Raw genomic sequence first — 72,089 nt, forward strand, 5'->3', positions numbered from 1 at the left:
GTGGACTTAGTCCGACATGACGATGAAGTTGAGTGGTACTACTCTTGGAGCTAGATATTAATTAAGTGAGTTGTCAGTAACTTACTTAATTAGTGGACATTTGTTATCTTAAACACAGGGAGACTAACACACTCATGATAAGAAGGAGCCCAAAATGTAATTTGGGATTGGTGCGGTAGTTCAATAATAGTTCTCTAGTGGAATGAATTATTATTGATAAGATTAAGTTGTGTGTTCGGGGCGAGCACGGGATGCTTAATTCTATCGGGAGACCAAAACCAATTCCTCCTCTCGGTCCCTATCGTAGCCTCTAGTATATAGAGATTTATACCCACTGCATACCCACCTTCTTACCCATCCAATGGGGCCGGCCAAGCTAGCTTGGAACCCAAGCTAGGGCCGGCCAAGACCAAGTGGATGAGCCATGTAGGTGGCCGGCCAAAGCTTGGGTCCCAAGCTTAGGTGGCCGGCCACTAGAATATTAAAAAGGATTTTTATTAAAATTATTTTTTATGTGGATATCATGATTTTAAAAGAGAGTTTAAAAATTAAAAATTTCCTTTTATAGCTTTCTACAAAAGATTAAGAGAAGATATTAATCTCTTTCCTTATTTGTAGTTTAAAAGGATGGTTTTAATTTTTGGTAAAAACTTTCCTTATTTGTAAATCATCTACATGTTTAAAAGAGAGTTTAAAATTTGAAATCTTTCCTTATTTGTTGATTAAAGGATGATTTTAAATTTTAAGAAAACTTTCCTTTTTAACCATGTTCATGATTTAAAAGAAAGTTTAAAATTAAATATTCTCTTTTATAAATTTCTACAAAAGATTAAGAAAAGATTTGATATCTTTCCTTATTTGTAGATTAAAAGATATTTTAATTTATAGAGATAATTTTCTTTTTATCCACATGTTTAAAAGAAAGATTTTAATTTATTAAATTTCTTTTTTATAAACCAATCATGAAGGGATAAAATTATTGGAGAAATTTTTATAAATTTCCGGAAGCAAATAAGGAAGTTTTAATTGGTGTTTAAAATTTTATTTGCTTGGAGATTTTATTTGTTATGGCCGGTCATTGTAATTTGAAAAGAGAAAATTGTTTTAATTAAATAAATTTTCCTTTTCAATGGCAAAAGAGTTAAGGAAGTTTTTATTAAATTTTCCTTATTTGCCAAGACCAAGGATTATAAAAGAGGGGGTAGAGGAGGCTTCAAGGCTAAGGACTCTATTCTATTTTTCTCCCTTTTTTCCTTGGTGTGGTGGTCGACCCTTCCCTTTCTCTTCTCTCCTCTTGTTGTGGCCGAAATCTATCATCTCTTGGAGCTTGGAGGATGTGGTCGGATCAAGGAAGGAGAAGAAGGAGAGAAAGCATGCATCCCTTGGAGCTTGGTTGGTGGAAAATTCTTCATCCTTTGGAAGTTCTTATGCTTGGCCGAAACTTGAAGGAAGAAGGAAGAAGGTGCCTAGGTGGTTCTCATCTCGGAAGATCGTTGCCCACACAACGCCCGAGGTTAGAAGAGGAATACGGTAGAAGATCAAGAGGTCTTTCTAAAAGGTATAACTAGTAATTTTTGTTTCCGCATCATATTAGTTATTTTTGGAAATAATACTAAATACAAGAGGCATACGATTCTAATGTTTCGAATTTGTTTTCGATATAGTGTTCTTTTGTTTTTCTTTTCCTTGTGATTTGATTGTTCTTTTCGGTTGACCTAAAGTTATTTTAGAAAATTAAATATTAGCTTTCCTTAAAAGGTTTTGTCTAGTCGGTGGTGGTTGCTCCCATATCCAAGAAGGTCATGTGCCTCGCCACGTCAGTACTGGGAACCAATTTTGGAAATTAATATTTAATGGAATTAAATAACTTAGGTGATTTGGATCAAACGTGTTAAGTTCCGCAGGAGATCCAAGTCAAAACCTAAAAGAACAAATAGATTAAGTTTTGGATCAAACGTGTTAAGTTCCGCAGGCGATCCAAAATTTAATTTAAAAGAACACATGGTAGCTAGGAAAAGGTTTAGACCTTTGTACAAAATTTGTGTACAGTGGAACCTCTAGATTTTCCGAGTAGCAACCAACAATTGGTATCAGAGCTAGGGTTTTGCCTCTGTGTATTTGGTATTAGTTTAATTATGCACATGTCATACATAATTTAGGCAAGATAATAGTAGGATGTGCTAACTTTGTGGATGCAGGATCCAACTATTATGGCTTATAGTTATTATGTGTGTGATTGGACCCTTGGACATGTCAAGGGCATTTATTGTGTGTGCATGATTGTATTATAAAATACAGCAGGAGCTGTATTTAGTTTTATTAGGATTTTATTTTTTGATCTAGTTTACATGTACATTCTTTCGAGGAATATAGGATCGAAAAATGTAAAATTCTATTTATGTCGCGGATCGAATCTTGCAAGGCGTGGAACCTTTTTGAGGACCAGAGGCGCAGCGGAACAAGGAGCAAGATGGATGTGACAACTAGACCCGGTGGTGGTGGCCAAAGATGGCAGCAGCTAGGGTTGGCGACACACGGAGGACAGCAATAGATAAAAGCCATAATAGTTGAAAATTAGTTTTTCTATTTATTGTTTTTTATGCTGTGTTGTGTGTGCTTGTTAGTATGTATGTTGGGTAGACTAGCATAGTCAAAATTCCTCACTTTAAATAACTAAGTGGGAGAGAGATTTATTTTAAATAAATTCCACGGTCTCCATTACTGGTTTATAAGTGATGTAACAAGTTTGCGCGTTGGCTCTGAGTGCCTTCCTCCATATCGGATGAGCTTGTTTGCAGATCACTAGATTAAACTTCCATTTTGGATGACTATAGGAAGTTAATTAAGAGTGTGTGATCTTCCCCATCGGAAGGGGCATAATCTTATTAATGGACTTAGTGTCAAGTAATGGTATACACTTAGGCACGTCTAATAGTATCCTCCCCATCGGAGTCACTGCTATTATTTGTGTGACCGAAGAAAACCAACTATTAATTTGTCAAATAAATAGGTTGACAAGATAATAAAATTAAAAACCCCTTTTACGAATGTTTGATTTTGTATACGTCCACACTATCGTGGCATTCAAAATTCACGGTGTTTGAGGTAATTTTATTTGTCATAAAGATTTATTGACAAGGTAATTAATGGGTAAACCCCTCCTCTTACAAATGTTTAATTTTGTATACGTCCACACTATCGTGGCATGCAAAATTCATGGTGTTTGAGATGTTGGTGAATTTAAATAATATTGTTTGAGGAATCAATGTTATTTTAAATTCAAAAAGTTTTGACCAAATATTTGATCAAAGACAGATCAACTATTAATTTTATTCGTCATAAAGTAAAGTTGACGAGATAATAAAATTAATGAATAAAATCTCCTCTTCAATTTTGTATACGTTCACACTATCGTGGCATACAAAATTCATGGGGATTTTAAGAAGTTGATCTTGACCAAATATTTTTGTGATTGTTAGGATTTAAAATGTTTATCAATCCCCTAGTAGTCATACTATAGAAAAGACTTAGTAGTCCCAATTGTAATGATTGGAAATAGGACTTGGACATTAAGGTAGACTGTCTTCTTAGAACTAAGAACAATTTAGGTGTATTTAATTCATTAGTTGGAACATGTCTAGTGGTGTTATCTACCAGAACCTGGAGTGTAGATACAGATACCATTAATCATGTCTGTAATTCATTGCAGGGTTCCAGGAAACCCGACAACTAAATGAAAATAAAAAACACCGTCCACATGGACACTACTGCAAAAGTAGCAGCTGTTGCAGTGGAAGAGGTTTATTCTCTAATAGGAATAAAATTTGGATTTTTGAGTAATTGTCTTTACGCACCAAGTTTAGAAAGAACTAGTTTCAGTTTCTAAACTATTCAAAGAACTTGATATTCTGTCTCTTTTAATAACAAAGTTGTTATTAAGAAAAAGAGGGAAATTATCTGTTCTGGTACGTTGGTTGGAAATTTATAAATCCAATAACTCTCATGATGTAACAAATGGAAATTAGTAACACATCTTCTAACTTTAAGAGAAAGTAACCTTCGAAAATGAACCAATTATATCTTTGGCATCAAAGGCTAGGTTATATTAACTTGAGTAGGATTCATTGGTAGCTGATGAACTTTTGGGTTCATTAGTAGTGGAAATCTTTCCAACCTGCGAGTCTTACTTGGAAGGAAAAATAACCAAGAAGCTTTTAAGTCTAAGGGGTATGGAGTCAAAGATATGTTAAAATTGGTTCATTCTGATTTGTGTGATCCTATGACTATCCAGACAAGAGATAGTATTGAATATTTCGTCTATTTTATAGACAACTATTCAATATACAAATAAATTTACTTAATGTACCGCAAGACTAAGTACTTTGATTAGTTCAAAGAGTACAAGGCTGATGCGGAGAAATGTTAAAGTAAAAGTCACTATGGTAAGATCGTAGTGGCAAGTACCTCTTGGGAGAATTTAGGAGTCACTTATCAGAAGTAGGGATTCAATCCCAACTAATTACACCTGGTACACTCCAATAGAATGGTGTAGAAAAAGGAAGGTATAGGACTCTTATGGAAATAAGTAGATAGACGAGTTATTTAGAATATTACCAAAATCATTTTAAGGATATACTCTGGAAACGGAAGTGAATATAGTACCTTCCAAAGACAGAACTCTCTACTCATATAGAATTGCTGAATAGACGTAAGCCTATTTTGAAGCATATTCGGATTCGGGTAGTCCAGCACATATGCAGAAGAGAGACAATGATAAGTTGGACAGGAATTCACTTGTTTGTGGGTTATCCTAGAGAAATGAAAGTAGGTTTATAGTCTTAAAAATCAGAAGGTCATTGTTAGCATCAATGACCGATTTTTAGAAAAGGACTATGTAATAAACCATGTGCCCATAAGAAAATTTGTTCTTAAGGAAATAATAAAAGACATGTCTAATCTAGTACCAACTGTACAAGATGAAATACCACAAGGAAACTACAACACGTATCACAAATAATACACAATTGCAGAAAGTGTCTTGTCGTAGTGGGAGGGTTGTTAAGCAACCTAAAAGGATTCATGTTTTGGGAGAGTTTTTGGACTCGATCCCTGGAGGACATGAACCTGATCTCCGGACATATGACGAAGCACTCCAAGATAAAGATGCGACATCTTGGCAAAGAGTAATGAATAACAGAATTAGAATATATGTATTCTAATAAAATCTGGAAGCTTGTAGTAACACCAAATGGTGTAAAAGCCTTTGGGTGTAAAAAAGTCTATAATAGGAAAAGAGGGATAGACAGGAAGGTAGAAACTTTCAAAAGCAAGGCTAGATGAAAAAGGAAACTTTTTCACTGATAGTCATGCTTAAGTCTATCCGGATTCTTTTATCTATTTGGCAAGTGGATGTCAAGACAACATTCCTTAATGGAAGTCTTGAAGAAAACATCCATATAAAGCAACCAGAAGGGTTCATTGTAAAGGGCTAAGAGCATCTTGTGTGCAAGCTCAATCAGTCTATGGACTGAGGCAAAGCTTCAAGGTCTTGGAACATCCAGTTTATCAAAGTAATCTAGACCTATGGATTTATTGAGTAAACGGATAAGTCTTGTGAATACAAAAGGTGTGATGGAAACGTGGTGGTGTTTCTTGATAACATTTTTGGTAGTTGGAAACAATATCAAAATATTGTCAGAAGTAAGGGTATGGTTGTCCAAATAATTCGATATAAAGGACTTGGGAGAATGTATATATTTTTGATATCAAAGTAATAAGGGATTGCAAGAAAAAATATATATATATATATTTTACTTATCCCAAGCTTAATACATCGAAAAAATCCTTGCTCGTTTTTAGCATGCAAAACTCCTAGAAAGGTTTCTTACCTTTTAAGCATGGAGTGTCTTTATCTAAAGAGATGTCTCCGATGACATCAAAGGAGATTGAGGACATGTAGGCAGTTCTTTATGCTTCGACAGTTAGACAACCTAATGTATGTTATGCACGAGATCATAAATCTGTTTTGCCAAGGGCATAGTTAGCAGATATCAAAGTAACTCTAGACAAGGACATTGGACTGCAGTAAAGCATATATTAAAAGTACCTTAGAGGCACTAGAGATTATATGCTAGCTTACAAGGCAGTTAATTTGGTTCCTGTAGGTTGCACGGATTTTGACTTCCAATCGGATAAGGACAATAATAAGTCGACCTCGGGGTTTTGTGTTTACTTTAGGAGGAAAAGTCATAACTATGGAAGAGTGATAAGCATAGGTGTTTTTCTGGACTCCACCATAGAAGCTGAGTATATGGCAAGCCTATGAGGTAGCCATAAAAACTGAATGACTTAATAACCTCAAGATAGACTTAGATATGATTTCTAGTTTGTCCAAAAATTATTACAATTTATTGTAATAATAATGGTGCAGTAGCAAACTCGAAGAAATCATGAGTCTATAAGGCAAGTAAACACAATAGAGCGCAAGTACTACCCAATACGAGAAATTGTATAACGAGGAGAAGTTGTTGCCGCCTAGATTGCATCAGATGATAACCTAAGGTCCTTAAGGCAAGAGCTTTTTGAAAGGCATGGGAATCAGATGTATGGCAGTAGATATGACAACTTAGTCTTTTAGTATAAGTGGGAGATTGTTAGGATGTATACTAAAAGTCTAGCTTTTGGTATAAAACATTTATCTAGAAATAAGAATCACATTGGTCAAATGACTACATTTGTGATAAATGTAGTTGTTCAATTAATTTATATTGTAGATAATATGGTGTGTGGTGTCACACACAGAAGATCATGTTATCAGTACCTTATAAATTATAAACAGTAGCTCACGATCATGATGGAAAGGAACAAACCATTAGAAGGTCGTAGTGTAATTAGGTGTTAGTTTATCTTAACTATATAATTACACTAGTACACTAAGAGTGTATTGAGTAGGACCATTACAGGTCGTTTCTTTTATACTGACTTTATAAAGGAACAAAGACCTCAGTTATTATGGAAGTGTATGCTCTTAATCCTAATATAATAACAAGCACATATATTTGATATTTATTTCTTTAATTTATCAATGGGTGAGATTTAGTTCGATGAATCAATAAGCCCGATAAGTTGGGAAATGATATCACTTATAGTGTGTGTTGTTGATTATAGAAGGAAACTGTGTCCTAGTAATCTAGGTTGAGAATGTCCCCAAGAGGAGCTCATAAGGATTGTCATGTTAAACCCTGCAGGTGGACTTAGTCCGACATGACGATGAAGTTGAGTGGTACTACTCTTGGAGCTAGATATTAATTAAGTGAGTTGTCAGTAACTTACTTAATTAGTGGACATTTGTTATCTTAAACACAGGGAGACTAACACACTCATGATAAGAAGGAGCCCAAAATGTAATTTGGGATTGGTGCGGTAGTTCAATAATAGTTCTCTAGTGGAATGAATTATTATTGATAAGATTAAGTTGTGTGTTCGGGGCGAGCACGGGATGCTTAATTTTATCGGGAGACCAAAACCAATTCCTCCTCTCGGTCCCTATCGTAGCCTCTAGTATATAGAGATTTATACCCACTGCATACCCACCTTCTTACCCATCCAATGGGTAAGAGAAGAGATTAATCTCTTTCCTTATTTGTAGTTTAAAAGGATGGTTTTAATTTTTGGTAAAAACTTTCCTTATTTGTAAATCATCTACATGTTTAAAAGAGAGTTTAAAATTTGAAATCTTTCCTTATTTGTTGATTAAAGGAGGATTTTAAATTTTAAGAAAACTTTCCTTTTTAACCATGTTCATGATTTAAAAGAGAGTTTAAAATTAAATATTCTCTTTTATAAATTTCTACAAAAGATTAAGAAAAGATTTGATATCTTTCCTTATTTGTAGATTAAAAGAGATTTTAATTTATAGAGATAATTTTCTTTTTATCCACATGTTTAAAAGAAAGATTTTAATTTATTAAATTTCCTTTTTATAAACCAATCATGAAGGGATAAAATTATTGGAGAAATATTTATAAATTTCCGGAAGCAAATAAGGAAGTTTTAATTGGTGTTTAAAATTTTATTTGCTTGGAGATTTTATTTGTTATGGCCAGCCATTGTAATTTGAAAAGAGAAAATTGTTTTAATTAAATAAATTTTCCTTTTCAATGGCAAAAGAGTTAAGGAAGTTTTTATTAAATTTTCCTTATCTGTCAAGACCAAGGATTATAAAAGAGGGGGTAGAGGAGGCTTCAAGGCTAAGGACTCTATTCTATTTTTCTCCCTCTTTTCCTTGGTGTGGTGGTCGACCCTTCCCTTTCTCTTCTCTCCTCTTGTTGTGGCCGAAATCTATCATCTCTTGGAGCTTGGAGGATGTGGCCGGATCAAGGAAGGAGAAGAAGGAGAGAAAGCATGCATCCCTTGGAGCTTGGTTGGTGGAAAATTCTTCATCCTTTGGAAGTTCTTGTGCTTGGCCGAAACTTGAAGGAAGAAGGAAGAAGGTGCCTAGGTGGTTCTCATCTCGGAAGATCGTTGCCCACACAACGTCCGAGGTTAGAAGAGGAATACGGTAGAAGATCAAGAGGTCTTTCTAAAAGGTATAACTAGTAATTTTTGTTTCCGCATCATATTAGTTAATTTTGGAAATAATACTAAATACAAGAGGCATACGATTCTAGTGTTTCGAATTTGTTTTCGATATAGTGTTCTTTTGTTTTTCTTTTCCTTGTGATTTGATTGTTCTTTTCGGTTGACCTAAAGTTATTTTAGGAAATTAAATATTAGCTTTCCTTAAAAGGTTTTGTCTAGTCGGTGGTGGTTGCTCCCATATCCAAGAAGGTCATGTGCCTCGCCACGTCAGTACTGGAAACCAATTTTGGAAATTAATATTTAATGGAATTAAATAACTTAGGTGATTTGGATCAAACGTGTTAAGTTCCGCAGGAGATCCAAGTCAAAACCTAAAAGAACAAATAGATTAAGTTTTGGATCAAACGTGTTAAGTTCCGCAGGCGATCCAAAATTTAATTTAAAAGAACACATGGTAGCTAGGAAAAGGTTTAGAACTTTGTACAAAATTTTTGTACAGTGGAACCTCTAGGTTTTTCGAGTAGCAACCAACACCCTGGGTGACCAGCTTGACCCTATGGAATTTTTTCACCGGCAACCAAGGTAAGTCGGGAAGTGCTTGCGAAATTTACAATAGTTGGAGATCGAACTGCGGGTGCCTGAGTGACAACCTAAATGTCTTATCGCTACACCATAATCTTGGGACTATAACTGACACTTATAAAAAAAAATGATAAACTCAGTTAGCCTCATTTACTATCCCTAGGATGATCAACCCAGCCCTATGGACGTTTCCCACCAACGATCAGGGTAAATCGGTAGGCGCGCATGGCGGTCAACCCAGAAGTCCAACATCATTTGGTTGCTCTTCCTATTTGAAAAAAAAAATTCCTACAAATATGTCATAGTTGGGAATCAAACCGTGAGTACTTAAGTGATAATTTAAATATTCTACCGTGGTAGCATAGATTAAAGATAAATTTTATTTCTATTTGCTCAAATTTTCTACAACAATAAAAAAAAACTTCTTTTATTTTCTTTATTGTGATATTCTAAATTAAAAAAAAAAGCAATGTTGAACGATTAAATTTTAATCAAGTTCAAGAAATTTTAAATAATATTAAAATAGATATCAATATTAAATTAATTTTAATTACATTAAAGTAACTTTAATTAATATTACACTAGTTTTTATTAACCTTAAAGCAATTTTAATAATATTTGAATAATTTTGATAAAACTATTGCAATAGTTTGGATCCATAAAGAAAAGTGTTTTATGGCAAAAAATTATGATAAAATATTTTTTAATATGGATATAGTTTTAATAATGATGAAAATAATGACTGACCGTTTTAATTTTTGTCCACTTGGTTGAGCTGTAAATCCCCCATCGCTCAGAATATCTGCCCCCTGTGCTGCCGGAATCATATGTTCCACAGGTGTTCCTACCCACCAGTGAGAACGAGTTTAAAGACGGCCATCGACGATGAACGAACAAAATGTGATTGCTTACGCAATTGAACGGTGTATCTGTTTCCATAAAATTGTATTTGTTATGCTTCTTATACGAGATCCTTTCCCAGGAGACCAAGAGTCTGAGGCTATAACCAACGGGTCTGGCTCTGTGTACTCCATTTCCGTGTGGTTGCGGCGTCGTCGGTCATGGAGAGCTCCGCCATCTGCCGCCCCGTGTCCTCCCCTATCTCCGTCCGCCCAGCCGCCCTCCGCCGCCGCCGTCTGCTTACCTCCGTTCGCTCCGATTTGCTTCCTTGCTCGTCCGCCCCTCTATCCGTCCTCTGCCGCCCCTTCGTCCCTATCCGCCTCCGCCACGACCGCGCCAAGCTCTCTCTCCCCCCCATCCGCGCCTCCTCGGCCTCCGCATCCTCGGTAAATCCAGAAGCCTCTATTGCACCCCCGCCGCCTCAGCCGGCCCATGGTGCGAAGCTCGTTCCCCTCGTGATCTCCGTCGCTATCGGCCTCGCCGTGCGGTTCGCCGTTCCGCGGCCCGTGGAGGTCACTCCGCAGGCGTGGCAGCTCCTCGCGATCTTTTTATCCACGATCGCCGGCCTGGTACTCAGTCCGCTTCCGGTGGGCGCCTGGGCCTTCATCGGTCTCACCGCCTCGATCATTACGAAGACGCTGACCTTCTCGGTGGCCTTTGGGGCGTTCACCAATGAGGTTATCTGGCTTATCGTAATTTCCTTCTTCTTTGCACGGGGGTTCGTCAAGACTGGACTTGGAGATCGGATTGCGACGTACTTTGTGAAGTGGCTTGGGAGGAGTACTTTGGGGTTGTCGTACGGACTTACCATCAGCGAGGCTTTAATCGCTCCCGCGATGCCCAGCACCACTGCCAGAGCTGGCGGGGTGTTCGTACCAATTATCAAGTCATTGTCCCTGTCGTCAGGGAGCAAACCTGGTGATCATTCAGCAGGGAAGCTGGGTTCCTATCTAGTTATGTCGCAGTTCCAGGTATCGTTTTCTGAAAAATCTATATTAGATGTTGAAGTTTTGCAAAAGAAAGTTTTTTTTTTTTTGGCCTTTTGGAAATAGTTGTTTGTTTCCTTTGCCTATATTGCTATATAGCATTATATAGATAATTATATATATATATATTAAAGAAATTGTTCGTGTATTCATCTGTTTTTCCAAAGTTAGCGTGCTTAACTATAATATTGCATTTATACTGAACGTCAAGAAATTTCATGTCTTATAGCAAAAAACGTTCTAAGTTCTTCTAATCTTAGTTTTGATCTAGGGCACCCGTCCTTGATATAGCAGTTTAAAGGGGAAAAAAAGTAATCTTTTGATTCTTTTGCAAGTTCCTATATATCCTTAAACATGTAGTCGGAAGTTTTTAATCTAATTTCACATTCAAACTGCCTGCTTAACTGCAGTAAGAAGCCTAATTTCAATGAAATAAATGAAACAAGAGTTTTGATTCAGAATCTGAGTATTGATGAGAGTGTCCTTACAGGTCTTTAACGTCTTTTGACTTTCACTATATTAAAATTTATGTATAGCCGTTTGCTTGTTGCTATAAAGAAGTAAGTTTTTTTTTCTTTTCTTTTTTGCTAAAACTGAAATCTGATAAACCTTTTCTCTTCTTGAGATTGAATTATGATGTCTGATCTGCATATATATGCCCATTGTATTCTTATGGTTCTTGTATAATTATTGAGCATGGTATGGTAAGATTTGGCATTCATGCTATCTATGCTAGCTATCTCTGCATGTTACTCATCTTGTTCTACCATAAAAAGAATGAGTCTAATTTCAAACCACCTTGGGTGAAGGTGTGTATTGGTCATAAAATCCTCAATTTTTTTTAAAAAAAAATCTACTGTCAACAATGAAACACATTCATTTAATCTATCGAGATCCTTTGCAAAACTACTGTTTGAGGGTGCAAGATACGGTTATAATACATAGAGACACTATCAATGAGAGGTTTAGGCATTGTGCTCACTCCTATGATGCTTCTCATCCATGGGCACATTATTTCTTATGTCTCTGATGATTATCATCATTGTCTTGGTGTTTCCACCATTCATCCTTTATTTCAGTAAATATACCTTGTGGTTAAACCATTATCAGTTATTTCTCATTATTGGGTTTCATCGATATACCTGAGATGATTATGTATGTCTTTAGGAACTTGGAAACCATAATTCCCTATGGTCACCTCTTTTGGGGTCATGACCAATTTTTATTGGTATATCTAAAGTAGCACTTAACAGTTAATGGTGCAGGTAAGACAATCAAGTTGCCAATATAATATACATCTTACATATATATAGCAGGACTGGGATGTCAATCAAATATTCCAAATCATATATCATTTTTATAATGACTAATAGCAAATGCATGATAATAATCTCGAGCATTCTTATATGCCTTTTCCACATATTAACAAGGGATACACCGGATCTTTGCAAGCATGTAGAGTTCATGTATATACTTTAAATTAGAGCAACTAAAGAGAATTATTAGTGGAAGATATCATTCAATACCATCTTGTATGATCCATGTTGAAATGACAATTATTAGTTTTTTTTACCTAAGTTCTTTGAGGTTTCCTTTGATAATGTGCTTATATCATCAGAGGTCAGGAGCACCTGTTTTGATTGCATCTCTTGCTTTCTTTCTGTGAATTTTGTCAGTTTCTTTTAATGAAATTATTGTTTCCGCCTAATTGTCACAGATGTTGCTTATATTACTTGCATCTAATATTGAAATGCATGATTAGTCTTCTCAAAAGCAGTTCTTGGTTTTAGTAAAATATCATATTTGGATAAGGGCCTTATTGCCACTATTTCTTGCTCTCCTTCAGAATGTGGGTTTCAGAGGGTTAAGTTGTGGATGGAACCTCTTTTGTTATACGACATGCCTCTGCACACTTAGTTTCTGTCTTTAAACACTTAACAAGAGCTGTGTTGACTACTGTGCTATCCAATTTTAGCAGTAAAAAGCTGAGTTTTCAGTTCACCTCACAAGAACATCGGCCACCTACATTCTGATTCAATGTTTAGCACTGAATACTTTGCTGGTATCAAATTACTTGTACCAGTTTTTATCTTATACAATGTACAGTGACTGACTATTTTGCCTTTTGGTGCAAAACAGGCAGCTACTAATTCTAGCGCCCTTTTCCTAACTGCCGCAGCTCAAAATCTTTTGTGCCTTAAATTAGCTGAAGAACTTGGTGTTAGAATTTCTGGTCCATGGGTATCATGGTTTAAAGCTGCAAGCTTGCCTGCTATTGTTTCTCTTCTGGCCACTCCCTATATCCTCTACAAAATATTTCCCCCACAAGTAAAGGATACACCAGATGCACCGGCTTTGGCTACCAAAAAGTTGGAACAAATGGGATCTGTCACAAGGAGCGAATGGGTGATGGTTGGCACTATGGTTCTAGCTGTTTCATTGTGGATTTTTGGGTATGCATGTGTATTACTAATCATATTGCCATTTTATTCCTACAAGGAAACTGCTGCTCTCTCTTACTTGCTCTCTCTTACACTGCATGTGATTTTTCCACTATTTTGGTAGGACATGATACTTGAGAGTTGGGCTTTGCCATTATGTCCTAGCATTAGAGTTAGTTTAGTTGGAGTTTCATGTTTTGTTAACATGATCGCATCCCTAATACCAGCTATATGTTGATTGTAGAGCAAAATTTTCTTCATTGACTGTGAAATTAGAAAGTGTACATTAATGTTGGCTTATGCATAGAAGTTAATGTAGAGAATTACTTTTGAGAAAAAAGTAGATAGACAAGCACGCAACCACAACCTCTCAGTTAAAATCATTGTAGTGGTTTACATATTGTAGCTTGTATACATAACTGTTCAACAATGTCATTAATTTCCCATTGCCTTGCAGGCTTTTACTCTTCTAGGAAACATTTCTCATGAGTGATTTTTTTTTTTTTGGTTGTGAAGTGATGCTCTTGGAATATCAAGTGTTGTGGCTGCAATGCTCGGCCTATCTATCCTTCTACTTTTAGGTGTTCTAAATTGGGATGATTGCTTGAGCGAGAAATCTGCATGGGATACCTTGGCTTGGTTTGCTGTGCTAGTTGGAATGGCAGGGCAGCTGACAAATTTGGGAATAGTATCATGGATGTCAAGTTGTGTGGCTAAGTTTCTTGAATTTTATTCATTGAGCTGGCCTGCAACCCTTGCTGTCCTCCAAGCATCCTACTTCCTGATCCATTATCTATTTGCAAGTCAGACTGGTCATGTAGGAGCACTCTACTCAGCATTTCTTGCCATGCATTTGGCTGCTGGTGTTCCTGGTGTTTTGGCTGCACTTGCTTTGGCGTATAATACAAATCTTTTTGGTTCTCTGACACATTATAGTAGCGGTCAGGCTGCTGTATACTATGGAGGTACAATCTGATTTCTTCCCCCCTTGTATATCGTTTTGTAGTTATTATATTAAACATTTTTGTTTTTCTTAGCCAATGTCTACTGCTCTACATTATGAAGGATTTTTTTTTACTAAATCTGGCTTAAGAAAAGGTTTAGAACTTCAATACTGGTGCCAGTTTCAGTATCAAATTGGAAAGATGCCCTTTCAACGCCAAGCTGTGCAGAGTTGGTCGGACTTTGCTGATGTGATTTTGGATTGAACTCACCCTATTGGCCTGCTTCAACTTAATATGTTTGCTTTTAAAAGCAACAATATAATAACATTTTGACGAACAACTCAAATATAACAGGCATAAGTAACTTATAACATACCATTTTGAAGAACAACTCAAACATAACAAACATAAGTAACATATAGCATACCTTATACAGATAATAATATTCCTACTAATGCCCCATTAGAATGAGTGTTTTGCATTGATTACTTCATTGAATACCTGTCTATACAATTACATACCTAGCTTATATAGTATATTCTCTCAGCATCTAAACTAAATAGTTTTAATTTGGATATGAGTGACTTAAATTTGGTTAGTTTGCCTCAATTGATATTATTCAAAATTACAATTTATACCGTCTGGTGCAGATGGTAAATGGGGTAGTCAGCATACATAGGATGGGTGGAACATGTAACTTTCACCCATACCTGTTGGTTTGTGGTTTCAGAACAAATCAGTGCGATATAAAACACACTGCAGTTTAAATACTTAATTTGTTTTCCCATTTTAGTTTGAGCTCTTAGCGATAACATATCATCGACATCTGATTCTTACGTAGTGTAGTTCTTTTCTCAATTGCAAATTCTTAACGATGACATGCCATCGTTGCCCGATTCACCATTTTGTTAAATTTCCACATAGCAATGATTGCAATGTGTTTCTCTGATTTGGTCAGTTGCATAACATGTGTGCATTTCCTGTTACTTTTCCTCTGCAGCGGGTTACCTCAAGCTTCCAGAAGTGTTCAAGATGGGGTTCATTGTCGCTTGTGTCAATGCTTTGTTATGGGGAGTTGTTGGCTCCTTCTGGTGGAAGTTTTTGGGACTCTACTGAAGCTGCAAAAACGTTCAATTCAAAAAATGGATCCAGCTGCATCAGTTCTGTTTCCATTCTTTTAGCCTTTCTGATCCCAAAATTTTGGTAGTGGAAAGGATCTAATAATCCAGAACATTTTGAGCCTAATTTGATGTTCTCCCATCTTGATAATGCAAATTGCCATTTGACTGAAAACTCATAATGGAAACTTCGCAGGATCGGAGTAGGCAAGTGTTTTCCAAATCAATTTTAATTTAGTTTTAAAAAATAACACTCTTTTCAGTTAGAAACACTTGAACACTACATATAAATTTCAATAATCTCTATTAAGTTTTTTTTTTTTAAAAAAAAAAATCTTATTATTGATATTTCCTTTTCCCCATTTCCCTCCTAGATTTTCTCAAGGGACCATAAGTAACAATTTAATGCACTCGTGTTTATTTGGGAGGACAAAAATCAAAACTAAGATAAGTTTTTTTTGGACATTTTTTGTGTTTATTTCATTAAAAAAATGTACCATTCAATTTTTTTTTTACTATTTATCTATCATAAAATGATAGACAGACGGATTTAAAAATCCGGATACTTTTTAAAGATTGTTTTTATCATTCCAAATTAGACGGAATAAAAAAAATTTCTTTGAATGTTTTTTCTCGCGACTGTGCATCCTTAATTGCCTTGAAAGTATAAATTGGAGTTTATTCATTCAAATTGCTATAACAATCCACATTTGCCTAGTTTTGGTTGTTTGGGACCAAATTCACTCTAAAATGAGTAACATCGGATCCTTTATATGGTCTTTAAGGATCACAATCGTTACTACTAAAACCATATATATACTCAAGTCTTAATTGATGATGTTTAGTTTGTAATAGGTTTTGTCTCTTTTCTAATATTTGGTAAGATTTTTTTCTATAATTTTTAATTTTTCAAATCTAGATTTTTCTTATGTTTTTAATAAAGTGCATAAATATGTAGGATTCACACAATCTTGATAATAATTATCTATATCTCAATTTTGTAAATAACTAGTGATTGAGTCTTCGACTTCCATATATGAGCTTTCATAGTCAAGTAAGGTTAGTTTTCTAGAAGGGGAGCTTTCTTTTTATAACAGGGTAAGGACAACTTAAGGTTGGGTTGAAAGATTCAAGAGGAGAACAAGAGGGGCTACCATCATACTTATAAAAAAAAAATAGATTCGTTATATTAACGGTCCCCTTAGAGTCGATCCTACGGATAAAGAGAGAGGTTCATGCAGGTACATTGGTGTTGAACACATGGTATGATTGACCATATCAGCCATCACCCCAAGGGATCGACTCCTGACCATTACGTCAGAGTTGTCATGCGTCCATCGTCTGTGCTGTTAGGACCAAAAGTAGCTAGAGGGGGGGGGGGGGGGGGGGAATAGCTCGTCGCGTTCGCTCAGTGCTCGGCGGTGCTTGTTTCTTCAAGAATGCGCAGCGGAAATACAAAGAAACAATCACACAACGCTAACACGGTTTGTTTACTTGGTATCCACCTCCAACGGAGATGACTAATCCAAGGATCCACACCACGCACGCACCCTCCACTATGAAAACACTCCTTTTCGGTAACTACCGAGGGCGGAGAAGCCCTACAAGACTCTCAGTACAAGAAGAAGAAAGGGTAGTAAAGAATAAGCAAAAGCTTACAAGAAATGCAGTAAAAACCCTAGCTTCTTCTTCTTCTCGTTGCAACTCGCCTCTTGACTTGGATGAACCTCCAAGAACCTTCAAGAACTGGCGGTGAGGAGCTTAGAGAGTGCTGGGGAGGAGCTGTGTTGAATCTGGAATGAATCGGTGAAGTTCTACCGAAGGAATCATGCGCCTGCGGCCTTTATCGACGCCAACGGTCGGATCCCGATCGATTCGAATGTTCCCAATCAATTGGGGAGGCTTTGGATCGATCCACGGATCGATCCAGAGCGCCTCTGTGCTCTGGGAAAAACGCCTGGATCGATCCATGGATCGATCCAGCGCGTCCCAATCGATCCACTGATCGATTGGGACATCTGGATCGATCCACGGATCGATCCAGAGGCTCTCTGTTCGCTAGGAACGGCTTGGATCGATCCACTGATCGATCCAGTACTTGGTTTTTGCCCAAAACCAAGTCCCAAGCCTACCAAACCAACACCCGGTCAACCTTGACCTGTTGGTACACCATGCCTAGCATTTGGTCACTCCTTTGACCTGCTAGGACTTCCCACCAAGTGTCTGGTCAATCCCTTTGACCTACCTGGACTTTTCTATTCATGCCAAGTATCTGGTCACTTCTTTGACCTACTTGGACTTCCCAACACCAGATGTCCGATCATCCTTGATCCATCTGGATTTTTCCTTGCCTGACTTCACTCACCAGGACTTTCACCTAGCTTCACTCACTAGGGTTTTCCATCTGCCTAGCTTCACTCACTAGGGCTTTCACCTGGCTTCACTCACCAGGACTTTCACCTAGCTTCACTCACTAGGGTTTTCAATCTGCCTAGCTTCACTCACTAGGACTTTCCTTCTGCCTGGCTTCACTCACTAGGACTTCCATTCTACCTAACATCCCAGTTAGGACTTCCCAGTCAAGTATCCGGTCAACCTTGACCTACTTGACTTCTCCTTCAATCAATTTCTTATTGTCAAACATCTAAACTCAAACCAAGACTCAGCTTGGTCAACCAGGTCAACCTTGACCTGAGGGATGTTGCACCAACAATCTCCCCCTTTTTGATGTTTGACAATACCACAATAACACTTACAATACCACATGTAAGTTAGGCTAATCCTATAGCCTCAATCTTCATGCCACTAGGTAATGAACACATAAATTAAGCTCTTCATTCTCCTCCTAAGAGGACACACTCCCTCTAGGTAATGAAAGCCTAACTTACACCCATTCACAGGTCCTTTCATTCTCCCCCTATTGGCACACATCAACCCATCTTTGGGCACACATCAACCCATCTTTGGGCACACATCAATCCATCTTTGGGCACACATCAACCCATGCCCCAATTTTGGGTACACATCAACAAATCCATTTGTTGACGACTCTCCCCCTGAAGAGTTGCTCCTTGGTGTTCACAACATCACTTGTTGTGATCAACACGATAACGAAGGTCCCATACCCTTCATTTTTCCTTAACTTCTCCCTCAATGTAGACAAATACCCAACCTTGAGCATTTTCTAACCACTTGAGTTCCCACTTGAAATAATGAGGATATCCACTCCCCATTTCAAGTTCAAAAGCTCATACATGAGCATTTTCTTTAAAGAAGGTTAACCACCTTCCAAGGTTTATGAAAAATAATTTTTCATGTCTTTAAAGAGTCCCTCCCCCTAAAGACATGGTGGTAACTTCTGTCATTGCACCAACAATGACTTGGAATCCCTAAACCTTTAGGAAACCCAAATTTAGAAGTTTTGAGGTTCAAATGTTCAAAATTTGAAACAAACCTCAACCTAAACTTCAATGAAGTCTTCCTTAACCATTCCATCTTTGTTTTCAACACGAAAACACCCTTTTTATGTATACAAATGTATTTTAAGGGTTTGGAATGGTTACATAGACTAACCATGGTTCAAAGATGCTGAAGTCAGGCCTTCCCAGCCAAAATCACAACTTGGATCGATTGGAGTTGGGATCCAATCGATTGAACCAACCGAATCGATCCACTAATCGATTCAGTATGTGTGGATCGATCCACTGATCGATCCAGAGAGCTTCTGCTCGCGAGATTTACCTTCTGAATCGATCCACGGATCGATTCAGGAACTCCAATCGATCCATGGATCGATCGGAGTTCTGATAGTTGCTGAAATTCCATTTCAATCAACTTCAGAAACCCCTAGAAAATTCTACAAAAATCCAAAAATCATGAAATTTCGTGTAGACATTATTTAGGGCATACTTAATCATGGAAAAATAGCTTTCTATGAAAATACTTTATATTTTCAAAGATTGACACAAACTTGAAAACTTGCAAAAACTTTAGCGTTTTCTTCAAGTTTGTGTCTAACTATTCAATGGTGATTACTATCAAAAGATAGCCTTCACCAAAGTTTTCCAAAAACATTTTAAAAACATTTTCAAAACCAATATCCCATCATGTTCCTTGGGCATAATGCACATGACTTGTACATTAGCTTTCCCAATGATGGGAAAACACATAACTATGTGTTTTGATGAACTTAAAAACTCAAATGAATGCACTAAATCAACATCTTGAGCTTTGTTCATCATCCTAACATCTCACTTGTATCTAATGTGCACTAAAGCACATACAAGTCACCTTATAGTCTTTGTGAGATGTAGATTTTGGTTTTGCCCTAATCTAGGGATCATGCATATCTATCTAGGCATTTCAAAGATATTAGACATCCACCTAGGATGTCACTTGTTAATAAGTGTTGTTAAATGCCATTTATCCTTAATTACAAGGAATTAAACTAATGCATGATAATGTTATGGCATACATCAAAATAAAATAACTTTCAAAAGAAAGATTCCTATAACTACATGATGTATGAATGTCATGACATGGTATTTTTGGATTTTGCATAATAAACCATGAATGCAAAAATAGACATGATGTCATGGCATATTATGGGCAAACACTCATGGCAAGGTTTAGCATAAATAAAATACCTAGATCAACTATCTAAGTATCCTTAAAATCTTAGCTGAACTTACAACTTAAACCTAGATTGCCCTAAAGTGCTTCATGAAAATGCCAAAGCCTAAATTGGCATTTCTACTTCCCTTGATTAATTTATGCCAGTCGAAATTAAGCATATCCTCAAATGTTGGCATATTTCATTTTTCACAAGAGTAGCACTTTTAAATTAAGGCCCGGATTGCCTTAAATTTCCTAAGAACATACCAAACTCCCAACTTGGTAGTTCTTATGAATTTCCCAATATGTGCCATTTTAAGATAAAATCAGTTTTTCACCACTAGGCACATTTTACTCTTTCAAGGAGTAAATAATAATTTCATTTCATTTTCAAAGGTTAACAAAAACCTTGAAAATGCTCCTTGAGTGTCAATTTCCTCAAAGTTGGGTTAACTACCCTTCTAATCGGAGTTGACACTCTCTAACCCATCTATGGGGTAGAGAAGATGCTCCTAGGAACCCAACACCTATTGGTGCTCCTTGGATGCTCTAGGTACTCACTAGGGATAACTTCCCTAGATACCTTCCTAGTGACCTTGTTGGGCTTCTTAGAAGCCTTGGTCACTTTTTCTAGGTCAACTCTAGGGATAGCCTCCCTTGTGACCTTGTTAGTGACTTTCTTAGACTTCTTAGAGGTCTTAGTCACTTTGGTTGCAAAAATACTTCTAGGGATATCTTCCCTTGTATCTTTGACTTGACCTCTAGACTTAGGGTTTGTTCCATAGCTATATGGAACCCTATGATAACTCGGCACATCCTTTTTAGCTTTGGGTTTGTATCCCAAACCTCTATGGCCATTGGATGACTTTTGTACCCCTAAACCTAGGCTATGCTCATTTTGCCCTAATAGGATATTTTCCATCCTTTTTAGGGTCTTTTCCATTTTATCAAGTCTTGACCTTAAGACTTGATTTTCCACACTAAGTCCTTAGTTTTTGGTTTTCCATTAAGTCCATGAGCATTTTTATTTCTAGGCTTGTAGCTACAATCCTTAGAGTTCTTGCCTAGACTTTTACCTACATTCCTAGCCTTAGGTGTAGTAGTTTTGGCATGTAGGGCCACATGCTTTTCCTTAAAGCCCTCATGCTTCCTATTCTTATGGTAAATCGCATTAAAATGATAAAAATTAGAACTATCATGCTTTTTACCATAATGTAAAGGAGTAGGCTCAATAAATGTTACCTTCTTCTTTACCTTGGAGGCTCCCCCTTGACTAATGCCTCCTTGAGCCTTGACCATCTTCTTCCCCTTGAGGCATTGACTCCGGTAATACCCCTTTTGATTGCAAGAGAAGCATATGATATGCTCCTTGCTCTTCTTTGTTCCGGGAATGGTCTCCTCGGGCTTCTCCTTGCCCTTTTGCGTCACTTGACCCTTCTTCTTGGCCAAGTTGGGACACTTGCTCTTGTAGTGCCCACTTCCCTACACTCAAAACATATTATATGATTTTTATTTTTAATTGAAACATTTATACCTTCTTGTGTAGGGATGGCACTTGCTCCTCCATTTGCTATTTCTTGAATTTCGGAGGTGGCACCATCTTCTTCTTCTTCACTTGACCCGGATGTAGAAGCTTCTCCTTCTTCTTGATCCGGCGTCACCAAGGATTGCTCCCCCTCAATCCAAGAGGTGGAGGCTTCATCATCTTGAACATGAAACAAGGAGTATGCTCCCTCCTTGTTCCCTTCGTTGCATTCCCTCGAGGATGAAGCTTCTTGGATTTCCTCTTCTTCGGAGGTTGAGCATCTCTCAACCTCGGAGCCCTCCTCTTGGTCTTGCTCCAAAGAGTCACCCTCTCTGGATTCTTCATGATCTTGTACAGTGGAGGGGATCTCTTCATGAAGCTTGGCCAATTTGCTCCATAGCTCCTTTGCATCTTCAAACTCTCCAATTTTGCAAAGGATGGTGCTTGGCAATAAATTGACCAAAAGCTTGGTCACTTTGTCATTTGCCTCGCACCTTTGGACTTGCTCCGGGCTCCATTTGCTTTTCTTTAGAACTTTGCCTTTTGAATTTCTTGGAGCCTTGAAGCCTTCCATTAGAGCAAACCATTGCTCTATCTCCATCATAAGAAAATTTTCGATTCTTGATTTCCAAGAATCGAAACTCGTAGAAGTGTATGGTGGAGCCACCCTTGTGTCAAATCCAAGCCCATCTTGGAATTGCATCTTGAAGTTGAGCTTGATAAAGTCTTGAACTTGAAGAATTTGCTCCAACTTCTTCACCCTCTAGCTTTTCTTGATATGCTTGACCCTTCCGGCGATGATTCCGGTGAAGAGCGGCCTCGCTCTGATACCACTTGTTAGGACCAAAAGTAGCTAGAGGGGGGGGGGGGGGGGGAATAGCTCGTCGCGTTCGCTCAGTGCTCGGCGGTGCTTGTTTCTTCAAGAATGCGCAGCGGAAATACAAAGAAACAATCACACAACGCTAACACGGTTTGTTTACTTGGTATCCACCTCCAACAGAGATGACTAATCCAAGGATCCACACCACGCACGCACCCTCCACTATGAAAACACTCCTTTTCGGTAACTACCGAGGGCGGAGAAGCCCTACAAGACTCTCAGTACAAGAAGAAGAAAGGGTAGTAAAGAATAAGCAAAAGCTTACAAGAAATGCAGTAAAAACCCTAGCTTCTTCTTCTTCTCGTTGCAACTCGCCTCTTGACTTGGATGAACCTCCAAGAACCTTCAAGAACTGGCGGTGAGGAGCTTAGAGAGTGCTGGGGAGGAGCTGTGTTGAATCTGGAATGAATCGGTGAAGTTCTACCGAAGGAATCATGCGCCTGCGGCCTTTATCGACGCCAACGGTCGGATCCCGATCGATTCGAATGTTCCCAATCGATTGGGGAGGCTTTGGATCGATCCACGGATCGATCCAGAGCGCCTCTGTGCTCTGGGAAAAACGCCTGGATCGATCCAGCGCTTATCGCGCGAAGCAGCCGCGTCCCAATCGATCCACTGATCGATTGGGACATCTGGATCGATCCACGGATCGATCCAGAGGCTCTCTGTTCGCTAGGAACGGCTTGGATCGATCCACTGATCGATCCAGTACTTGGTTTTTGCCCAAAACCAAGTCCCAAGCCTACCAAACCAACACCCGGTCAACCTTGACCTGTTGGTACACCATGCCTAGCATTTGGTCACTCCTTTGACCTGCTAGGACTTCCCACCAAGTGTTTGGTCAATCCCTTTGACCCACCTGGACTTTTCTATTCATGCCAAGTATCTGGTCACTTCTTTGACCTACTTGGACTTCCCAACACCAGATGTCCGATCATCCTTGATCCATCTGGATTTTTCCTTGCCTGACTTCACTCACCAGGACTTTCACCTAGCTTCACTCACTAGGGTTTTCCATCTGCCTAGCTTCACTCACTAGGGCTTTCACCTGGCTTCACTCACCAGGACTTTCACCTAGCTTCACTCACTAGGGTTTTCAATCTGCCTAGCTTCACTCACTAGGACTTTCCTTCTGCCTGGCTTCACTCACTAGGACTTCCATTCTACCTAACATCCCAGTTAGGACTTCCCAGTCAAGTATCCGGTCAACCTTGACCTACTTGACTTCTCCTTCAATCAATTTCCTATTGTCAAACATCTAAACTCAAACCAAGACTCAGCTTGGTCAACCAGGTCAACCTTGACCTGAGGGATGTTGCACCAACATGTGCTACACCCTGAGGGCTACCACCATGCTTATAAGCGATGACTTTTGAGGGATATATAGAAAGATGGAGAAATAACAGGAGTAGAAAGAAAGATCACATAATTCTTAGTGAGTAAGAGGGCATGATTAGGTGTCATAAGAAAATTAAGGCCCAAAATTAAAAAGAATAGCTTTGTGAGGCATAGGGCTTAAGTTCTACTTTGATTTAATTTGTCTGCTGATGTGATTTAAATTGTCTGATGGTGTTTGTTTAATGGTGGGCCATAGTTCTGGTTTAATGATTCTAAACCTTTAGAGATGCCCTTTGACTTTCTAGATCTCACCAATGAACCGCACCTAGTAGAGAGCCTCAAGAATATTTGTATTTACTTCTTTTTCTTACCTCAGCTATTTTCAGGTCTTACTGTCGCACGATTGCTTTTTGCCTTAGCTTGCACAAGTGTTACAAAAGACAAAAGTATACAGTCCCTTCTTCTCTCTTAATTAGTTGTTGTTCTCCCAAGGTGGTATACTAAGACAAGGACTGAGGAATTCTTGATGTAGAAAGTAAAAGAGGTCAGCGCCCTAAGGCTTAAAAAACGTTATATACTCAACCATGTAAACTATATAAACACCATATACAAAATAGATATAGGAATTTTGAAAGAAAACTTACAAACAATAGGGACTATACAACTTGCTTATAAGCTTGTGTGTGTGTGAGAGAGAGAGAGAGAGAGAGCTTAGAGGAGAAGAGTGGGAGAGTTTTCATTGATATTGCTTTCTTGCTTGCTTGTGTTCTTGCTTGTTGAAACGAGAGATGAGAGGACTTTTTATAGAGAAGAGAAAAGGCTTTTGAACTCTGGAGGAAGGATAAGAAATAATCTAATTAGTGATCTTGGTTATCCCGGTTAATATTTTTGGAGAAGTAGTGGTGTCTAATATCCTGGCTAACGTTTTTGTAGAGGTAGTGCTTATTGATGTCATTGCATATGTCATAATTTTATCATGTTGATTAGGTTTGCTTCTTCCCCTGATCTCATAGATGGTGGTAGTGTAGCGGTAGATGTTAAGGAAGGAGTTTTATTTATATTTTGTTTTTCAAACCATGATGTATTTTTTTCTTTTGGTAGAATTGTCCATTTGAAGAGTATCCTTCTCACCTTGACAAAGAATGACCTTCTCCCAAACCAGTGGAAGAACAACTTAAAGATTGGAGATCATCCATTCAAGGAAGCTTTTGGCTTTAGGATCCCTACCGAGACCCTTTAGATTATGCTTTGTCAGGAGATATTGTTACTAAAAAAAATTATTAGCCAAAAACTTTCGGAATGGAATTCATTCCGTTTTCTTACTCTACTCAACATTCAAACCTATGTCAATTCTACCAAAAGAAAAATACAACATGGTTTGAAAAACAAAATAAAAATAAAACTCCTTCCTTAATAACATCTACCTCTACACTACCACCATCTATTGGATCAGTGGAAAAAAGCAAACCTAATCAACATGATAAAATTATGACATATGCAATGACGTCAATAAGCACTTCCTCTACAAAACATCAGCCAGGATGTCAGACACCACTACTTCTCCAAAATGTCAACCGGGATTATCAAGAGCGCTACTAATTAGATTCTTTCTTATCCTTCCTCCAGAGTTCAGAAGCCTCTTCTCCTCTCTATAAAAAGTCCTCTCATCTCTCGTCTCAACAAGCAGGAACGCAAGCAAGCAAGAAAGCAAGATTGACGAAAACTCTCCCGCCCTTCTCCTCTAAGCTCTCTCTCTCTCTCTCTCTCTCTCTCAAGCTTATAAGCAAGTTGTATAGTCCCTACTGTTTGTAATTTTCTTTCAAAATTCCTATATCTATTTTATATATGGTGTTTATATAGTTTACATGGCTGAGTAAATAACGCTTTCTAAGCCTTAGGGCTCTACCCTCTTTTACTTTCTACATCAAGAATTCCTCAGCCCTTGTCTTAATATACCACCTTGGTAAAACAATAACTAGCTAAGAGAGAAGAAGGAACGGTATACTTCTGTCTTCTATGAAACTTGTGCTGGATAAGTAAAGCAAAAAAGAAACCATGCTATAGTAAGACCTGAAAAAAGTCAGGGTAAGAAAAAAAAGTAAACACAAATGTTCTTGAAGCTCTGTACTAGTTGAGGCTCATTAGTGAGATTTAGAAAGTTAAAGAAGGACATCCCTGAAGGTTTAGAATCATTAAACTAGAACTATAATCCACCATCAGATAAACACTATCAGATAACTTAAATCACACCATCAAACAAATTAAACCAAAATAGAAATTAACTTAAATTAAATTGAAGCTAAACTTGGTATTAGAGTCATACGAGTTTAGGTGTTTTATACTAGTTTATGTGTACAACTTCTAGTTTTAGAATTAGTAAACTAGATTACTTAGATCTTGCTTTATAACCAAGAACAATTATTACTTGCGATCACAATAAACATACTTGTTATATCATAATCAAATCATATTTGCACTGTCTACATTCAAAAAGTGCCCACTTAAATTCTCTTACAGACTTATTAATAAGTATTGAACTTCTTTAGAAACACAGTCTCAACTTTTCTTATAGAAAATTGAAAATATTACTCAACACTTAGCACAACAAAATCAGATGATGGCTAAAGTCTTAAGAAATAGGGATGACAACGGATAGGATTTGGGTAGGATTTCGTATCCTTCGTACTCATCCCCATTTATTATATCTATCCCTATACTCATCTCCATATCCATCGGGTATTTGACTTTCATACTCATCCTCATACTCGTCGAAGGTTCGAGTATCTATATCCTACCCATCATCCTATTACTCCCTATCATTCTCATTTTTTAAAAAAAGACTATTTCAATATACTTGTTTGCTCTTCCTCATCTCGCACTCCTTCAATCGGATGAATATTTCTCGTGTAAAAGAAGATGAGATACGTGTTAATGACCGAATAAAGAGACAAACTAAGTCTTTTTTTCTAAGACCGAAAGCGGGCTAAAATTTTTTCTTTCCCAATATATATATATATATATAATTAGGTATCGGGTAGGGTACAAGTAGGATTTGATGGCATTCGCCTCCATACCCATACCTGAATGCCCATTTACTATAAAAATTCCCTCCATATCCTCTTCTTTCGGGTCAGATGTCGGATTACTCATCAAATTCTGGTGAAATTACCATCCCTATTAAGAAATCTTGATTATCTTAAGGCCTCCCAAGAATCCTTAAAACAAACTTTACAACTTGACCCATTTCCTAAGAAAAAGGAAGTACAAAAAACACCTACTTCAGATAGTGACCCTAAACAATTATTACTATAATCAAAAGGTTTGATTGTTAGTAACAAAGCACAACTTTATGAAAAACTTGATGAGATGCATAAATTATTAGAAGGAATTAATTATCAATAAACAAACTTAGATTTGAAAATTCATATTACGAAGAAGCTTTGGAATATTTTAAACACTTCTCAATCACTAAGGAAGATAGATATTGTCAGCTAGAACTCACAGGGCGAGGAGATCAAATACAAATACAACAAAACAACACCATTATAACCTTAGTAACCTCACTTCACTACAGATTGTCCTTAATTGAGAACAAGTTATAACAATTAGAAAAACTTAGTCTTGATTTGTCACAAACCATTGATTGGAAAGAATCTTTAACAAAGCTAAATAAAGATCTAAGTTAATTATCTTTAGGAAAAGAAGTACCTAAGGCACCACCAGTCATCTCCAAGTTTCTAACTTACACTAAGATAAATGAGTCAACTGAGCCCTTTACTGGACCTTCTTTCGTGACCAGACCAACAGAAGCCAATACTACTTCTTGGTTAGACACCCTAACCCCAATAAATAGTTTTTCTATCATCAGTCCACATCAATTGGAAGAGATAATAGACTCAGATAAAGACTTAACTATTTTCTCAAATGAACAATTAAGTACTTTGAATCAAAAAAATTTTATAGCCAAGGAATTTTTACGTTTTCAACATCAGTCTATAGGCATCATAAACAAGAAGCTCTTCACCTTCTTGATGGAGGAGAAGTCAAACTTAACCTTATGATAGAAGATACAGTAAAACCATTATACCTCAGAAAACACAATTATATTCATCTAGGATTAATTGTATTTGGACTTAGAGGACTTACCAGAGCTAGGATAGGAGGCAAAGTGCTCCTAGTATTACATGATACCAGGCTATCTAATAATGAAAAAGTCATTATTGGCCTCATGAAGTAGATATGAATACTAACCTTGGTATCACATACTTATGTCCTAATTTCAATATGACTATAAGAGACTTTGTCAAACATATTAAAATTCATATTCAAGCTAAAGGATAAAAATAATTTCAAGGAGATAATATCCAACTGGACATAATTTTTTTTTTGGCAAAATCATGAATCATATGTATAATCATTTCAAAATCTCAATAACTGATATGCTTGAAGCCTTAACAATCGAATTCATTTTCTTAAGCCAAGAAAATACAATTCAGAAACATTAGCAGACTTAAAATGAAATATCAATCTAAACAATCCAGAAGTCACTTTAAAACCAACATCATCACTTAAGTACAAAGACAGAAATAAACAACTCTCTGTTTGATTTTCTGAATACCAACCAACAACTTTTTCCACTAAAATAGAAGAAGAACTTGAACCCAACCATCTCAATTTAATGTTTCAGATTTTAGATCCCGTCCAGTTTTTGAGACAACTCGGACAAAGACACCTACAAATAGTACAAAGAACTAAAATTAAACAACTTAGTACTATGGCAGAAACTTATAATTACATGCATATACTAGACACAACCCAGGGCTTGTTTACTGATTTGGATGAATATGTTTATATGCCTTTGGAAGCTGCCTTACACTTAATTGATCAAGACCTTCATATATATATAAGCCATTTAGGATTTATGTATATATAAATTTTCTACTGTAGATTTGTTTCTGCGGATGCTATCCATCCGCTATCTGCGATTACGTAGTTTTTTTTTGTTTTTTTTTTAACTCTTGATTATGTCAAAAAGATTTATATATATATATATATATATAACACCTGTTCGGTGCATATTCCTAGACGCTCCGATTTTTAAAAGTGAATCGGGGTATTCGAGAGGGGCTCCGAGCGCCTAAATATGTGAGGATGACCCATGAGTGTGTACCAAATGGGTATGCAGGCTAACATTTCTCTCTATATATATTTCAAACTAACTAATCATGGAGTGATCGACTTGGCCTCATAAAAATTTTCTATTAGTCATCAAGATAAATCGAGAAGCGTTCATGAAAGACAACCAACGTTCTGAGGTCCACTTTTTATTGGAGATAAAAAAATCACCTGTAGTGCGCTATATATAAGATAAAATCTTAGATCCCTTAATTATCCATTAGAGGATTTAACCATTTCCTTGGGATAAAATAAATTCTTATATAGAATGATATAAAAGGTAGTGGAGTGTACAAATTTTCTGTTAATGTAAAATATTATAAATTGATCAAATCATATTAGGTTTATTAAACGTAATTTTATTATGCACTGTAAGAGATTATTGCTACCTCAGGGTTATGGTGCAGTGTTAAGGACATTCAGTTATTTTCTAGATACCCACGGTTTGATTTCTAACTACGGCGTATTTGTAGGAATTTTTTCTCCAAATGAAAGTTGTGATTAAGGGACGTTGGGTGCCTACTATAAGTGTTTCCTAATTTATCTTGATAGTCAGTGAAAAATTAATTATCAGTCTCAATATTTTTTTTATTTAAGAGGTTATTATATATCGGTCGTAACGTTTTTATTATATAATATCATTATATTACAAATATTTATATTTTTCCTTTAATTATTTTTTGAAATAGCAAAAGGCTGAAAAATAATCACGAATATGAAGAATATCTATTTTTATTATTCTGAAAATATTGATTTTAAAGCTGCAATTTTCCAACAATATCATTCCAGAAGCATGATGAAATATTAAAGCAAGGAAAAGTGTCATGATCACCCACCTTATAAAAGTTTAGTTTGCTCACATTTTTTTTCCCTACATTATAATTAACTTAATTATTTATTTTCAGAATGGTGTTCTTAATTTCATAATCCTTTACCATAATAATTAACTTAATTATTTTATTTTCATAATGGCACTCTTAATTTCATAATTCTTTACCATAAGTGGATTTATTTCTCATTTTTTTCCATGCGAGGATGGTTTTCACAATGATACAATTTAATCAATTTATTAAGACAAACTTTTCAACGTTTATTTGGATTCTTGAAAATATAAGGAAATAGGTGTTTTTATATTAATTCTTGAGCCAGATTTAATTTGTTTTTAATATTCCAACTTGGGATACCGAAATATTAGGCGAACATTAGCAAATAACGGAAGATTAGAGAACATTTCATTTTCATCCCCCTCCCCCAAAGTTTGTTATTTTTTTATTTAACACACAATTATTTTATATATATACTTCACCCCTTGATCTTTGCATGATTATACTATTTGGACCTTGACCTCTTAATATTTTTTTTTTGACACTTTATAGTTTTCCTCTTCTTTAAGGGGTACGTAGACCTTATAACTTGAAACTGATCGAACTGTGATATTAGGGTTTGGTGTTTGATCCGAGCTTGGGCTGTTTACATCAGGATCGACACGATCCAACTCATGATCGAGCCGAGCATAATCTAAACTGGACCAAATCAGGCTGTAGAAAAGTTGTAGAAATAATGCGAGATAAATGTAAAGTATCAAAACACTGAGGGGGAAAATGAAAAATTGGTTAAACTTTGGAGGGAGGAGGGGCAAAGTGAAATTGTTCAAACATTAAAGCTGGGAACGACGTTTGGCTCCTCCAAATCGATCACCAGCCGTACGATCCGACCACGTCCTCCCTCGAAGGGGCACGCTTTTCTGCCTCCTTCCTCGCCATCGCCTACGGCGGCGACTCTATTTGAAACTTCTTCTTCTTCTTTGTCTTCTTCCCATCGGATTCCACCAGCGACGTCAATTTTGAGACCCAGTCAAGACTTTTACTCCCTAATCTCGCCTCGAATCGCGCCGCCTGGTCGCGGTGGAAGAAGAACAGGAGAACGAAGAACCAAAGTGGTAAGCACTCCCTTTGATTTCTGTTCCTCTTCGCGGATTCTTCTTCGATTTTGTGATTTTTCGATCCTTTCCGAGTTGCCATAAGACGTAAAGTCGCCGGACTTTTCTGACGACGAGTTCGTCGTCTTTTCCGCTGCTTTCTGGTTCTGTTGTCGTTGTTGTTGCTTCGAGATTGGGTGATTGAGAAACTGGCGGAGGGTTCCGTATGCTTTCTTCCAAGTTCAGGAACCCTAGCAGAGTTCGCATCGGATTGATTACTTTCCGATGATTTGTACTACAAAATGGTAAATACTCCCTTCGATTTCTGTTGCTCTTCGCGGGTTCTTCTTCGATTCCGTGTTTGGTTTCTTTCGTTAAGAAGAGGCGAGATTCCACTTTCTAAGCTTCTGTTACTGCTTCGAGATTCTATGATTGAGAAACCAGCGGAATGACCAGATGCTTTCTTCCAAGTCCAGGAACCCTAAAGTTCGTATCTTTCCACTGGTTTTGACGGATCGATCTAGTTTCAAGTCTATTTACAAACAATTGTTTCCCTTTGATTCCTTTCCTAAGTTTGCAGTCTTACGTATCCTCCAAAAACTCTTTTGAAGGAATTTTTCGTCTTTTTCTCAATGCTTCTTATCAGAGGTGTAAACTGAAACTTAACTCCTCTTTTATTACCTCTTCCATCTGCTTACCTTTCTTCAGGTGGTTCTCCTACTTTTGATGATTCCTTTCGTATACTTTTTGCACCTTCAAAGTTCTTCCTTTGTCCCGTCCCTGACACTTTCTTTAGATAGACAGAATTGTAAAGGAATTGTAAGAGGAAGCGAAAAAAATATTAATTTCAGATATAAAGAGGAAATTGAAATGATTTGTCTCCTCCTGAAATTTTTTTCCTCTATGAAAATGAATTATCTCTGATCAGAGTATGTTGCCTTTTTCTGATAATTGTAAGTTACGTTCTCTTCTCTTCTTCTTCTTCTCTTCAATTCTCTTTTTGGTTAATCTATGGAGCCTTATCCACTATTTTGATTGAAAACATGAGCTCTCTGATATCTTGGAAGAGTACCAATTTGCAGCATTGAATGTGTTCCTGCCTCTTTCAATGGCACATAAGGAATCTCTTGCAAGCTCGGGTGTAAAATTGGCGCGATCCAAATCAACCAAGGGATCTCCTTCATCGTTGGATTCCTCGGATTCAAGAGCGTTGAAGATTAAGTCTGTTACAAAGGCTGCACAATCAGCATCTGTAAGATTTATTTGGAGACAAATATGCATCTATTTCCATTGAGATTGATTGGTTCTCATTAACAATTTGTTTCTTTGTTTTGTTATTTTCCTATTTAGAAACAAAATGTAAGATCTTCTGATCTGCAGCACCAGTTAAGTAAGCTCCACGAAGAGCTAGAGAAGGAAAAGGAGGAGAAGGCCAGAGCAATGCAGGAACTTACTGATATAAAAAGAAATGTGTCACAAAAAATTACTAGTGAGAGTGAGTCGAAAGTGGAGGTGCTAGAGAAAGAAGTTCAGAAAGCAAAGGAATCGGAGAGAAAAATGCTTGAGTCACTTGTATCACAGACGAAACTCCTTGAGCAGATTAAGATCTCGCTGGAAGAGGCCAAACTTGAGAATAGGTCGTTGCGAGAGAGAAACAAAAGCTTCGAGAGAGTTAAAAACTTTGGTAACCGAAGCCTTAGGCACTTTGAGAAGCATTTGTTCGGGAGTGATGTTTTGCATTCAGGTACTGAAGAGGCAGATGTTAGAACACTGAGGAATGAACTGAGGTTAAGCACAGAAGCAGAAGAAAAAAGCAAGGTGGCGATGGATGGTTTGGCATCCGCCCTGAAGGAAGTTTCAGCAGAAGCCAACCAAGTGAAAGAAAAATTCAAGGCTACCGAGTCTGAGTTGGAAAGAGTAAGAGCCAACTCCGAAAGCCTGAAGACTTCGTTAAGAAGCATGGAAGAAAAGTTTCAAGCAGCATCGGAAGAATCTGAAAGGCTTAAGTGTGAATTAGATGAATCTATTGCTGCTTGGAATGTGAAAGAGAATAGCTTAATAAACTGTATCAAAATGTTTGAAGAGGAGATCAATGAATTGAAGGCAAAGAATGATAAGTTGTTCGAGTCACAAAGAACAGCCAGGGAAGAGAATGCCAATTTGAGGGATATTCTAAAGCAGGCCATAAATGAAGCAAGTGTCGTCAAAGAATCCCAGGAGATCACTAGGAAAGAGAATTCCCAGCTAAAGGATCAATTATCAGAGAAGGAAAACAAATTGCAGGTGCTAAAGCAAGAATATGAATGTTTAAAGGTCAGTGAAGCAGCAGCAACTGATAGTGTTACGGGACTGAAGAGCTTGCTTGCTGCAACATCCACAATGGACTCGATGATAGTAGCCCCTTCAAATTTTGGTGGAATTGATAGCAATGTCATTGAAAGGGGGGCAAAATTTTCATCTGAACGCTGGAGTGGGCATAATAAACGGTTTCAAAATGGGCGTAGGCACTCAATTGGAGAACCTGGGAAGCTCAAGGGATCTGCATATGGTGTAGCAGGCTCTCCAGAACCGAAACATCAGTTAACTGCATCTCTCAGTAACATGTCTGAAATTAGGTCTGCTTCATCTATCATACCCAACTACAACAGATCGTTGTATCCTGGCGATTTCGATCACATAATTACGAGTCATATGGATGGCTCTGATCATGCAGCCGCAACTAAAAAGAAAAAGACATTTTTTCGGAGATTTGGGGACATGCTAAGAAGAAAAAACAGTTATAGGCAGAACTCTTCTTTCGTAGTTGTTCAGTAAATAACCAGAGACCCTCCTATTCATATCAGTTTGCACCTTTATGGTTTTACAGCAGCATGACTCGCCAATAATGCAATTTAGGTGTGTTTACAGCGGTGAGTTACATGCAGATTGAGAAGATGATGAACACCTTAGTTCATGTCAAGAATATATCAGATTTGGGAGATTTTCACTAAGCTATATCTAATATCCAACAGCTCTTTTTTGTAGCTACATATCTTTAAACTGTGTAGGAGGATGAGTTATCATTCCATTTAGGTTCACACAGAGCAAAGTAGTTGTTGATGTATGAAACGCATTGAGAATTTATGAGTTTAAAAGTGCATAAGAGGGACAAGTGGTTTCAAGGTTCAGAAAATACTGTGCAAAAATCCTCATGAGCTACCATTGCAATAATTTTGTTAAATTTTATTCTGATGCTGTTTCTGAGACGAACTTGTTCTGAGAGGTCTCGTATTTTCATACTTCATTAGAACCTGTGTGGTGACTAATAACAGATTTTTATAGTTTGGACAGTTTGATAATTAGAGTAGATGTAAAAAGCAGACCTCAAGGGACAAGATTTTGTAAATTTTATGATTAACGAATTGCATAAGAGTTGAAGATGTAAAAGCTATTAAAAGATTTTAAAAAGTTAGTCAATATAATAAAAATGATCAGTACATAGATTAAAACTATTTAATGATAATAATGGGAACGTTCATGAAGCAATCAAATTGAATATGATGGCTATGTCAGGATTGTCAAATAATGTGCTATGATCTAGGAAGAAGTTGCCCATAAAATGCTCTGATTTTTCCCATGTATGACTTTTTTGTTTCCCTCTTGTATGACTCTTTTGTTTTCGGGCTTCTCCTTTTTCATCTTCCGATAGGGGATAAGGATGAAGGACTCTTCTAAAGATGTTAGTTGGCACTAAATATTAAACTTATTTTGATTAATTTTTGAACTGATGGATTCAACCCTTGAAAAATTTTCATCAACCATCAAGATAAATCAGAAAGGGTTCGCTGCGAAATTAAGAAGACGTTATGCTGTTACACTATTTCCTCGGAGTCAAAATATTTGTTCCTTTAATCCATGCATGAGGGTAAATTGCATGAACATCAAAGTCAAGCAAAGGAAAAGAGTTGGAGGCCTTTTGCTTTACGGAGGGAGGAAAACCCTAACTTTGCCTTCTTTTCCAAGATGTGACCAAGATGGCTATTTTAGAAGGCCGTATTCTCCTCCATCATCTCAAAACCATCCAAATAAATCATCAGCATACAATTGCACTAAGAATAAGGCCACCCTTAATGTTGGCACAATGAATAGTGTGAAGATAACTTGACATCAACACACCACACAAAGGTAAAGCATTGTTTTTGTTGTTATAATAAATAGCATGGGGTCAGAACAAGAAATTATCAACATTAACTCAACAGGACAGGCACAAACAATGAGAGCATGCATCAAACCATGTAAAATAAGCCTTATATTGCAAGTTGTTACAATTTGAAAAACTCTCAAATTTGTCCACTATACTGCTACAACAGATGAGTCCACAGTCTATACACTGCCAAAAATTAACACACACCAATGCTATTATCGACAAAACTCATTGTAACTTGCTCAAGAATGATCTAAATAACCTGCAACCTCATACAGAATCATGTGGATGATTCACTCTGCAAGAATTCTGCGAGAGTTTATGTAGCCGGGTATAGACACAAAACAATCAACAAATGATTGGAAGCTATTTACTATGGTTCTATCTACTGATGGTTATAAAGTTTTATCTGCTATGAACAGAATCCCTGATGGAATCAGTGAAGTGAAAATAGTTTAAAACACCTAATCTTTCTGCAAGAAGATGGATATGGATCTGAGTTATAGCAGACTCTGGAGAGACAGACTTGGGAAGATTAGGAAGACATTCAGGTAAGTGCATTGAACTATCCCTTGAAGGATAAAAGAGAGAAAGAGCAGCACGGCAAAAGATGAACCTGTTCATAAAATGGCAAGCAAGTATAAAAAAAAAGTTGCTAATGCTCACGTTTGTAGCAGCAAAAATTCAGTGAAATTTATGATCTTAGATTCGTTTGTAGTAAACACAGCTTAAAAATAGGTTATATGTGATCTACCAAGACAGCAAACAGGCAGTATATATTGAACCTCTCATTTAGAGGATGCATCTCGCTGTACTCTATTGTAGTATGTTTTTCACAGACCTAAAAGCATACTCAAAGAACTCATGTCTAGCTACCTAAGATGTTGTTTCTTTTTAATGACAAAAAGGAGTTTAAATCTACTCATTGAGAAAATGCTATTGAAAATTGGCAGAAAACAGAAGTTGCACATACCTTATAATGAGTCGCCGCAGAAATGGATCAGTTAATACTTGAGCCCAAACCTGATCAAGGGAATTAGATGTACAGAGTGCCACTTCCCATTCGGCTAGAGCAGAGGAAAGTAGGTTCTCAGCACCACTATATAAATCCTGAAAGTGAATGTAAATCTATCAGGAGAAAAAATTCTGGTGGATGCAAAGCATGAAGACCAAGGTATCTTACAGCTTCAATATCTGGAGAAAGGCCAACTAACTGGCAAAATGCTTGCAATGGAGCAGTTAGGAAGTGGGTAAACTGGCTTCCTCTTAACGTTGAATTAGTATCAGATACTGATAGTGGCTTCTCATGTGAAAGAAGTAAGATGGATGCTTCTCCTCGTTCAGCACCATGAAGAGTCTACAAATTTGCCAACAAGCATTAGATCAGACCAGGTATCACATACACGAAACCTAACCCATTAAGAATCTTCCACCAAATTAATATAACTAGGCTTGAATCAGAAGTGGGCGGTCAAATGCACAAGACTTCCACCACTTTCGTGATTGTTGACACCACTTTAGCAAAGAAGCAAGTTACTATGGAATCAAGGCGCACCCTCATTTATATCAATTGCTAATAAAAAGCACATGAAAATCAGGAGAGGATGTAACTTGAAGGACAAACACAAAAATTGTGCTTGTCTGATTAAAAATATTCACTACTCCTTTCGGGAACCCAAATCAGAATCAAAGTACACATTTTGAACTTAATTTTGTCAGTTTATTTGAAAGACCATAACATACTGAAGAGATGTGGAGCATCATAAAGGTGTCATTCCTTTCTGAAGTAGCTAGATTTTTGGACCTTAAGGTATACCTTATGAACATTCATTATTTTCCTTGAACAAAATCTCAGAGATTGTCATTCTTATATTATTTTTTCCATGTTTAAGGGGTTGTGATACTTTATTCATTTGTGCATCCGTTCAATTCATCAATAAGTTTTCAACCATATTCATCGCTAACACTTAATTCCAAGTATAATGTGATAAACTGGTTTTATTTATTTCATCTTTACATCAGTAAGGTGTAAGATAGTTCTATTGTATAAAAAGTTAGATAAGAATTTAAAAGTGAATGACCAAATGAGACCATGATCATAGAGCTTGAGTTGATCATAACTAATAGGATAGTCATATAACTTCATGAGAAACCTGGGCTAAATGTCCATTAAACTTATCCTAGATAGTTGGGATATCATGGCTTCTTGTCGATATTGAATTGCTCAAATTTGAACAATTGAACCAGTTCCATCTCAATTGTGTCCACATCTTGTGTGTAATATACCCAATATCTTTTAACAGAGAGTTTGTTGGTAATTAAAAAATTTCTACTAGTAGTCACTTGCAGCTGGAGATCCTTTATTGCGGCACAGAATATGTATATCATTCATTCTCAACTTTAAATAAACAACGCATAGAGACAATTCAATCTACAAAAGTAAACGATTTTAAAGGGAAAAGAAATGCAAATAAGGTTTACCCCGGTTTGCAATAGTTTAATTGTCAAATTTATCAAATATAAATCTGGAAAGATGTGCAAAAAAGCATAGGAATTATGCTTTGTTCACAACCATAGGAAATTAAGAGGCTACCTTAAATGCTTGGCTACTGTCACTGTCAATGACCAAAAAAAGTGGCTTTCGTGTAAATGGAACCAAGTCTTCAGGATAAAGATTGTTTGAACCTGAGGAAAATAGTTAAATTATTGCACAACTGGATGCCTCACACTCCATAAAAAGGAGATCAAGCTTGTGCAGTCTAATAAATAGCAACTATGACTTAATTCAATGCAAGATGTGATGGACAATACCTCCAGCCCCCTGAGAACCTAAACATAAATATTGTCCTAAATTAGCAATTGAATTTGGCTTATTAGAAGAAGCAGGTTGAGACAATGAGCTGTCCCTTTCCCATGAAGCATGTGGAGCATAGTTGGCTTTTGAGAAGCTTGATGACTTTCCACGGATATCTTTTTGAATAGCATTGGAATCTTGTTTTCCTGCAGATAGTTTGCTTGTGTTATAAGAGAATTCAAAGATCTTATAAGTTTAATTAACATGATACCAGCAGCACAAGAGAGAAACCTGAAACTGAAAGATAGATTAGCAAAATGCTGTCTGGATTCAGATCTTCACATATTGTAGCTGTTACCTGCACATAACAAGCTTTTAAAAACTAAAAATGGAAGATGAATGTAAAAAAATCATAAACATTGATGCATTTTAGAGTATATGTCCTTCAAGTATGTAGAAGGACAACAATAACAACAAAACATTATCTCACTAGGTGAGGTCGGCTCCTTCAGCTATGTAGAACAAAAATTGATAATTTCACTACTCTTTGAACTTGGTAGAAGTGCAGTTTTCTTAAAATCATTACTTAGTTGGAAAGGAATTTTTTCATTATAAATGTCAATTCATCATATTTTATATTTTGATCCAAAAATGAAGGTCGGTTCAAAAGGCTGATCAGTCCTCAAGTTCAGTACTAGTCCATCTGTTAAAAATATGTATATTTGTTTTTTCTTAGCTTCAATGCTCAGCTTTCCTTGAGACCTTGACCTTGAATTTATTATTGGAAACTGCCTAGGGTCACAACTTGCTGAGTTCAAATAGCTATCCAGTTGACATTCCACCAATATAGCCTTGTTTTATATATATATATATATATATATATATATATAGCAGTGAATTTAGCTGAGCCGTATTTACAATCTCATCCTTTTGAGGTGTAGATTGAAATTAAAGTACTCCAACCAATATCTGTTTAAGATTCCTTCATCATACACTATGGTAATAGTTAGAAATTATTTAACATAAACACAAGCCTCAAAAGCAATTTTATTTACATGTTTATAATGCAACGACGCAAACATTCCTTTATACTGCCACCTAACCATCCTATAGGAGCACATTGAACCTAAGTATCTGGAATGAGCCACAGGAATTTTAGGTTTTACAATACTCACGCCCAAAAAGAAAATCTACAATCATAATCTCAGATCTGGCAGTAAATATTGATCAATTGAGTTGAACCCCCCATCATTATTGATTCCTTTATGTTCAAGATTTCTTATGATATTACTCTGACATGAACTCATAAAAGAAGATTAAAGTGCAGCAACAAATAACTAAAACAACCAGTATTAGAGGCTGCATTAGGGCTTGACAACATGCATAAGAAAAGGCTGAACCCTATTAGCATGGACCAAACCATATTTGCTATAGAGCTACAATAGGTGGGCGACCCTAAAAAGATATAGTTCAATGAATGACAATATCTGTAAGTCACACGGTATAAATATCACTTAGAATATGTCATAGATATAGTTCAATGAATAACAATAAAACTGCAGCCAACCCTAAATAGTTGGGAGTAATAGTTGACAACAACAATGAATGCAACAATAATAACTCTAGATTTGGGAGTATTTGCTATTCTTCCAACAAAGATGCAAACATTTGGAAAAAAAAAAATCACAATGTCTATGTCCTCTTCTTTTGAAGATAGAACAACTGAATTGCTTATTATTCATACAAATAGTATTATGATTAGAAAAGATGGTAACAATTACAGCACCTGAACACAAAAATAAAAGAACTGGAATGATGGACCAATTGTTATCTGATAACAAAATATAACGCAATAGAGCATGAAGAGAATATTAATAGCACACAAGGTCACTACATTAGCACTGCTAAAAGCATTAATAGTACACAAGGCCACAACATTAACACTCACCGCTATCAAATGTGAGACAGAAGGGTGGTAAATAACTGCTTTATGGGGATTTGGAGGCAGATCCGGATCCATCATATCAGCAGCTAGGTTTATATCAATCAGTCCTGAAGCACCACTTTGGTCACTGGAAGCACCATTTTCACGTGGTTCCTTTGTCAGAAGCTGGTAGGAGGATCCACTGGGTTCCCATTCCAAGCATTGCAGCATCCTGAAAGTGTCGAGTGTATGCTCTGCAACCTTGATCTGCAAGAATGAGTCAAATTGCATGTGTAAGTGAAGAGACTATGGGCCAGATTGATAAGCATTTTGCAACTAAGTTCCCCATGAAAATACAAATTGAGTAAAAAAAAATGAGAAGATGTCATGTTAACTCTAACAAATCAATGCAAGGATCAAATACCCAAGAAGGTGAGTTCTCACGCAAACTCATGGTCATTCAAGAGAAGCACAAAAATCTACAGACCTCATTCCGGTGATAGCTTGTCAAGATAGCATCTTGCAGTCTCAACACCCTTGTAGAGTGAAATCTTGCTATACATGGGAAAGAGGTAGGGTGAGCATCAAATAAAACATTGTATCTTATAGGCCTTGAAATTTTAGAAGATGCATCAGCTTTCAAAAATCTGGAAATTTCTTGTGCCACTTGCTTCCATTCTTTAAAGTTAATCACCTGGGAGTAAAAATTCCATTCAAATATAAGAGAATATGTGGAAGTATCATAGTCAAAACTGAATTCCATCATCTAACCAAACAAAAGGAAATAATAATCAGAAAAGTTAATGAAAAATCTGAGTGAATTGTTCACCAAAAGTAACTCTCTTAAGATATATAACAAGGTGAAATAGCATAACCAAGAAAAATTGGCATGTTGTCATGAGGCTGCAGATCCACCAATGCAAAATGAGCAGCCAATTAAATGGGATGTACCCCTTCACCTGATTGATGTATGAATCATTTCACTTGCTTGCCATAGTGGAACTAAAGGCAGCTCTCTATCCATTCTTTTGGGCAGTTAATGAGTCAAAGTATGAAATTTTCTCCATCCAATGCCCAATGCTCTCATGGGAAACCACTCATGGTCCAGCTATCCTTAACCTCACCACACATTGTTTGCCCATTTGGCTAAACCCACACTCGACCTTATTGGCAAAGGGCAAGGCCTGCTCTAACACTGCTTGTAATGGGGCAATAGTCCCGTCAACACAAATTGTCAAATCACTCAGGTGAGATTACCTCTTCATCCTATTAACCAATCAATTGTGTAAGCTCTTATCAATGTTTGCTTAAATATAATACCTTGCCTTGGCAGTGTCGCAAGATTTGATAGTGAATGTATAAGAAGTCACACATTGTCTGCCACTTGTCTAATTCCATACTCAACCTTATCGGTGAAGAGCAAGGCCTGCGCTAACACCACTTACAATGGGACAATAGGTCCATCAATACAAATTGGAAAACCACTTGGGTGATTTTGCCTCTATGCCCTATTAATCAATCAATCATGCCATCCCTAGCACCTTGCTTTGATACCATCTTAAAAATATAATAAAATGACCATTACTACCCAAACATTAAGATATTAGCAAAGAACCTTATGTATACATTTGCAATTCATAACCAAGATCATGTTCTACAAAAAATATCAGTAAAACAAAGACATGCCAAAAGACACTTTCAGCCTTGTAAGTAGTTATACATATGCTGACATACCATTTATTTCTTCTGTCTAAATTTCATCAAAGGTTGAAAGGAAACATGCAGAGCTATTGCTCAAGCTAGGGGAGGGAAGGAAACAATCCTATTCCATTTATACAGCCTGACCTGTTTGTCTGCACTAAATTCCTCTTACAAAAGGAGTTTGTGTGACCCTATGTCGTTTGCTATCCTGCCAACTCTAATAAGATCTGTGTTTTGGCAGCTGCAGGCATAGGTAAACTGTTGATGAACAATATAAAATTTATGCCTTCTTGTATTCAATATTGTTTGTTCTAAGTTTATGCTTTCCTCTTCGTGTCCGTGTTTCTCATTTCTTGCAATACTCAAAAGGGTAATCAACTCTTTACATGACAAGACCATGAATACACATCTAAAGAGCTAAAAGAAGTAAACAAAGATCATCAAATGGAGCAAAAATAAATTAATGTGCGAAGGGATCAAGCAATCGAAATAACACATTCCAATGAAATATGCAGCTGTGCAAATTCTAGTAATTACTAGAACTTCCCAACCATTTTTCACATGAAACTTAAATAGTACGAATGATGTGTTTTTGCACTACGCTAACAAAATCCTTGGAATGTTATATTTCCACAGCCATCTGTCTCCGTGAATGATGATGAATGGATTCGTGAAAAAATAATTTGTCTGTTATACTAAATTCACCCATATTTCTTTTTTTTTTAAAAAAAAGTAAATTTAATGGTAAAATTGGTGCTAAATTGGCCTATCAGCTTTCTTTCTGCAAAAACTAATTGAGGATAGCAGGTTCCACCTTCCACGAGTTATGCGAATATGAGAATTTTCCATTTGTGAATCAAAATTAAGTTTTTTTCAAAGCAACATCAAGATCCCATTTTCAGATACTGAGAATTTAAGGGTACTGAATTATCACATTGAATGAAAAATTTAGTGGTTATTTCGACAGGGAACTAATATATTTATCCAGCAAAGTAAACTATTGGTTTACACCGAACTGGTTAACAAAAGAAGAAGCTTACAAGTATTGTTTGAGAAATTGGGATAAAATTTCAAACAGGAAAACGATGGAAAGGAGAATAAACAGCACAATAGCCCAGCTTCAATTACCGGGAAGGTGGCCTTTGACTCCTCTACCAGAGCCTTAAACCGATCGGCGAGCTGCCTCACCTCGCCATTCCTGTTCAGAAGCAGCGCGACGATGAGAAACCGCACCAGGAACCTCAGCTCCTTGTACCTCAGCCTGAGATCAGGCGCCGCCGCAGGCGCCCTCGCCGCCTCAAAGTATCCCCTGCTCACGATAGCCTCGTAGAAGACGTAGGCCTCGAATAGGAAGCGGACCTCGCTGGTCCGCTGGTACTGTCCGTAGTAGAGCTGCCCGATCCGTGAGGCGACGTCGCCGATCTCCCAGCGCCGGAGGCCTCCCGCAACGAGCTCGAGGCGGCGCTGCTGCTGGAAGTGCCAGAGCCGAGTGTAGGCCTTGAAGGCCTTGCGGAAGTGGAGTATGTGTAGGGCCCCGCGCGCGGAAGACGGCAGGTCGCGGACGCGAGCGAACTTGCGCTCGGCGGCCTCCACCAGCGACCGGAACTCGGTGAGGGCTTCATTGGCGGAGGACGAGGAGGCGGAGGCTCCGTCCATCCCGTCGTCGTCAGTCATGGCAGCGGCTCCGATGCCAAAGGAGTTGGAGTGGTGGTCGATGTGGAAGGAGAAGAGAAGGAAAAAGGCTTCGGGTGCAGGCTTTATTTTTTTTTAGAGGCGCGTCATCATACAAGACACGAGATGGGAAAAAGAGAGGTGGTGGACCACTCCACTTTAAGATGTCCCGCGGTCCATCGTAAACGGATGATGAGCCAGCGCGCCGCCGCAATATTATATTTATATGGATTTCAATAATACAACACAACTCTATTTAAATGAAATTTGAAATATAAATAAAATACTATAGATTATTTTATTTTACTTTATTATTTATTTCTAAGTAAATAAGTTTTAAATTGTGTTTGTATGATCACTTTTCTCATTTATACAATTAGGTATTCGTATGTAATCTTAAAATCAATAAATATAAATAAAAGAAACCATGAGCATATGTTGTATTTAATTGGAGAGAAATATATAACAAGTAATTGCAGCGCTTATATGTAAATTAGTATTTATATGAACATTTGCTACAGTAAATGAGTTAATTTCTAACTTAGGATAAAAATATTTTATTAGATACCTAACCTTTCACATAAAAAAGCCATTGTATTAGAATAAATATTCCATAATTTATCACCTTTCAAATTGTATGGAGCCACTCTGAAGGATGGTAACTTCACCTTTTTATTACAGTTACTTTGTTATATGTTTCTCTCCAATTAAATACAACATATGCTCATGATTTCTTTTATTTATTTGCATCAATAAAAAAAAAATCAACTTGAATTTTATGTTAGGTATAATTGAGTTGATTGGTCATTTTTTTCTTCCGAATTGAAGTTGAACATTATGACTTATTTGACCCATTATGACTTATTTTAATTAAAGAAAGATTAGATGATGATGAAGCAATCAATGGTTTTCTTAGCCCATAAGTCTCCTTGTCCATGAAGAGTGACGCATTATCTTTAGATGGTTGATTGGTTCATATATTTTTGTGGAGTGGTTTGATCGTAATGATTACGACAAGTCAAAAGCAATTAATTTGGAGATTTATAAAGTATAAATTAAGATTTGGAAGGTAATGGTTGTTGTCTAGTGGAAGAAAAGATAAGCAAATACTTAGGAATATTAATCAATTATGATGTGTCCATGCATTGGTCCCCCAAATAATTGAGATCTCAATATTATTTTTTTTATATTTTTTTAGAAATGGTTTTGATAGAAAAATAGGTTAAATAATATACTTTGGGTATATTTTTTTTTTCAAAATATTTATATTCCCATGAAGATCAAATATCTTATAATTGAAGGAGTCTTAGATGCTAGGACACACATTGTCCAACTAAATGTAACATGAGTCAACCTGGAGCATTATTTCTAAATAGTAGACTCGATATTCAATTTCTTCCCGATTCTTCTGAAGGTCCTAAAACCTTGATTTAATCTAAATTTGGAGGTTTGACCACTCAAGTTGAAATATGTTAAAATTGAATATCGACTACTTGTTGGTCAAAATTATAAGATAATATAAATTTTAATATTCGAAGTTGTAATTTTTCTAAGTGGGAGCCAATAGTCTTAGATAGATAATATCTTATAAATGTCGAATATAGTTCTAAAATATTTTAATTATATTTTAGGGTTATACATCCTACAATCTAAGCCTATATAAAACTCTTCTCTTTTGTTTCTTAATAGGATCTTTGAATGTCTGCCTAATTGCTATCGGTGAAAGTACTATCATTAAGAGAAATCACAATCATCATAATTAAAAAAGATATAAAAATTATGGGCATTTATAGCTTGTTTGCTCAAGTTTTAAATGCTGGATGGATGAATGGATTAGTGGATAGATAAATCCATACAATAAGATTAAAAGGATGGATAACATGGGAGAGATGAGTAGAAGAAGAAAATAATTCAACTTATCCTTCAATTTTTACCCTCTCAGATTGGAGAAGTCAAGTAAAAGATAATAACAATAACAATCAAATCTTATCTCACTAAATAGAGTCAGTTATATAAATCATTTTATATTATTAGACTCTATCCCTTACTATATAATCATCTATATTTAAATAAATTTTATCTTGTTTTGTTATTACTAACCAAGTCTTTTTTTTTTTTTCTCTTTCTCATTTGATGTACATTAATACAGCGAATGATGAGGAACCTCCAGTTGGGGTCCAAAGGTCAACGAACCGTGAGTAGGTGGCAGTCAAAGTCCAAGGTAGGTCAAAACCCAAGTAACCTACCCAGTGAAATCTCCTCATGCTGATCAACCAAGGCCGATCAGACATGTAAGGGGCCTAGTTTCCCAATCAGACACTTATAGAGCTCTGCTCCCTATCACATCTTGATAGGATAATATCAATCAGACTTACTCTCAGGGGCCCAGACCTCCACTTGGACACTATCGGAGCCTAGCTCCTCGCTTAGTTACTTATAGGGCTCCGCTCCCCATCGCATCCCGATCAGCTAATGCTAATCGGACATACTTTCAGAAGCCTAGCTCCTCACTCAGTTACTTATGGGGTTCTGCTCCCCATCACATCTGGATCAGCTAATGCCAATCAAATGTCCCAAGGGCCCAACTCCCCACTGGGATGCTATCATGGCCCAGTCACTCCTTATAAGATACTGGGCTCCCTATTCTAGGCTCATCTTCTGACTAGCATCCCAATAGACCTTTCGACCCATGAGTCCATCTCGCCATTAATACTGCACATGATTTTGTCAGAGAATTAGAGTGTTGTATCTTTTCACAAATATGCAATACTCCTCCCATATCTATGATGGGGATCACTGGATATAGTAGACGCATGGTGATTAGACAGACTATCTATCAATGATGTGGTGTCTCATTAAATGCGAATATCACAGAAGTATTATAAAAGGGGTCTCTCTTCATTGGCACATGTATGCGAGTCTACAAACTTACTTCTCCTTCCATTGTTCCTCTTCTTCCCCAAATACTAACTTAATCATCGGAGTAGCCATGCCAAGGACCCCGTAGCCTGCTTACTAATGGTTTTCTTCCTCCTTTTACTGGTGCTTGCAGGCGTTCCCAAGTTAAAGTCTTCTTTGAATCAACATCCAAGCCAACTCACTGATGGTCCACCTTTCGCTGCTTCCAAATGGGATCAAATTTGACATCATATGTGAAAACCTCTCAGCCTGATATGGAACATGAAGATAGATGATGCCACAAAGTTTACAACCGTACGCCACCTTGTTATAAGAAAATTTAGATTTGCTGATAATGGCCAAAGCACAAGCACTGGTGCAAAAGCAACAAGCAACAGAGCCACCCCTCTCAAAAGGCCTACAGCATCGTCTGAAGGGCCACAAGCCATTAATAGAAGATCTAAGCCAAGGTAGCAGACTGAGTTCCCAAAAGCCTTGCTTAGAATGCCCGCAGAAGATTCCTTTCAAGCTGAGTAGTCTCAAGCATCCTTCGCCATAGATTCGCCTCCCCGCGATCCTAAGTAGGGTAAGGCCCATGCTGTTCATGATTCCCTCGAGTGGTCCAACATGCCTTTCTCCTAGGAGATCCTCGAGGATAAGCTACCCAATCATTTCCAACCCTTACCTATCAGAGAATAGGAAGGCTCCACCTATCTCGAAGATCATCTTCACAGATTTGAAAATGCCACTCTGCTGCACCAGTACATGGATGATGTCAAGTGCCAAGCATTTTTAACAATCCTATCCGGCTCGGTATAGAGATGATTCAACCAACTCCTTGTTGCTTCCATCACATGCTTCAAGGATTTCAAAAAGGCTTTCCTGCACTATTTCGCTAGGAGCCAAAGGCATCACAAGACCAACTTGAGCCTCTTTGTCCTCAAACAGGGAGAAAACAAATCCTTGAAGACTTACATAAGGTGGTTCAATCAGATAGCTATAGATGTTCCTTCTGCCACTTCTAAAATACTAGTGAGTATTTTTTTCACAAGAACTCATTTATGGAGACTTCTTCTGCTCCCTGGTGAGAAAGCCTTCCAAGGACTTTGACAGCCTGTTGGGATGAACAACCAAATACATCAACTTTGAAGAAGCTCAAGCTTCTCAAAAAAAAGAAGCACCTACTTCGGCCCCCTCCTTCCAAGCTAAGTGCAAGGCCCCCCCCCCCCCCCCCCCCCCCCATACGACACAAAGAATATTGTGTTGGTTGCTACTCGGAATACCATTCTGTTTCCCCTGTACAAAAATTTGTACAAGCACAGAACTTAACCTAGCTACCCATGTGCTCTACTGAATTTAAACTTAGATTGCAAATGATGCTTAACATTATTAATCCAAGTTGCTCTTCAGAAGTTAAACTTGGATTGAAAACGATACTTAACATTTTTACTCCAAGTTTAACTGATGTGATCTTCCTAAGTTAAACCATATTACAGAAGTTGATTAAATATCTATTTCAAAGATTGACTTCCAGGTTAAATATGGTGAGGCGCTAGGCCTTCTTGATTATGGGATCATCCACCACTTCCTAGACAAATCCTTTCAAAGAAATTGGATATTTAACTTCTTACAGTAACCCTAGGTTTAACTACAGAGACCACAATAGAAACACAAGATTGAAACGCAAAATCGAAATACAAAATCAATAGCACAAAATTGAAACATAAAATCGCTAGCCTCTTGTGTTGGTATTTCAGAATCCATGCAAAGAAAACTAACTAATTAATTCAAAGCGGAAACCATTAATTAGTTATACCTTTCTTTGTAGCTAAAGATCTCTTGATCTTTTGTTGTATTCCTCTCCTCCTCTTGGACGTTGTGTGGGCAACGATTTACCAAGATGGAATCCACCTGAACCACTTCTTCTCCTCCAAGACTCTCGAGCCACCAAGGGATGCCAAAATAGGAAACTTTCTTCCTCTTCTTCTCATCTAAGCAACCGGCCACCAAGTGCTTCTCCTCTTCTTCTTCTTCCTCTCCAAGCAACCGACCACAAGGACTTTTTAATCTTTGATACCACCGGCCCTAAGGAAGCAAAAGAGGAGATAAGTGGGGCGCCGACCTAAGAGAAAGGGAGAAGGGAAGGAGCCGGCCACACCAAGAAAAAGAGAGAGGGCTTAAGGTTATGTCACCTCATGAGGCACACCCTCTCCTTTGTTGGAATGTATACTAAAAGTCTAGTTTTTGTATAAATATTTATTTAGAAATAAAGAATCACATTGGTCAAATATCTACATTTATATGCTAAATGTAGTTGTTCAATTAATTTATATTGTAGATAACATGGTGTGTGGTGTCACACATAGAAGATCATGTTATCAGTTCTTTATAAATTATAAACAGTTGCTCACAACTGATATGGAAAAGAACAAACCATTGGAATAGTCGTAGTGTAATTAGGTATTAGTTTATCTTGACTGATAAATTACACTAGTACACTCTGAGTGTATTGAGCAGGACCATTTAAGGTAAGTTCTTTTTATACTGACTTAATAAAAGAACAAGACCTTAGTTATTATGGAAGTGTGTGCTCTTAATCCTAATATAATAACAAGCACATATATTTAGTATTTATTTCTTTGACTTATCAAAGGGTGAGATTTAGCTCGATAATTCAATAGGCCCGATAAGTTGGGAAATGATATTATTTATAGTGTGTTGTTGATTATAGAAGGAAATGTGTCCTAGTAATCTAAGTTGATAATGTCCCCAAGAGGAGCTCATAAGGATTGCCATGTTAAACCCTATAGGTGGAATTAGTCTGATACGACAATAAGATTGAGTGGTACTACTCTTGGACTAAGATATTAATTAAAGTGAGTTGTCAGTAACTCAATTAATTAATGAACATCCGACATCTTAAACACAGGGAGATTAACACACTCATGATAAGAAGGAGCTCATAATGTAATTTGGGATTGATGCGGTAGTTCAATAATAATTCTTTAGTAGAATGAATTATTATTGATGAAATTAAGTTGGGTGTTCGGGGTGAACACGGGAAGCTTAATTTCATCGGGAGACCAAAACTAATTCCTCCTCTTGGTCCCTATCGTAGCCTCTTATTTATAAAGTATTATACCTACCTATACCCACCTTTATACTCATCCTAAGGTGGTCGGCTAAGTAAGCTTGGAACCCAAGCTTGGGCCGACCAAGCAAATGGGATGAGCCAAGTTGTGTGGCCAACCCTAGCTTGAATCCAAGCTTGGTGTGGCCTGCCACATTAAAAAGGATTTTATTTTTAAAATCTTTCTTATGTGGAAACTATGGTTTTAAAAGAGAGTTTAAAATTTAAATCTTTTCTTTTATAGCTTTCTACAAAAGATTATGAGAAAGGTTTAGTATCTTTCCTTATTTGTAGTTAAAAGGAAGATTTTAATTTTTGATAAAACTTTCCTTTTATGAAACCATCCTCATGGTTTTAAAAGAGAGTTTAAAATTTAAATCTTTTCTTTTATAGCTTTCTAAAAAAGATTAAGAAAAGATTTGATATCTTTCCTTATTTGTAGATTGAAAGAAAGATTTTAATTTTTGATAAAACTTTCCTTTTATGAAACCATGTTCATGATTTTAAAAGAGAGTTTTAAAATTAAATCTTTCCTATTATAGTTTCTACAAAAGATTAAGAAAAGATTTGATATCTTTCCTTATTTGTAGATTGAGAGGAAGATTTTAATTTTAAAGATAACTTTCCTTTTTGGAAACCATCCACATGTTTTAATAGAGAGATTTTAATTTATAAAAGTTCCTTTTTATAACCAACCATGAAGGGAAAATTAATAGAGAAATTTTTATTTTAAAAATTTCCGGAAACAAATTAGGAAATTTTAATTCTTGTGATTAAAACTTTCCTTGCTTGGAGAATTAGAGGTGGTCGACCACTTTAATAAAAGAAAAGGAAATTGTTTTTTATCAATTAAAATTTTCTTTTCATGGCAAAGAAAATAAGGAAGTTTTTATTAAAACTTTCCTTATTTACCAAGACCAAGGAGTATAAAAGAAAGGGAGGGGGTGCCTTCACAAAGGGAACTCTCTTCTATTCCTCTCCTCTCTTCCTTAGTGTGGCTGGCCCTCTTATTCTCCCTTTTCCTTTTTCTTTCTTCTCCTTGGCCGAACCTCATCATCTCTTGGAGCTTGGAAGGTGGCCGGATCTTGCTTGGAGAAGAAGGAGGAAAAGGAGGCTTTGTTTCTAGCATCCCTTGGAGCTTGTTGGTGGTGGTCGGGACTTGCTTTCTCTTGGAGAAATTAGCTTGGCCGAAACTTGGAAGAAGGAAGAAGGAAGAAGAAGGCTTGGTGGATTCTCATCTCGGTAGATCGTTGCTCACACAATGTCCGAGATAAGAAGAGGAATACGGTAGAAGATCAAGAGGTTATTGCTTACAAAGAAAGGTATAACTAGTAATTATTTTCTACATTATACTAGTTTTTCTTTGTATGAATTCCAAACACAAGAGGCATATGATTCTAGATTTTTGGATTAGATATTCGAAGTTGTGTTTCTTTTGTTTTGTTTTTTTTCGATCTTGTGATTCGATTGTTCTTTTTGGCTAAACCTAGAATTATATAAGAAAATTAAATATTGAATTTCGTTAAGAGGCTTTGTCAGGCAGTGGTGGATGTTCCCATACCCAAGAAGGTCAAGTGTCTCGCCATATTTGACCTGGGAGCCGATTTCCGAAATAAATATTTAATTGAATTTACAACATAGATAGATTTTGATCTATAATGTTAAGTGTCGTTTGCGATCCAAGTCTAACCTTTAAGAACAGATAAGTTAAATTTGGAATCAATAATGTTAAGTTCCGTTTGCGATTCCGAATTTAATTTCTAAAGAACACAATAGGTTGTTAGGGAAGGTTCGACACTTGTACAAAATTTTTGTACAGTGGAACCGGTACGATATTCCTAGGACCAACCAATAATTGGTATCAGAGCTAGGGTTTACCTCTGTGTGTTTGGTTTTCAGTTTAGTTATGCACATGTCATACATAATTTAGGCAGGATAATAGTAGGATATGCTTGTTGGTGCGGGTAGCTCTAACGGTCTAACCTAGGTTTTGATGAATGACAAATGGGTTAAGTTAGTTTTGTTGTTTTCTAACACTCTGATCGAGTGTGCAGGAGAAGTCCAGATAGGTCGATGGGCTGACCGGATGTCTGGCACGAAGCTCAGTTAGGTCGACGGGCTGATCGGATAGCTGGCGAGAAGTCCAAGCGGGTCGACGGGCTGACCGGACGCTTGGCGAGATGTAACGCCCGAAAATTCTCAAAACTATTTTATAAATATTCTATGATTTTTCTGGAATTATTAGATATTTTTCCGGAATTTTCCGAGTAGCGGAAGTAGCAAAAAAAATTATTAGAAAAGTAAAATGGCTTAAGCGGGAATCGAACCCGGGACCTCTCGGGTCCGCTAAACCTTTAGTTAGCCTTAGTAACCGGTGAACCCAGCAGGGCCGTGCTGAGAGAAAGGAGAATCAAAAATATTTATAATTGAGTTGGGCCAAAATACCCACTTAATATAAATAGGAAAACATAAGTTGGGTTGGTTTATTTTTATGTTGGTTCGGCAACTTCTCCTTCACCCTAACCTCACCAACGCCACCTCTCCCTCTCCTCCCTCTCTCGGCGCCAACCACAAGGAGAACTAGGGTTCCATCCCTAGGGTCCCAAGGTCACTTTCCGGCGACGATTTCAGCACAAGGACGTTACCCTCCGCGAGTAGAGCACGTGGACGCGAACGAATCGTCGAGAAGTCGTCTCCACCGGAATTTCTAGGGATTAGATTTGTAAGAAATCTAGCACACAAGGTAAGAAACCCCTCACCTGCAGTATAAGTAGCTCCGTTTGGTTTTATACGCACTAGTTTAGCTATATGCTGTTTTTATCGACGCATAGGGTGAATTTGACCCTCCTCGCAGATTTAGGGATTTAGTGAGTACTTCTAGATGGGCCGGACACGTATTCCCTCTTCAGTGGGGGTTCCTAGACATTGTCGGGTGCCTAGAAGTGGTCTCCCTAATAGAGGGGAGAGTTGGGGCACACTAGGTGTTCGATAAAATAGCTAGTTAAGTTAAAATGCAAATTAGGCATTTTAATAGCTCAGTTAAATGCATTAGAAGCATTTAAATCAGTAAATCAGTTTATTTTAGCTTATATGGGACTACGATCCAATGGGTGGGCTCCCACAGTCGCCTCTAGGTTCAGACAACCTAGCTCTAGGTTCAGATAACCTAGAAATAGCAAGTTAAAACAGTTAGCTATATTCAGTATTTTACTTTCAGTGGCACTGTACTGGATCAGATATCCATTGGGTTGGACTCCCACAGTCGTCCCTAGGTTTAGATAACCTAGTTAACCCTACTAAATTTGGGACTTGCAAACCCGGGTCTAGTTAGGGATGCGCGCACAGCAAGTACAGTTACCGGGCCCAAACAGCATGATTATGTATTTTCACTTGTTATGAATTAGTTTTCAAAGCTCAAAATTAGTTATGTTAGTTGAGTTCGAATTCAGTATCAGCTTAGCTACAGTTTAGCTTATTATATGTGCAGTTCAGTTATCTTTATTGATTCATATGATTAGTTGCCATGCCATGTTCAGTATGCATGTTCAGTTATTTCAGTTTATGCTTGCAACTATAGTATGCCATGCCAGTACATGTTTTCAAATAGCATTCTTTAAAAGCATGTTTACATCGTTGCATGTTTTAGTGAGGTAGTTGGTTTCTTACAAAGCTTTAAGCTTACATATTCTATTTTCCTTATACTGCAGATAAAGGTAAGGGAAAACTGGACTAGCGGAGGAAGCTGGAGGCCAATGCAGAGATGGTGTGTGTGGCAGGAACTGGAATAAAAGATTCTTAGGGGACTTAGCAAGTTTAAACCGTAGAACTCTTTAGTGTTTTACTTTCATGCACATTTAGTTGTGTAATGCTATGAATCAGTGAACTATGTCTCATGTTAAGTTTAGAATACTAGTTTTATGTCATTAGAATGTTTCTCATGTAGTGTATAACTCATATGTGAGATTTTGGCACGCCCAAGTGCTGAAATCAGAGTTTCAGGCTGAAATCAGAACTCTGATCGGTCTACAGACCGATCAGAGAGTGGGTTGTGCCGCTGGATCGGTCAGCTGACCGATCCATGCGCGAACAGAGAGTTGGCCTCTGTTATGGATCGGTCAGCCGACCGATCCATTATGCGAACAGAGAGCACAGACGCTCACTGATCGGTCAGCCTGACCGATCAGTGAGCCACTGGATTGGTCTACCGACCGATCAGTGTGCTCCTGGATCGGTCGGCAGACCGATCCAGCCGCATACAGAGGCGAGGGAGCATATGGATCGGTCTGCCGACCGATCCAGAGAGTTTTTCCGTGCCAGTAACAAGCTGGATCGATCACGGGATCGATCCGACAGGCCAATCGATCTAAGGATCGATTGAAATGCCTGATTACAGCTAGCAGGCCATCCGAGAGGCATAGATTATCTTCCCTAGCATGTGTACAACTCCTAGGTACACCTAGAATATTAAGTTCAGCTTACAGTAATCAGTTTAGTAAAATTTTAATAAATCCAGATTTTCCGCAATAGTAATTTAGCACAGCATAACTGTAGCGATCGGCCTCGCAGCCTAGTCAGTAGGAGGCGGGTCGTTACAGAGTGGTATCAGAGCAGTGTTCCATACTTCCTACACACACATCAGCATTGAACCTACAGCTTCCAAGTAAGAATACCTCTACTTTATTTATGTTTCTTGCTTTCTTGTTATAGCTCATGTTTATAGATAAACTGCTGCATGATAGTATGTGATAGTATATAACATGATAACGATAGTTATACAATTATGATTGTAATAGTTATTCATGTTCTGTCCTCTATGTCTTTAGCAATGGCACGAGGACGCCCAGCTAGAAGGGCACTAACCATCGAGCGCAAGAGGCAGGCAGTTCGGTGCCTCCTCCCGACCTTACAGCATTAGTGGCTCGATAACAGTGACAGGAAATAGCCACCTTAAAAGGCTAATCGAGTACCCCACACACCACCGAACCCGACGACTCCAAAGTCTTAGAGGTTCCACCACCAGCCTACAGCACCCAGCAGATGAGCCAAGAAAGGAAGCCTATCGGATCCGGTGGCAGAGTCAGAGAACTTCTCAGGCACTAGTGAACCATGGGATGCACAAGCCTGGTTCAAAACACTGGAGAGCACGATGGAGCTTCTGGACTGGCCAGAACACGAGAAGGTGAAGTGTGCCTCCTTCTGCCTGACAGGAGACGCACGCATGTGGTGGGAAAGAATCAGAACGAAGCGCCCAGTGAACCAGATGTCATGGGCTGACTTCGAGAAGGAATTCTTCGAGGAGTTCTTTCACATACGGGTTACAAACCGCCACTACGACGAGTTCACTGAGTTTCGTCAGGGCAACCTTTCAGTTGAGGAAGCCGTGAAGAAATTCAACAGGTTGGCTCGTCTATGCCCAGAGCTAGTCAGCACAGAGAAGGAACGAATCCGGTTGATGCTCAAGATGCTGAGGCCAGAGATAGCAGTGAACGTGGCTGGTGGCATACATAGGCCACAAACCACAGAGGAGTTAGTGAGCAGTGCCTTGACCACAGAGCATTACCAGAACAGCATAAAGCAGCAGAAGCAAGTCTCCTCAGAGTCCAAGGGCCAAGGAAACTCTCACACTCAAAAACAGCAAGGCCACAGCTCTAACTGGAAAGGGAACTCCAACAGCAAGCGCAAATCAGGGAGTGACCCAAAAGGAGGACCATCTAGCAAGCGACCCAGTTATCCAAAGTGTGCTACTTGTGGGAAATTCCACCCAGGGGTTTGTCGCAAGGGCACACGAGGATGCTTTGAATGTGGACAAGAAGGGCACATGGCCAAGCAGTGCCCGAACAAGACCGGTCTTCCTCAGCCACAGCAGATTCAGTATGCAGGCCAGCCAGCTCAGTTATATCAGATGTAACTTATCAGCCAGGGCATATTAGAAGCCCCTCCAGCTACGGCAAATGCGAGGATCTACTCACTCACCAGAGAGGACGTAGTCAATGCCTCGACAGTTGTCACAGGTCAGATTAGCATTTTACAGTATAGTGCTACTGTTCTATTTGATACTGGGGCAACCTATTCATATATAGCCAGGATGTTCTCCGAAAAATTAGAAATACCCTCAGAGGTACTCAGTGGTCAGTTTTTGACGGCACTACCTTCAGAAGAGATCATGGCATCCACGCACTGGCTCAGAGCAGTGCCGGTCATTATAACAGATAGAGAGCTCTTTTGTGATCTGATAGTGCTAGAGATGACCGACTATGACGTTATCTTTGGAATGGACTTTCTGATCAGATACGGTGCTACCATAGAGTGCCGTAAATAGAAAGTCATCTTCCAACCTGAAGCGGCAGTGCAATTTGAATACAGCGGGGAACCAAAGAGAAAGGCCAAGAAGTTTCTCTCAGCTATGAAAGCATAGAAGCTATTGGATTCAGGATGTATAGGATTCCTAGCACACGTAGTCAACGCCAGCTAGGACAAGAACCAACAGCTAGCAGAGGTTCGAGTCGTATGTGACTACCCAGCAGTCTTCCCTGAAGAGTTACCAGGCTTAGCACCAGACAGGGAGATTGACTTTGAGATAGAGCTCATTCCCGGTACAAACCCTATCTCCAAAGCGCCTTATCGCATGGCTCCAGCAGAACTGAAGGAACTTCAGGAGCAACTACAGGAGCTGCTTGACAAGGGTTTCATACGCCCGAGTCATTCACCATGGGGTGCGCCTGTATTGTTCGTGAAGAAGAAGGATGGTATTATGGTAGATCCCAGCAAGATAGAAGCAGTAAGTAACTGGAAGAGACCTAAGAACGCCAGCGAAATCAGGAGCTTTCTGGGATTAGCAGGATATTACAGAAAGTTTGTAGAGGACTTCTCCAGGATAGCCTCCCCACTGACAGCTCTTACCAGAAAGAACAGGAAATAGAACAGTTTCAGCGAGCTAAAAAGGAGATTGACCAGTGCTCCCATTTTGGCTCTACCAGACAACACCAGCAGTTTTGACATCTATAGTGATGCCTCTAAGTTGGGACTAGGAGCAGTACTGATGCAAAACGGCAAGGTGATCGCCTATGCCTCCAGACAACTCAAGGATTATGAGAAGAATTACCCTACTCATGACCTTGAGCTTGCAGCAGTAGTGTTCGCTCTCAAAATTTGGAGACATTACTTATATGGAGCTCAGTGCAGAGTGATGGTTGCTACTCGGAAAACCTATAGGTTCCACTGTACAAAAATTTTGTACAAAGGTCTGAACCTTTTCCTAGCTACCATGTGTTCTTTTAAATTAAATTTTGGATCGCCTGCGGAACTTAACACGTTTGATCCAAAACTTAATCTATTTGTTCTTTTAGGTTTTGACTTGGATCTCCTGCGGAACTTAACACGTTCGACCCAAGTCTCCTTAAGTTATTAATTCCATTAAATATTAATTTCCATAAAAGGTTCCCAGTACTGACGTGGCGAGGCACATGGCCTTCTTGGATATGGGAGCAACCACCACCGACTAGACAAAACCTTTAATAGAAAGCTAATATTTAATTTCCTAAAATAACTTTAGGTTAACCAAAGAGAACAATCAAATCACAAGGAAAAGAAAGAAACAAAAGAACACAACTTCGAAAAACCATATTCGAAACACTAGAACGTAAGCCTCTTGTATTTGGTATTATTTCCAAAAATAACTAGTATGATGCGGAAAGAAAAATTACTAGTTATACCTTTTAGAAAAACCTCTTGATCTTCTACCGTATTCCTCTTCTTATCCCGGACGTCGTGTGGGCGACGATCTTCCAAACGAGAACCACCACGCACCTTCGTCTTCTCCAAGCAAGGTTCGGCCACAAGAAGAACCACCTCCAAGGAAGAAGAACTTGATCACCACCAATACTCCAAGGGATCTTCAAGATGAGGCTTCCTCCTCTTCTTCTTCTCCTTCCTAGGTCCGGCCACCAACAAGAGCTCCAAGAGATGTATGGTTCGGCCACCAAAAGAGAAGAAGGAGAAAGGGCTGGTCACACAAGGAAGAAAAGAGGGAGAAAAATAGAATAGATTCATTCGCAATGAAGCCTCCTCTACCCCCTCTTTTATAATCCTTGATCTTGGCAAATAAGGAAATTTTAATAAAAACTTCCTTAATTCTTTTGCCATTGAAAAGAAAATTTTATTTAATTAAAAATAATTTCCTTTCTCAATTTTATAATGGCCGGCCACACCAAGAAATCTCCAAGCAAATAAAATTTTAAACACCAATTAAAACTTCCTTATTTGCTTCCGGAAATTTATAAAAATTTCTCAATAATTTTTATCCCTTCATGATTGGTTTATAAAAAGGAAATTTAATAAATTAAAATCTTTCTTTTAAACATGTGGATAAAAAGAAAGTTATCTCTATAAATTAAAATCTCTTTTAATCTACAAATAAGGAAAGATATCAAATCTTTTCTTAATCTTTTGTAGAAACTTATAAAAGAGAATATTTAATTTTAAACTCTCTTTTAAATCATGATCATGATTAAAAAGGAAAGTTTTCTTAAAATTTAAAATCCTTCTTTAATCAACAAATAAGGAAAGATTTCAAATTTTAAACTCTCTTTTAAACATGTAGATGATTTACAAATAAGGAAAGTTTTTACCAAAAATTAAAACCATCCTTTTAAACTACAAATAAGGAAAGAGATTAATCTCTTCTCTTAATCTTTTGTAGAAAGTTATAAAAGGAAATTTTTAATTTTTAAACTCTCTTTTAAAATCATGATATCCACATAAGAAATAATTTTAATAAAAATCCTTTTAATATTCTAGTGGCCGGCCACCTAAGCTTGGGACCCAAGCTTTGGCCGGCCACCTACTTGACTCATCCACTTGGTCTTGGCCGGCCCTAGCTTGGGTTCCAAGCTAGCTTGGCCGGCCCCATTGGATGGGTAAGAAGGTGGGTATACGGTGGGTATAAATCTCTATATACTAGAGGCTACGATAGGGACCGAGAGGAGGAATTGGTTTTGGTCTCCCGATAAAATTAAGCATCCCGTGTTCGCCCCGAACACACAACTTAATTTTATCAATAATAATTCATTCCACTAGAGAACTATTATTGAACTACCGCACCAATCCCAAATTACATTTTGGGCTCCTTCTTATTATGAGTGTATTAGTCTCCCTGTGTTTAAGATATCAAATGTCCACTAATTAAGTGAGTTACTGACAACTCATTTAATTAATATCTAAGTCCAAGAGTAGTACCACTCAACCTTATCGTCATGTCGGACTAAGTCCACCTGCAGGGTTTAACATGACAATTCTTATGAGCTCCTCTTGGGGACATTATCAACCTAGTATCTCTAGGACACAGTTTCCTTCTATAATCAACAACACACACTATAAGTGATACCATTTCCCAACTTATCGGGTTTATTGATTTATCGAACTAAATCTCACCCATTGATAAATTAAAGAAATAAATATCAAACATATGTGCTTGTTATTATATTAGGATTAAGAGCACACACTTCCATAATAACTGAGGTCTTTGTTTCTTTATAAAGTCAGTATAAAAGAAACGACCTCTAATGGTCCTACTCAATACACTCTGAGTGTACTAGTGTAATTATATAGTCAAGATAAACTAATACATAATTACACTACGACCTTCCAATGGTTTGTCCCTTTCCATTTTAGTCGTGAGCTACTGTTTATAATTTATAAGGAAACTGATAACATGATCTTCTGTGTGTGACACCACACATCATATTATCTACAATATAAATTAATTGAACAACTACATTTATCATAAATGTAGACATTTGACCAATGTGATTCTTATTTCTAGATAAATGTTTATACCAAAAGCTAGGCTTTTAGTATACACTCTAACAATCTCCCACTTATACTAAAAGACTAAGCTGTCATATCTGCTGTCATACATCTGATTCCCATGCCTTTCAAAAAGCTCTTGCCTTAAGGACCTTAGGTTATCATCTGATGCAATCTAGGCGGCAACAACTTCTCCTCGTTTATACGATTTCTCGTATTGGGTGGTACTTGCGCTTTATTGTGTTTACTTGCCTTATAGACTTATGGTTTCTTCGAGTTTGTTACTGCACCAACATTATTACAATAAATTGTAATAATCTTTGGACAAACCAGAAATCATATCTAAATCTATCTTGAGGTTATTGAGTCATTCAGCTTTTATGGCTACCTTAGAGGCTTGCCATATACTAAGCTTCTATGGTGGAGTCCAGATAAACACCTATGCTTATCACTCTTCCATAGTTATGACTTTACCTCCTAAAGTAAACACAAAACCCCGAGGTTGACTTAATATTGTCCCTATCCGATTGGAAGTTAAAATCCATGCAACCCACAGGGACCAAAATAATCGCCTTGTAAACTAGCATATAATCTCTAGTGCCTCTAAGGTACTTATATGCTTTATCGAGTTCAATGTCCTTGTCTAGGATTACTTGATATCTCGCTAACTATGCCCTTGGCAAAGCAGATTTCTATCTTGCATAGCATACATTAGGTTGTCTAATTCGAAGCATAAAGAACTACCTACATGTCCTCAATCTCCTTTGATGTCATCAAGACATCTCTTTAGATAAAAGCACTCCATTCTTAAAGGTAAGAAACCTTTCTAGGAGTTTTGCATGCTAAAACGAGTAAGGATTTTTTCATATATTAAACTCGGGATATATCTATATATATTTTTCTGATCCCTTATTACTTTGATCACAAAATATATACATTCTCCCAAGTCCTTTATATCGAATTATTCGGACAACCATACCCTTACTTCTGACAACATTTTGATATTGTTTCCAACTACCAAAATTGTTATCTACGTATAGTACAAGAAACACCACCACGTTTCCATCACACCATTTGTATACACAAGACTTATCCGTTTACTCAATAAATCCAAAGATCTGGATTACTTTGATAAACTGGATGTTCCAAGACCTTGAAGCTTTGCCTCAGTCCATAGACTGATTGAGCTTTCACACAAGATGCTCTTAGCCCTTTATAATGAACCCTTCTGGTTTGCTTTATGTGGATGCTATCTTCAAGACTTCCATTAAGGAATGCTGTCTTGACATCCACTTGCCAAATAGATAAAAGAATCTGGATAGACTTAAACATGGCTACCAGTGAAAAAGTTTCCTTTTTCATCAAGCCTTGCTTTTGAAATTTTCTACCTTTCCTGTCTATCCCTCTTTTCCTATTATAGACCTTTTTACACCCAAAGGCTTTTACACCATTTGGTGGTTCTACAAGCTTCCAGATTTTATTAGAATATATATATTCTAATTCTGTTATTCATTACTCTTTGCCAAGATGCTGAATCTTTATCTTGGAGTGCTTCATCATATGTCCGGGATCAAGCTCATGTTCATTTGGGATCAAGTCCAAAGACTCTCCCAAAACATGAATCTCTTAGGTTGCTTGACAACCCTCCCACTACGAAGAGGCACTATCTGTAATTGTGTATCTTTTATGATACGTGTTGCAGTTTCTTGTGATATTTCATCTTGTACAGTTGGTACTAGATTAGACATGTCCTTTATTATTTCCTTAAGAACAAATTTACTTATGGGCATGTGGTTTATTACATAGTCCTATTCTAAAAATCGGTCATTGATAATGACCTTCTGATTTTTAAGACTATAAACCTACTTTTGTTTCTCTAGGATAACTCACAAACAAGTGAACTCCTGCCCAACTTATCAGTGTCTCTTATGTGCTAGACCACCCAAATCCGAATATACTAGGCTTATGCCCATTCTGCAATTCTATGGGAGTAGAGAGTTCTGACTTTAGAAGGTATTATGTTCACTTCTGTTTCTAGTGTATATCCTTAAAACAAATTTGGTAATAACTCATCATCGATCTAATTATTCCATAAGAGCCTTATACCTTCCTTCTACTACACCATTCTGTTGGGGTGTACCAGGTGCAGTTAGTTAGGATTGAGTCCCGACTTCTGATAAGTGACTCCCAAATTATCCTAAGAGGTACTTGCCACTACGATCTTACCATAGTGACTTAATACTTTTACTTTAACATTTCTCCGCATCAGCCTTGTACTCTTTGAACTAATCAAAGTACTTAGTCTTGCGGCACATTAAATAAATGTATTTGTATCTTGAATAGTTATCTATAAAATAGATGAAATATTCGATACTACCTCTTGCCTGGATAGTCATAGGATCACACAAATCAGAATGAACCAATTCCATCATATCTTTGGCTCCATACCCCTTTGACTTAAAAGCTTCTTGGTTATTTTTCCTTCCAAGTAAGACTCGTAGGTTGGAAAGATTTCCACTACTAATGAACCCAAAAGTTCATCAGCTACCAATGAATCCTACTTAAGTTAATATAACCTAGCTTTAGATGCCAAAGATATAATTGGTTCATCTCCGAAGGTTGCTTCCTCTTAAAGTTAGAAGATGTGTTATAATTTCCATTTATTACATCGTGGGAGTTATTGGATTATAAATTGTCAACCAACATACCAGAATCGATAACTTGTCTATTTTTCTTGATAACAGCTTTGTTATCAAAATAGACACAATATCTATTCTATAATAGTTTAGAAACTGAAATCAGGTTCTTCCTAAACTTAGTACATAAAGACAATTACTAATAATCCAAATAAACCTCTCCCACTGCAATAGCTGCTACTTTTGCAGTAGTGCCCATGTGGACGGTGTTTTATTTTCATTGGAACCCTGTAATGAATTCAGAATGATCAGTGGCTCCCATATCTACACACCAGGTACCGGTAGATAACTCCACTAAACATGTTTCAACTAATGAATAAAATACACATATATTGTTCTTAGTTCTAAGAGGACAGTCTACCTTAATGTCCAAATCCTATTTCCAATCAATTATAATTGGGACCACTAAGTATATCAGCTAGGGATTGACCATTATCCTAAGAATCACAAAAATATTTGGTTAAGACCAACTCCTTAAAAATTCCCATGAATTTTGTATGCCACGTTAGTGTGGACGTATATAAATTCAAAAAAGAAATTTTATCATTTAATTTTATTATCTCGTCATCCTTTCTTTATGACGAATAAAATTAATAGTTGGTCTATCTTTAATCAAATATTTGGTCAAGACTCTAAATTTAAAATAATATTGATTCCTCTAACAATATTATTTAAATTTACCAACACCTCAAAACACCGTGAATTTTGCATGCCACGTTAGTGTGGACGTATACAAAATCAACATTTGTAAGAGGAGGGTTTTTACCCATTAACTATCTTGTCAACGTAACTTTATGACAAATAAAATTATCTCAAACACCGTTAATTTTGTATGCCACGTTAGTGTGGACGTATACAAAATTAATCATTTGTAAGAAGGGTTTTAACCCTTTAATTTTATTATCTTGTCAACCTAGTTTTATGACAAATTAATAGTTGGTTTCATTTGGTCACACAAATAATAGCAGTGACTCCGATGGGGAGGATACTATTAGATGTGTCTAAGTGTATACCATTACTTGACACTAAGTCCATTAATAAGATTATGCCCCTTCCGTTGGGGAAGATCACACGCTCTTAATTAACTTCCTATAGTCATCCAAAAATGGAAGTCTGTTCTAGTGATCTGCAAACTAGCTCATCCGTTATGGAGGAAGGCACTCAGAGCCAACGCGCAAGCTTGTTTGCATCACTTACAAACCAGTAATGGAGACCATGGGATTTACTTAAAAATCCCTCTCCCACTTAGTTATTTATTAATGAGGAATTTTAACTATGCTAGCCTACTAAACTTGTAAACTAACATGCACACACAGCACAATATAAAAGCAATAAATAGAAAATCTAATTTTCAACTATTATGGCTTTTATCTCTAGTTGTCCTCCGTGTGTTGTCATCCCAAGCTGCTGCCATATTTGGCCACTGCCACCGGGTCTAGCTGTCGCATCCATCTTGCTCCTAGTTCCGCTGCGCCTCTGGTCCATAGAAGGTTCCACGCTTTGCAAGATTCGATCCGCGACATAAATAGAATTTTACATTTTTGATCCTATATTCCATAAAAGGAATGTACATGTATCTAGATCAAAAATAAAATCCTAATAAAACTAAATACACTCTGCTGTATTTTAATACAATCATGCACACACATATAAATGCCCTTGACATGTCCAAGGGTCCAATCACACATAATAACTATAAGCCATAATAGTTGGATCCTGCATCCACAAAGTTAGCACATCCTACTATTAACCTAAATTAAGTATACTAGTGTAATTAAACTAATCAAATACACTGAAACCTAACTACACTACGACCTGATGGTTGCTACTCGGAAAACCTATAGGTTCCACTGTACAAAAATTTTGTACAAAGGTCGAACCTTTTCCTAGCTACCATGTGTTCTTTTAAATTAAATTTTGGATCGCTGGGAACTTAACACGTTTGATCCAAAACTTAATCTATTTGTTCTTTAGGTTTTGACTTGGATCTCTGCGAACTTAACACGTTCGACCCAAGTCTCCTTAAGTTATTAATTCCATTAAATATTAATTTCCATAAAAGGTTCCCAGTACTGACGTGGCGAGGCACATGGCCTTCTTGGATATGGGAGCAACCACCACCGACTAGACAAAACCTTTAATAGAAAGCTAATATTTAATTTCCTAAAATAACTTTAGGTTAACCAAAGAGAACAATCAAATCACAAGGAAAAGAAAGAAACAAAAGAACACAACTTCGAAAAACCATATTCGAAACACTAGAACGTAAGCCTCTTGTATTTGGTATTATTTCCAAAAATAACTAGTATGATGCGGAAAGAAAAATTACTAGTTATACCTTTTAGAAAAACCTCTTGATCTTCTACCGTATTCCTCTTCTTATCCCGGACGTCGTGTGGGCGACGATCTTCCGAAACGAGAACCACCACGCACCTTCTTCTTCTCCAAGCAAGGTTCGGCCACAAGAAGAACCACCTCCAAGGAAGAAGAACTTGATCACCACCAATACTCCAAGGGATCTTCAAGATGAGGCTTCCTCCTCTTCTTCTTCTCCTTCCTAGGTCCGGCCACCAACAAGAGCTCCAAGAGATGTATGGTTCGGCCACCAAAAGAGAAGAAGGGAGAAAGGCTAGGGCCGGCCACAAGAAGAAGAAAAGAGGGAGAGAAAAATAGAATAGATTCATTCGCAATGAAGCCTCCTCTACCCCCTCTTTTATAATCCTTGATCTTGGCAAATAAGGAAATTTTAATAAAAACTTCCTTAATTCTTTTGCCATTGAAAAAGAAAATTTATTTAATTAAAAATAATTTCCTTTCTCAATTTTATAATGGCCGGCCACAAAAAAACTCCAAGCAAATAAAATTTTAAACACCAATTAAAACTTCCTTATTTGCTTCCGGAATTTTATAAAAATTTCTCAATAATTTTTATCCCTTCATGATTGGTTTATAAAAAGGAAATTTAATAAATTAAAATCTTTCTTTTAAACATGTGGATAAAAAGAAAGTTATCTCTAAAAATTAAAATCTCTTTTAATCTACAAATAAGGAAAGATATCAAATCTTTTCTTAATCTCTTGTAGAAACTTATAAAAGAGAATATTTAATTTTTAAACTTTCTTTTAAATCATGAACATGATTTAAAAGGAAAGTTTTCTTAAAATTTAAAATCCTCCTTTAATCAACAAATAAGGAAAGATTTCAAATTTTAAACTCTCTTTTAAACATGTAGATGATTTACAAATAAGGAAAGTTTTTACCAAAAATTAAAACCATCCTTTTAAACTACAAATAAGGAAAGAGGTTAATCTCTTCTCTTAATCTTTTGTAGAAAGCTATAAAAGGAAATTTTAATTTTTAAACTCTCTTTAAAAACATGATATCCACATAAGAAATCATTTTAATAAAATCCTTTTAATATTCTAGTGGTCCACCTAAGCTTGGGACCCAAGCTTTGGCGGCCACCAACTTAACTCATCCACTTGGTCTTGGCGGCCCTAGCTTGGGTTCCAAGCTGGCTTGGCCGCCATTGGATGGGTAAGAAGGTGGGTATGGTGGGTATAAATCTCTATATACTAGAGGCTACGATAGGGACCGAGAGGAGGAATTGTTTTTGGTCTCCCGATAAAATTAAGCATCCCGTGTTCGCCCCGAACACACAACTTAATTTTATCAATAATAATTCATTCCACTAGGGAACTATTATTGAACTACCGCACCAATCCCAAATTACATTTTTGGGCTCCTCTTTATTATGAGTGTGTTAGTCTCCCTGTGTTTAAGATATCGAATGTTCACTAATTAAGTAAGTTACTAACAACTTATTTAATTAATATCTTAGTCCAAGAGTAGTATCACTCAACATTATCGTCATGTCGGACTAAGTCCACCTGCAGGGTTTAACATGACAATTCTTATGAGCTCCTCTTGGGGACATTATCAACCTAGTATCTCTAGGACACAGTTTCCTTCTATAATCAACAACACACACTATAAGTGATACCATTTCCCAACTTATCGGGTTTATTGATTTATCGAACTAAATCTCACCCATTGATAAATTAAAGAAATAAATATCAAACATATGTGCTTGTTATTATATTAGGATTAAGAGCACACACTTCCATAATAACTGAGGTCTTTGTTTCTTTATAAAGTCAGTATAAAAGAAACGACCTCTAATGGTCCTACTCAATACACTCTGAGTGTACTAGTGTAATTATATAGTCAAGATAAACTAATACATAATTACACTACGACCTTCCAATGGTTTGTCCCTTTCCATTTTAGTCGTGAGCTACTGTTTATAATTTATAAGGAAACTGATAACATGATCTTCTGTGTGTGACACCACACACCATATTATCTACAATATAAATTAATTGAACAACTACATTTATCATAAATGTAGACATTTGACCAATGTGATTCTTATTTCTAGATAAATGTTTATACCAAAAGCTAGGCTTTTAGTATACACTCTAACACAGAGTGTATACAGATCATCAGAGTCTGAGGTACTTCTTCACTCAGAAGGATCTGAACATGCGACAGCGCAGATGGCTTGAGCTGGTTAAAGACTATGATATAGACATCCTCTACCATCCAGGGAAAGCCAATAAGGTAGCCGACGCACTTAGCAGAAAATCCAGTGCTACCTTATTATCTCTTACAGCCATGTCACCGCCCCTACAGAAGGATATCGTAGATTTCGGTCTTGAACTCATCGTTGGACAGCTCTCTACTATGACCTTAGAGTCTACCTTGCTTGGTGATATTCAGTCAGCTCAGGAGCAGGACCCTGAAATTCAGAAAATCAAGCAAGGGCTAGCAGAATCAGAAAGTAGAGAATTCAGAGTGTCCGATAGCGGGGTGTTGTATTTTGGTGACAGACTCTGTGTTCCAGATCAGGAGGAGCTACGGAGACAGATTTTAGATGAGGCTCACAAGACTCCCTATGCGATGCATCCAGGTTCCACCAAAATGTATCAAGACCTGAAGAACCATTTTTGGTGGCCCGGGATGAAGCAAGACATCGCCAGATATGTTAGCATCTGCCTCACCTGTCAGAGGGTCAAGGCAGAACATCAGCGACCAGGAGGAGTCCTGCAGCCTATACAGATTCCAGAATGGAAGTGGGAGGATATCTCTATGGATTTCATAGTGGGACTGCCCAGAACCACGAATGGTTTTGACGCCATCTGGGTAATAGTCGACAGGTTGACTAAATCATCCCACTTCTTAGCTATCAAGATATCCTACTCCATGGAGAAGCTAGCTCAGTTGTATCTCCAGGAGATCGTCAGACTACATGGAGTCTCACGAACCATCATTTCAGACAGAGACAGCAGATTCACATCACACTTCTAGGAGTGTGTACGGCACTAAGTTAAAGTTCGACAAGATTCCATCCTCAGACAGAGACAGCAGAGTGAATCGGTACTCGAAGATATGCTCCGGCGTGCCCTAGACTTCAAGGAAGTTGGTGCAAATATCCGAGCTTAGCACAACAACAGCTATCAGGCCACTATCGGCATGGCACCTTACGAGGCTCTCTATGCGCGGAGGTGTAGATCTCCAATCTGCTGGTATGAGAGTGGTGAACAGAAAGAACTAGAACTTCAGACAGATCTAGTGGCAGATACCACAGCAGCTATACAGCAGATCCGCCAGAGGATAGAGACAGCTCAGAGCCGCCAGAAAAGCTATGCTGATACACGGCGTAGACCCTTAGAGTTTTCAGTCGGGATACAGTGTTCCTCAGAGTAGCTCCCATGAAGGGAGTGATGCGTTTTGGGAAGAAGGGCAAACTTAGTCCCAGATATATGGGACCATACCTTATCAGCAGAAGAGTGTGCAAGGTAGCATATGAGCTAGAGCTACCCCAGGAAATGTCAGTTGTCCACAATGTATTTCATGTCTCTATGCTGAAGAAGCATACCCCATATGCCACCCAGGTGATTGAGCCCCAGTCGGTACAGATCCGCGAATACCTCAGCTATGATAGTTGGCCTATTCAGATAATAGACCGAGCAGTTAAGAAATTACAGAACAAGGAAGTACCATTAGTCAAAGTCATTTGGCACAGTCACACAGCAGAAGAGGCAAATTGGGAGACAGAAGCCAGCATGAGACAGAAGTCCCAGAATTATTCTAAGTTCGAGGATGAACTTTTTATAAGGTATGGGGGATTGTAACGCCTGAAAATTCTCAAAACTATTTTAGAAATATTCTATGATTTTTCTGGAATTATTAGATATTTTTCCGAAATTTTCCGAGTAGCGGAAGTAGCAAAAAAAATTATTAGAAAAGTAAACTGGCTTAAGCGGGAATCGAACCCGGGACCTCTCGGGTCCGCTAAACCTTTAGTTAGCCTTAGTAACTGGTGAATCCAGCAGGGCCGTGCTGAGAGAAAGGAGAATCAAAAATATTTATAATTGAGTTGGGCCAAAATACCCACTTAATATAAATAGGAAAACATAAGTTGGGTTGGTTTATTTCTATGTTGGTTCGGCAACTTCTCCTTCACCCTAACCTCACCGACGCCACCTCTCCCTCTCCTCCCTCTCTCGGCGCCAACCACAAGGAGAACTAGGGTTCCATCCCTAGGGTGCCAAGGTCACTTTCCGGCGACGATTTCAGCACAAGGACGTTCCCCTCCGCGAGTAGAGCACGTGGACGCGAACGAATCGTCGAGAAGTCGTCTCCACCGGAATTTCTAGGGATTAGATTTGTAAGAAATCTAGCACACAAGGTAAGAAACCCCTCACCTGCAGTATAAGTAGCTCCGTTTGGTTTTATACGCACTAGTTTAGCTATATGCTGTTTTTATCGACGCATAGGGTGAATTTGACCCTCCTCGCAGATTTAGGGATTTAGTGAGTACTTCTAGATGGGTCGGACACGTATTCCCTCTTCAGTGGGGCTTCCTAGACGTTGTCGGGTGCCTAGAAGTGGTCTCCCTAATAGAGGGGAGAGTTGGGGCACACTAGGTGTTCGATAAAATAGCTAGTTAAGTTAAAATGCAAATTAGGCATTTTAATAGCTCAGTTAAATGCATTAGAAGCATTTAAATCAGTAAATCAGTTTATTTTAGCTTATATGGGACTACGGTCCAATGGGTGGGCTCCCACAGTCGCCTCTAGGTTCAGACAACCTAGCTCTAGGTTCAGATAACCTAGAAACAGCAAGTTAAAATAGTTAGCTATATTCAGTATTTTACTTTCAGTGGCACTGTACTGGATCAGATATCCATTGGGTTGGACTCCCACAGTCGTCCCTAGGTTTAGATAACCTAGTTAACCCTACTAAATTCGGGACTTGCAAACCCGGGTCTAGTTAGGGATGCGCGCACAGCAAGTACAGTTGTCGGGCCCAAACAGCATGATTATGTATTTTCACTTATTATGAATTAGTTTTCAAAGCTCAAAATTAGTTATGTTAGTTGAGTTCGAATTCAGTATCAACTTAGCTACAGTTTAGCTTATTATATGTGCAGTTCAGTTATCTTTATTGATTCATATGATTAGTTTCCATGCCATGTTCAGTATGCATGTTCAGTTATTTCAGTTTATGCTTGCAACTATAGTATGTCATGCCAGCACATGTTTTCAAATAGCATTCTTTAAAAGCAAGTTTACATCGTTGCATGTTTTAGTGAGGTAGTTGGTTTCTTACAAAGCTTTAAGCTTATAGATTCTATTTTCCTTATACTGCAGATAAAGGTAAGGGAAAAATGGACTAGCGGAGGAAGCTGGAGGCCAATGCAGAGATGGTGTGTGTGGCAGGAACTGGAATAAAAGATTCTTAGGGGACTTAGCAAGTTTAAACAGTAGAACTCTTTAGTGTTTTACTTTCATGCACGTTTAGTTGTGTAATGCTATGAATCAGTGAACTATGTGTCATGTTAAGTTTAGAATACTAGTTTTGTTTCATTAGAATGTTTCTCATGTAGTGTATAACTCATATGTGAGATTTTGGCACGCTCAAGTGCTGAAATCAGAGTTTCAGGCTGAAATCAGAACTCTGATCGGTCTACAGACCGATCAGAGAGTGGGTTGTGCCGCTGGATCGGTCAGCTGACAGAGAGTTGGCCTCTGTTATGGATCGGTCAGCCGACCGATCCATTATGCGAATAGAGAGCACAGACGCTCACTGATCGGTCTACCGACCGATCAGTGTGCTCCTGGATCGGTCGGCAGACCGATCCAGCCGCATACAGAGGCGAGGGAGCATATGGATCGGTCTGCCGACCGATCCAGAGAGTTTTTCCGTGCCAGTAATAAGCTGGATCGATCACGGGATCGATCCGACAGGCCAATCGATCTAAGGATCGATTGAAATGCCTGATTACAGCTAGCAGGCCATCCGAGAGGCATATATTATCTTCCCTAGCATGTGTACAACTCCTAGGTACACCTAGAATATTAAGTTCAGCTTACAGTAATCAGTTTAGTAAAATTTTAATAAATCCATATTTTCCGCAATAGTAATTTAGCACAGCATAACTGTAGAGATCGGCCTCGCAGCCTAGTCAGTAGGAGGCGGGTCGTTACACGAGAAGTCCAGCTAGGTCGATGGGCTGACCGGATAGCTGGCGAGAAGTCCAGATGGGTCGAAGGGCTGACCGGACGTCTGGCAGGTGAGTAAAGGTAAGTCACTGGAAGGGAGTGACTGTGAGGACGCGTTCCCGGGAAGGGAACATTAGGCGTCGATCCGGCTTAGATCCATTTCGGATATCTAAGTCGAGATCGTGACTAGATTCCCGTCTCGGAAAGATGGAATCTAAGTCATACTTTTTCTATTAATTCATACTTTATAAATTGTGCTAACAATCTGTGTTGCAGGGTATATTTTGCCTCGGACTAACCTTGTTTTGCAGGAGAAGGAATCTCTGGAAAAAGGTGGTCCGGGCGCTCGGAGGCAACTTTTATCCTCTGCGTCGCCTCACCACGTGGAGCACCCTGACTGGACTTGCCACGTCGCACCAGGGCGCCCGGAAGGGATCCAGGCGCCCAAAGCAGCATATAAAAGAAGCCTCAGGGGTGGAGCTTAAAACACAACTGAGAACTCTTCGGCTGTTTGCCCTGCTGCTCTACGCTCCTACGATGCTAACAAAGCTCCGACAAAGTGCTCCTTCTTCTTTGGTTAATTTCCTTGTCGGTATCACTTTGTTTCATTAGCATTTCTTGTACTCTTTTTTGTAATCATATTCGAATTGCTAGTGATTGCCCAACGAAAGTGGTGAAGGACCACGGGCCTTCGAGTAGGAGTCGTCACAGGCTCCAAACGAAGTAAAATCAACTGTGTTCATTTACTTTTCCGCTGCGTACTTTTACACTCGAGTTTTCGAATCGATATTCACCCCCCCTCTATCAAACGATCACGGTCCTACAAGTGGTATCAGAGCAGGTATCGCTCTGATTTGGTGCAATCACCAATCAGACAGGGGGTGAAAAATTAAATTTTTTTTTCGGTTTTCAGTTTTACGAATTTTTCTTTCCCGTTGCAATTAAATCTAAATTGGTGCAATACCAATTTAGATACTTCTATAATTTTTTTTCCGCACTACTAATCCAAGACCAAGTCTTGGGATTTTTGTTTTTCTTTCTTCTGTGCGCAGGACTAAAATGTCTCAGACAGAAGGATTCAGCACAGTACGACCTCCACTCTTCAACGGAGACGATTTTTCGTAATGGAAGAAGCGCATGGAGGTCTACCTCAAAACAGACTTCGACCAGTGGATGAGCATTACGAGACCCTATAAAATTCCAACGGACAACTCCGGGAATATACTGGATCCTGAAGACTGGACAGCAGATTTGAAGAAAAAGGCGTCAACAGAAAATAAAGCGATCAACACTCTACAGTGCGGATTAACAAGAGAAGAACTGAACAGAGTCGGTCCACACAAAAACGCTAAAGAGCTGTGGGACAAATTGATCGAGCTGCACGAGGGAACGAGCAACGCCAAGGTAACAAAATGAGACCTGCTTTTGAATAAAATTCTTAATATAAAAATGCAGGAAGGTGAAACGGCGAATCAGCTCCACGCGAGGATCAAGGACATCCTCAACGGGCTTCATGCGATAGGCCACCAAATGAAAAACAGAGACTTAATAAGGTACGCATTAAATGCTTTTCCACGTAATAGTTTGTGGGCATCAATCTTAGATGCCTACAAAATTTCTAAAAATCTTTCTAAGTTAAAATTAGACGAGCTTTTCTGTGAATTAGAATTACATGAACAAACTAATGCTGGAGCCGAGAAAGGTATAGCTTTATTTG

At 37.9% G+C, this 72,089-nt stretch overlaps 3 protein-coding genes across 5 annotated transcripts; 2 read left to right on the plus strand and 1 right to left on the minus strand.

Annotated features, from left to right (window-relative positions):
• The first annotated feature begins 10,169 nt into the window (after positions 1–10,169).
• LOC121992557 (dicarboxylate transporter 2.1, chloroplastic-like) lies at positions 10,170–15,778 on the plus strand. Its single transcript, XM_042547020.1, has 4 exons — positions 10,170–11,033; positions 13,188–13,501; positions 14,006–14,454; positions 15,434–15,778. The coding sequence occupies exons 1-4, from the start codon at positions 10,224–10,226 to the stop codon at positions 15,547–15,549; spliced, it is 1,689 nt and encodes a 562-aa protein (XP_042402954.1). The 5' UTR covers positions 10,170–10,223; the 3' UTR covers positions 15,550–15,778.
• Positions 15,779–28,448: 12,670 nt separating this feature from the next.
• On the minus strand, positions 28,449–43,374 carry LOC121992558 (protein SCAI homolog). 3 transcript variants are annotated; one of them, XM_042547022.1, is made up of 9 exons: positions 42,732–43,374; positions 40,390–40,596; positions 39,927–40,169; positions 38,270–38,336; positions 37,996–38,184; positions 37,778–37,869; positions 36,368–36,541; positions 36,158–36,294; positions 28,449–28,640 (listed from the first exon to the last, which is right to left on the minus strand). In XM_042547022.1, the coding sequence occupies exons 1-9, from the start codon at positions 43,275–43,277 to the stop codon at positions 28,592–28,594; spliced, it is 1,704 nt and encodes a 567-aa protein (XP_042402956.1). In that variant the 5' UTR covers positions 43,278–43,374; the 3' UTR covers positions 28,449–28,591. The 3 variants fall into 3 exon arrangements, with proteins under 3 accessions (XP_042402956.1, XP_042402957.1, XP_042402955.1); XM_042547023.1 differs by lacking the exon at positions 28,449–28,640 and adding an exon at positions 31,094–32,224; XM_042547021.1 differs by lacking the exon at positions 28,449–28,640 and adding an exon at positions 35,263–35,800.
• On the plus strand, positions 32,110–34,140 carry LOC121992560 (centrosomal protein of 128 kDa-like). Its single transcript, XM_042547024.1, has 2 exons — positions 32,110–32,253; positions 32,352–34,140. The coding sequence occupies exons 1-2, from the start codon at positions 32,110–32,112 to the stop codon at positions 33,813–33,815; spliced, it is 1,608 nt and encodes a 535-aa protein (XP_042402958.1). The 3' UTR covers positions 33,816–34,140.
• Positions 43,375–72,089: the final 28,715 nt, after the last annotated feature.

This window comes from Zingiber officinale, chromosome 6B, assembly GCF_018446385.1.
Source record: "Zingiber officinale cultivar Zhangliang chromosome 6B, Zo_v1.1, whole genome shotgun sequence".
Classification (NCBI taxonomy): domain Eukaryota; kingdom Viridiplantae; phylum Streptophyta; class Magnoliopsida; order Zingiberales; family Zingiberaceae; genus Zingiber; species Zingiber officinale.

Coding starts and splice junctions, on each gene's coding strand:
- LOC121992557 (XM_042547020.1), top strand. CDS start 10,224: ATGGAGAGCTCCGCCATCTGCCGCCCCGTGTCCTCCCCTATCTCCGTC. Junction 13,502..14,005: donor GTTTCATTGTGGATTTTTGG/GTATGCATGTGT, acceptor TTGGTTGTGAAG/TGATGCTCTTGGAATATCAA. Junction 14,455..15,433: donor GGCTGCTGTATACTATGGAG/GTACAATCTGAT, acceptor TTTCCTCTGCAG/CGGGTTACCTCAAGCTTCCA.
- LOC121992558 (XM_042547021.1), bottom strand. CDS start 43,277: ATGACTGACGACGACGGGATGGACGGAGCCTCCGCCTCCTCGTCCTCC. Junction 38,185..38,269: donor AATCTATCTTTCAGTTTCAG/GTTTCTCTCTTG, acceptor AACTATCTGCAG/GAAAACAAGATTCCAATGCT. Junction 36,542..37,777: donor ACAGTAGCCAAGCATTTAAG/GTAGCCTCTTAA, acceptor GCAAATTTGTAG/ACTCTTCATGGTGCTGAACG.
- LOC121992560 (XM_042547024.1), top strand. CDS start 32,110: ATGGCACATAAGGAATCTCTTGCAAGCTCGGGTGTAAAATTGGCGCGA. Junction 32,254..32,351: donor AGGCTGCACAATCAGCATCT/GTAAGATTTATT, acceptor TTTCCTATTTAG/AAACAAAATGTAAGATCTTC.